The sequence below is a fragment of the Salmo trutta genome, chromosome 10 (genome assembly GCF_901001165.1).
Source record: "Salmo trutta chromosome 10, fSalTru1.1, whole genome shotgun sequence".
Taxonomy (NCBI): domain Eukaryota; kingdom Metazoa; phylum Chordata; class Actinopteri; order Salmoniformes; family Salmonidae; genus Salmo; species Salmo trutta.
The window spans coordinates 520,970-581,917 of NC_042966.1; the positions used below are offsets into that span (position 1 = coordinate 520,970).

The 60,948-nt window shown below is 42.4% G+C and overlaps 1 protein-coding gene across 2 annotated transcripts; it reads right to left on the reverse strand.

Annotated features, from left to right (window-relative positions):
* Nucleotides 1-29,223: 29,223 nt before the first annotated feature.
* On the reverse strand, nucleotides 29,224-60,659 carry LOC115200916 (serine/threonine-protein kinase SBK1). 2 transcript variants are annotated; one of them, XM_029764033.1, is made up of 5 exons: nucleotides 59,952-60,659; nucleotides 59,709-59,830; nucleotides 34,099-34,337; nucleotides 31,534-31,736; nucleotides 29,224-31,132 (listed from the first exon to the last, which is right to left on the reverse strand). In XM_029764033.1, the coding sequence occupies exons 2-5, from the start codon at nucleotides 59,744-59,746 to the stop codon at nucleotides 30,290-30,292; spliced, it is 1,323 nt and encodes a 440-aa protein (XP_029619893.1). In that variant the 5' UTR covers nucleotides 59,747-59,830; nucleotides 59,952-60,659; the 3' UTR covers nucleotides 29,224-30,289. The 2 variants fall into 2 exon arrangements, with proteins under 2 accessions (XP_029619893.1, XP_029619892.1); XM_029764032.1 differs by having other exon boundaries at nucleotides 59,709-59,835; nucleotides 59,952-60,658.
* Between the last annotated feature and the right edge of the window lie 289 nt (nucleotides 60,660-60,948).

Genomic DNA, 60,948 nt, shown 5'->3' on the forward strand with positions numbered 1-60,948 from the left:
CAGCCCAGCATCGGAGGATACTCTAGAGCCAGTCTACCCAGCGAGCCAGCGCAATGGCCCATTCAGCAAACCGCTCAGGTCAGCGATGCCTCTCTAACCCTACCGGATAAATACGACGGCACACCATCCAAATGCCGTGGCTTCCTCCTTCAGTGCTCTTTCTATTTTTCACACCAGTTGGGAGCCCCCACCACCGAGATGTCTAAGGTTGCCACAGTTATTTCTCGGCTGACCAGGCGGACATTGCAATGGGCTACGGCCATCTGGGAGAGAGGAGAGGAGGAGCTAGATTCTTATGAGGGGTTCATGGCTCTGTTTTAAATGCATTTTCGATAATCCTGCGGAGGGCAGAGAGGGAGGTGAGCGTCTGCTTCAGCTACAGCAGGGGAATCAGACGGCTGCTGAGTATGCGCTTCCGGACAGTAGCAGCTTCCAGTGGGTGGAATGAGCTGGTTCGTCGCACGCTATTCAGAAGATGTCAGCGCGTGGAAGTCCAAATGGAACTGGCCTGTCGGGACGACAACCTCACCCTGGACGCACTCATTGCAATGGCCATCCACCTGGATAACCTTCTCCGGGAGCGTCAGCATTCTCATTGCTTCTCTTCCTCCTTCGGCGAGTACTCGGGATCAGAGCCTGAACCCATGGAGGTAGGGGTCACATGCCTTTATGCGGCAGAACGACGCAGACGGACACAGCTGGGCCTATGTCTGTATTGTGGACAAGGAGGGAACAAGCTACAGCTGTGTCTGGTACTTCAGAATCCGGGATCCACTAGAGCAAAGGAACGGTCACGTTCCCCTGGACCAGGAGTGAGTATTCCAGATTCAGCTTGTCCTGTTAGAATCTTTTTGGTGTCTGTTACTCTGGCTGACTGTCCCTCATACTGTCTACAGCTTTAGTGGATTCCGGTGCCGCGGGAAACTTTGTGGATCAGACCCTTGCCTCCTCCCTCAACATTAACATCTATAAGTTCTCCTCTCCTTTTTCGGTTCAAGGACTCAACTGTCGTCCATTAGGATCTAGGACCATCACACACATCACTCAACCACTCACCCCACTGTGGAGTCCAATCACCAGGAGAGCATCTCTTTCTTCATCACAAGTGTACCAGGTCACAAAATCATTCTCAGCCTCCCTTGGCTCCAACGCCATGACATCTCATGGTTGAGGATGAAAATCACAGACTGATCACCTGAATGCCGTAAGACCTGCTTTCCTGTCCCCTGCAGATCCACGTCGGTTGAGAGTCCAATGGTCCAATGGTTGCCCTTCAGCCTAACATCTCGGAGGAATACCAGGACCTTAAGGAGGTATTCTCCAAGACCTGCGCTACTTGTCTCCCTCCTCATCGGCTTTGGGACTTGTTTTCTGGTGCTACACCTCCGCATCTACCATCTGTCTGTGGCTGAGATCCAGGCCATGGAGGATTACATTCAAAAGGCGCTCCAACAGGGTTTCATCCGCACATCCACGTCCCCTGCATTGGCTGGTTTCTTCTTTATGGCCAAGAAGGAGGGAGGATTACGCCCAAGCGTAATCGAGAACTCGAGAACACAAAGACATCACCAAGAAGTATCGGTACCCTCTCCCGTTGGTGCCGTCAGCCATAGAGCAGCTCCGCGTGGCTCAGTTCTTCACCAAACTAGACCTGCGGACTGTTATAATCTCATCCGCATCCTGGAGGGGGATGAGTGGAAGACGCCATTCAGCACGATGTCTGGTCACTACGAGTATTTGGTTATACCCTTTGGCTTAGCCAATGCTCCGTCAGTGTTCCAGGCATTCGTAAACAAGGTGTTCAGGGAAATGCTACGATGGCAGGTGATTGTATACATCGATGACATCCTGTTCTTCTCGACCAACCTGAAAGATTACATAACCCCTGTTCGTCAAGGCGGAGAAGTGCCAATTCCACCAGAAGGTTGTATCCTTCTTGTGTTAAAAAATCAGCCCGCAGGGAGTGAGGATGGCGGACAAGAAGGTAGATGCGGTAAGGTCATGGCCAGTCCCAACCACCATCAAAGGGTTACAACCGTTTCTGGGGTTTGCCAACTTCTACCGCTGATTCATCAGGAACTTCAGCTCTGTCACCGCCCCTCTCACCACCCTCCTCAAGGGTGGGCCTCATAGGTGGGTGTGTTCTCCAGCAGCCGACGAGGCCTTTCGTCTCCTCAAGGATCATTTCACTTCCACCTCCTTGCTAAAACACCCAGATCCCACGCTACCTTTTGTCTTTGAGGCAGATGCATCTGAGGTGGGTGTGGGGGCAGTTTTATCACAAAGACAGGTTAACCTCACTAGGGTAGGGGGCACTATTTTCTCCTCCGGATGAAAAGCATGCCCAAAGTAAACTGCCTGCTACTCAGGCCCAGAAGCTAGGATATGCATATAATTGGTAGATTTGGATAGAAAACACTCTAAAGTTTCCAAAACTATTAAAATAATGTCTGTGAGTATAACATAATATGGCAGGTGAAAACCTGAGGAAAATCCATCCAGGAGGTGTTATTATTTTGAAAAGGCTATTTTTCCATTGAAAGCCTATCCACCATACAAAGACTTATGACCCAGTTCACGATCCCTATGGCTTCCACCACATGTGGCCAGTCTTTGATTTTTTTGTCTGCCTGCTGTGACCGCGCTTTGTTCCAATGGATTACTGAACAAAACGCACCAACAAAACTGAGGTTTTTGGATATAAAGAGGGACTTTATCGAACAAAACAAACATTTATTGTGTAACATGGAGTCTTTGGAGTGCAACCATATGAAGGTCAAAGGTAAGTGATAAATGTTATCGCTATTTCTGACTTTTGTTACTCCTCTACTTGGCTGGTTACTGTTTGTAATGATTTGTCTGCTGGGTGCTGTTCTCAGATAATTGCATGGTTTGCTTTCGTCGTAAAGCCTTTTTGAAATCTGACACAGCGGTTGGATTAACAAGAAGTTTATCTTTAAGCTGATGTATCACACTTGTATCTTTTATGTATGTTTATTATGAGAATTTCTGTTTTGTTGAGTTTCACGCTCTGCAATTTCACCGGATGTTGTTTGAGACAGTGGATTACTGAACAAAACGCGCTAAGAAAACTGAGGTTTTTGGATATAAAGAGGTACTTTATCGAACAAAACAAACATTTCTTGGGTAACTGGGAGTCTTGTGAGTGTAACCATATGAAGATCATCAAAGGTAAGTGATTAATTTTATTGCTATTTCGGACTTTTTTTACTCCTCTACTTGGCTGGTTACTGTTTGTAATGATTTGTCTGCTGGGCGCTGTTCTCAGATAATCGCATTGTTTGCGTTTGGCATAACGTATTTTTGAAATCTGACCCCTGTAAGGTATCCCCGATGATGACCATTTGGACAGTTCAGATGGGGGACCTTTCCAATCCTCATTTGGTAGGACACATTCGTTCAACATGTGCCATTCCCGGACTAGAGTGAATATGTAATGTTGACAGTCATCTCTTGCACTCCAATAATAAAAATAATATGTCATGAACTCAACTCTGAATAAATAATGTTCTCTAATGCAGCAATGTAATCATTTTCTAGAGGCAGATGATCACCATAGCTTGGAAAGGATAAGACAGGATAAAGATCAGCCTGCTACATCTGCAGATTAGAGTGTCTAGTTTGTGAAACAGACGCCTCAAAAGTCCTCAACTGGCAGCTTCATTAAATAGTACCCGCAAAACACCAGTCTCAACGTCAACAGTGAAGAGGCGACTCTGGGAAGCTGGCCTTCTAGGCAGAGTTGCATAGAAAAAGCCATATCTCAGACTGGCCAATAAAAATAAAAGATTATGTTGGGCAAAAGAACACAGACTCTGGACAGGGGTACTCAGCCTAGAAGGCCAGCATCCCGGAGTTGCCTTTTCACTGATGATATTGAGACTGGTGTTTTGCGGGTACTATTTAATGAAGCTGCCAGTTGAGGACTTGTGAGGCATCTGTTTCACAAACTAGACACTCTAATGTACTTGTCCTCTTGCTCAGTTGTGCACTGGGGCCTCCCACTTCTCTTTCTATTTTGGTTAGAGCCAGTTTGCGCTGTTCTGTGAAGGAAGTAGTACACAGCGTTGTACTAGATCTTCAGTTTCATGGCAATTTCTCTCATGGAATAGCCTTCATTTCTCAGAACAAGAATAGAGTGACGAGTTTCAGAAGAAAATTCTTTGTTTCTGGCCATATTGAGCCTGTAATTGAACCCACAAATGCTGATGCTCCCGATACTCAACTAGTCTAAAGATGGCCAGTTTTATTGCATCTTTAGTCAGCACAACAATTTTCAGCTGTGCTAACATAATTGCAAAAGGGTTTTCTAATGATCGATTAGCCTTTTAAAATTATAAACTTGGATTAGCTAACACAACGTGCCATTGGAACACAGGAGTGATGGTTGCTGATAATGGGCCTCTGTACGCCTATGTAGATATTCCATAAAAAAATTGCTGTTTCCAGCTGCAATAGTAATTTACAAAAATAACAATGTCGATACTGTATTTCTGATCAATTCGATATTTTAATGGACAAAAACAAGGACATTTATAAGTGACCCCAAACTTTTGAACGCTAGTGTATATAGCCAATGACTCCAGGGAAGTTCCCATATTCATATAATTCTACCTTGCAGTTGGCTTGGGCAGCAGCATCAGGAAACTTCATGTAATTGTCTTTCAGTTAACATATATTATTGCAGACTTTGTGGACTATTATGCATACAGTCAGTTCACTTACACCACATAAATCTCCTGTTTTATGATGGAAGGCTCCAGATGCCAAAAACCTCAACGTGACCAGTACTTGTAGGGAAAGAGGGATGGGCCTTCCCCTAAGAGAGTCAGATTAAAGCCTTGGCTTCAGCAAACTAATTATGACAGCTGCAGGTCACAGAAATAGATTTCATCAAAGTCATTCAGTGGGTTTCTCCTGTCTATAACCACCTTTCTGTCTGGCCTTGGTGGTGCTCTTTGATCATCAATGAATAGTCCAGGTAATCCATTTTCCTCCATTGCCAAGGTCAACCTGGTGGTTCATCTGAAGGTAAACCTGCTTTGGCCAGGTTTAATTTAAACCTGTACTTAGATCTAGATTAACTGTAATCGTCCTTCTGAAAAATCTGACTTTTTAAATCTAGACTAGGGCAAGTCTGAGACTATTTTAAACCATGTCTGAGATATTCCATTTCAGTTAGTCCAGTTTAAAAGTGCAATTTAGTCTAGGATTAGGCTTAATCTGTGTTCGCGAAACCGCCCCTTAGAGTTTTAGAGTTGAGTACAAGAGGTAAATTAAGGTTAAGGAGTTAGCATTAAGAAGGTGGTGTTAAAAGGTTAGTGTTAAGTAGTTAGTGTTACTTTAAGGAGGCAGGAGTTACTGGAGCAACTAGTGTTACATTTGTGCTGAGCTCTGAGACCAGGCTTCTCCGAGATGTATGATAAATTACTTCATACAAGTGGGTAAGACATACACTATTATACTAAACGTCCTCTTATTCATATGATATTGTACGACCGCTATTCCATTAATAACGTAACCTAATCTAATATATCATACACAATAGAGGAAACACATTTACATACCAAATCCTATGAATTGCCCTGCTGCCAGGTTGCTGAGACGGTAGTACAAGCTGTGTGTTGTCCGTGTGGCTCAGTTGGTAGAGCATGGTGTTTGCAACGCCAGGGTTGTGGGTTCAATTCCCATGGGGGACTAAAATGTAAAATGTTGAACTTTCAGACTGAGCCAAAGTAATGGTTTGGAGCTCAGAGTTGAGGGTTGTTGCTGGGTGGCATTGGCAGGTCATAAGGCCCACTTCTTTATACTGACTTCAAAGCACAGGGAGAACATTGCTATGGCAGATGAGGGAGCGCTCCCTAGGGTCCAGCTTGTTCCGTGGAATTATAGGATACATAGTGGGATCCAAACAAGATTCAAACACGACTGGGATGGATTCAATAAAAGATTCATACAGGATGGATCAAATCAGACTATACATGGATTATTGTGACAGTTCTCATTCCCGTCAACATCTATTAGAAATCATCATGAATTACAAGGTACTATTTAATTGTTTATTGAGCACAGGTGTGTAATATGCAGCAAAGCGCCATATGCACAATGTGTTGGGAGCTGGGGGAAGATACAGCGGGCATTCAGTAAGCTGTAACGGAACAAACAAACAACACATTTTAGTGATCTCTGGTCTATTGTTAGACTGATAAACTAATATTGTTAAGAGTCATTATGTTGTGATAACTGCGTTTATGTTTCAGAGCTGAGCTGTGTACTTACCGTGATGTGCATTCCATTTGCTTCATGTCATGCCACCCAGCTATGCTAGTCTAATGCTAAGCTAACATAGGGTTCAGTTTTCCTTGAGTTCATTATATTTATGTTTGGACAAGTTTACTTCATTATTTCCCGATTTGGCATTTTTGATTTTTCTTATTTTTGCGACTCTGGCACTGCGCAAAGCCATTCAGCTTTGCTTGAAAATAAAAATAAAACCAGTTGCAACTGTCAACGATCCTCTTGTCCAGTCCTTTGGCACCTTAGACACTTCTCCAGCCAGTCCGCCTCCTTACAATCACAGTATATACGATATGCAGTATTAATACAGGATTCTTAAACTAAAGATTGTTGTCTAGTAGCACAACAAGGTGAGGCGTGTTGATTTTGCTATATACTATCCTCTCTGCTTAGTGAACTTTCAACCGCAGTCCCTAGGCAGATTATTAAAAACAATTACAATAACAATACAGACAAACAATGAGCAGTGAGAACATTTTTATTTATCTAACTAGACAAGTCAGTTAAGAACAAATTCTTATTTACAATGACGGCCTACCAAAAGGCAAAACGGGGGCTGGGATAATATTATTTTTTTATTTTTATAAAATATAAATATAGGGGAAAACACACATCTCAACCAGACAGACAACACAACACTTCAAAAAGACAGACTTAAGACAACAACATAGCAAGGCAGCAACACATGACAACACAGCATGGTAGCAACACAACATGGCAACAGCATAAAACATGGTACAAACATTATTGGGCACAGACAACAGCACAATGGGCAAGAAGGTATAGAAAACAATACATCACGCAAAACAGCCACAACTGTCAGTAAGAGTGTCCATGATTTAGTCTTTGAATGAAGAGAATGAGATAAAACCGTCCAGTTTCAGTGTTTGTTGCAGCTCGTTCCAGTCGCTAGCTGAAGCGAGCTGAAAAGGACGAGTGACCCAGGGATGTGTGTGCTTTGGGGACCTTTAACAGAATGTGACTGGCAGAACGTGTCTTGTATGTGGAGGATGAGGGCTGCGGTAGATATCTCAGATAGGGGGGAGTGAGGCCTAAGAGGGTTTTATAAATAAGCATCAACCAGTGGGACTTGCGATGGGCTAGTCACATTATAAGAGGCGGGAGATGAGGAAATGTTGGACGGGCAAGGATGCAAGGCTGAGTCAAATAAGAATCCTGACATAAAGAAGTGGTGATTAAAGAGCTCAGCCATGTGCTTCTTGTCAGTAACAACCACATCATCAACATTAAGGGACATGGGCAGATGTGAGGAAGATGATTTATTCTTCAGGTCTTTAACCATTTTCCAGAACGTCTTGGGGTTAGACCCACAGAGAGAGAACTGCTCCTTAGAGTAACTAACTTTGGCCTTCCAGATAGCCTGAGTGCACTTATTTTTCATTTGCCTGAACGAGAGCCAGTCAATTCTTGAGGTGGAGTAACTCTGCAAGATCACGGTCGAACCAGGGGCTGAACCTGTTTTTAATTATCATTTTCTTTATGGGGGCGGGTTTGTTAACAATACCACTGAAAATATCAAAAAAGAACGTCCAAGCATCTTTGACAGAGGGGATCAAGCTGATTCTATACCAATTTACAGAGCAGAGCAACATAGGACAAGCAAAACGTAGCACACAGACAGAGCAATAGCACATAAAGCAAAAAAACAAAACAAATGCACAGCTGTGATGGGATCTTACAAGAAGATTTTGGGGAGAATGGAATAATCGATTACTCAGGAGGTTCCACAGAGCATCAAGGAGGCTGCAAGTTTGAGAGTCCCAGAGAATCTTTGCAGGTTATCAATTTTTCTTAATTGGAGCCAGAGCAGGCGATTTCAGTCTGGAAAAACTGGCAAGCGCAACTCAGCCTCCATCAAATCGGTTTAGCTTACATCCAGCAGTTGGTTCACCTTTTTCACATCTAGAAAGTCATGGCACTCTGAGGCAAGGGCACACAGGGCCTCCACCAGTTGACTGACATTTCACCAATGACATCATCCAAGAACAGTCTCAAATGCTCTTTGTTTCATGCGTGCCTAGGAAAATCCTTTGGTACCATCAATAGCATTCTTCCAGTTAGAACACTCAGCTTGGGTAAAGGCCTTGTCTGCATTAGCATTGGACCCAACACAGAACTTTCGACATGGGAAACAAAATGCAGCATCTGCAGTAACCGAGTATTTCAGTTACTCTTTTCCTCTGAACCAGTTGCTATTAAATTAACATTTTTGGACAGAAAACCTGCGACTAGGGTAGGCTTCTTGGCTAACCTAGGCTGGCACCTCTGCTCCAATGTCATCAGGAACAGTCAGAGGTGGAGGCAGCTGTGGAGCCATTATCCTGGCAGTGCTTGTGGAAGGGTGGGTAGGCTCTGCACACGGAGCTAGCTAGAGCTCGGCAGCATCATCACTGCTGGCCTTCGTGGTTTAATGCTGCTGCTTCTGCACATTGCTCCCCTTCTCCTTTGTTTGGGTACTTTGGCAAATCCAATTTCTGATATCCATTGTGGCAGATTAACTGGCTAAATACGCTAAGGTTAATAACACTAACACTTTTTACAGCTAGCTAAGAAGCTAACTGAACTCGGTAGTGGTAAGGAGTGAGGCAGAGTTAAGTGAAGCAGCATCAACGGTAAACTTGACCCCGCGGGCCTGCCCATTATAAATCAAAATCAAATCACATTATTCACTTAGCCTACCACAGAGATTAGAACCGTTTTTTCCCACTTTTTATGGAAACCCAAAGGAGTCATACCGAACCGCCCTGTGGCTTACCATAGACCCCCTACACACAGCGTGGCGTTCCCTGTCCATTGTGCAGGCACAGCACAGCAGAGATACAGATTTTTTTTCATTTGAACTTTTTTGCTATTTTTATATAGGGACATAAAAGTAAAACTGAGGGAGCTCAAGTTTGAACAGAGAGGGTTAAGCACCCTTGTGGAGCCAGGTCCGAATTGAATTCCTACATCCTATATGAATTCTAGCTACTTTTGAAGCACCTGTTGGGCCCTAGAAACTAATATGTAGTACTGTGAAGACATGTATTTATTATAGAAGCTAAAATGTTGATATGAATGCTTGTCATTAAAATTACAAAGTAATTATTGGAATATTAGGTTTCTGCTTTCTACATTGCGTAAAAGCACTATTTTTCTTTTGAGATGCATTACATTGAAAATTGTAAACTGTCTCTTTAAAAACGTCAGGTTTGTGATGACAACATGCAAGAGTTCTGTCATTGATATGATCAGTAGTCTCCTAAATAAACTATTCATTTTCCTTTCTTTCTGTGCCCACAATTTTTTGGATATACTGGTAAAGTTATCAGGTTGTTAGCTAGCTAGCCAATGAGGTAACATGTCTGAACAATGTGTAAACAAATGATTAATGAGTAGTTTTATAACGGCCCACAACATGGTTGATGAACGTAAAATGTAGTCCCAGGGATCTGCTATTTGAAGAAAAAAACGTTGCGCTGGTAATATGGGTCAGGGCCCGGTTTCCCGAAAGCATCTTAAGGCTCAGTTCATCGTTAGAAACTTTGTAGGAGCATAATTAATTCTCCGAACTGTTTCCCAAATCCATTGTTACTAAAGTCGCACTTGAAAACACTTGTTATTTACCGAATGCCTCAGACCACTAGTAGAACAGCTAAGTACGTCGTTAGATGTGTTTTTCCCCACCGCGTCACTTTATACACAGAAGATCTCCGCTAAACATAGAATCAAGATGTTCTGTCTCTCTCTGACCACCGATAACTTCACAAATTACTTGACTACAAATACAAAGTTGCCAATGTCTTTGCAATTGTTACAAACAAGCGAAGGATAAAAAATATGCTTTAAATGAAAACCAAGATGACTGCATTAAAATATCAATATCCTACAGTATAGTTTAGATGTCTATAACTCAATGATGTTGAAATCAATTTAGTGTTCATTCTGCTAATTGTAGGCTATTGTCTGTAATTTTGCCTCAATACATTTCATGATGACGTGTAGGGTAACAAGATGTGCTCAATGATGTGTCAAAGCTTGATTTAGTGCATTATGTTAGGGTAAGGATAAGCAGCCTCAATATTTATAGCCTTAGATGATAATATCTCATAGAAGCTGATCCGTTGTCAGTATTGTGGAATAATTCTGATATTAAGGTAAGATTTGAAAATGAGAACGCTGATCTGACAGCAGTGCTGTCTTTTGTTCGAACCTATCAGTATCGACACCGTTCAACAATGGGAAACGCATGTTGATCTTCAGCCGTTGTAGGAAAGATGCATCATTAAAACACTCGTAGGCCTAAATTCCATCAGGCGGGAAACCGGGGCCCAGAACCTGAACAACAAGTTCCATTGAGCTTTGTGTCAAAAACGCAACAACATTGTCAATATGACTTCACCATGATGACTGACCATCCAATTGTACTCCTATGAGTTCAGCTTCTTCAACTTGCTCAATGGTCACACCCTTTATGCACAACTCCAGTTGAGGTTTAGGTTTAAGAGAATCTCCTTTTCCTATATGCAAGCTGAAAGTCAGTAGTTAACTTGTATTTTTTTGAAATAGCATTGTATTTGTTCAAACATAATTTTCATCATCAATTTTCAGCCAGCAAATGGTGCTTTACTATTTTTAGGTAGCAGAATTACTTAAGCTTCCTTCCACGCCTGTGGACACACACACTCCTTTAGGCTTTGGTTAAAGACATGGCAAATACGGTCTGCTACCATTCTCAATAGTTTCCCATCTAGGTTGTCTATACCTGGTGGCTTATCATTATTGAAGGATAACAATAGATGTTTCACCTCTTCCACTCTAACTTGACCAAATTCCAAACCGCAATTCTTCTTTTTCATTATAAGATCTTCTATACAAAAATATGATGGTTCACTGTGCAATGTTTTCATTTCACTTCTCAGTTTGTCCACTATACCAGTGAAATAGTCTATGAAATGATTGGCTATATCAAAAGGTTGTGTTATAAATGACCAATCATTCAATTAACTATAGACGAGAATGGGATTTTCTGCCCATAATATCATTAAAGGTGCTCAAAAGTATTTCACCATGGATTTTTTATTTCATTTATCTTGTTTTGGTAATAAAATGTCTTCTTATTTTAGCAACATTTTAAAACATTTCTCAGTTGACAGTATGTCAACCAATCAGCTGAGCAGACTTGTTTGCCATCTTTTTGGCATCATTTCTTTGAACCATACACATTTTCAATTCATAGTCGATCCAGGGGGCTCCAACAGTTCTCACTAGGGATTCATTTTCCCAAAAATCTACCAAATTTCAATATTGGAAGTGTCGATTTAAAGCGTTTAAAAACAAGATATGGTCACTATGCCAGCTGTATTTTGATATGCTTTGGTAATGCAACCTATAAAGTTAGGAATTTTCATGCAAGAAGATTTTGGGTTTCATTGGGATTGGGACTGGATAGGAAAATAGCCTAGGCTCTAGGACAGGAGAAGATTTTCCCTCTTGCCTCTGAATTGTTAACAGACTTCATGTCTATGACAGAGATGCCTATGTAGTGAATTGTGCATAGGCCCATCAAATTTGTGACTGTCTGCTATATCACAATGACAGCACAAAGAGAATCACAATGACAGCTCAAAGAGGCTATACTGTAGGGTTTCCTCTAGAGTTTATTAAATCCTTCAGTCTGTTGACGTACCAGTGAGTCAATCATAATAAACAAATCCCCATCAAAATCATCAGTTTGAGCTAGAGATATCAGTTTTTCTGCATGGGCTGCGTCTCAATCTATCCGCACGTCGGCCTTCCGCATCTGCGTTGGAAAGTGGCAGAGCTACAGCGCTGTTTCTCAGACCAGGAGACATCCCGAAAATCGGTCTTCTCACAAAAACGTCTGAACGGTTTGGCCTGCTAACTAAACACCATGCAGATGAATGTGCAGTGAATGTGGGATAACTAGTCAGTTGTGGTGTTCTCCGTTTTGCTCTTCGACTCACACAAGCTCCACGGAACTCCTCTGAAGTCGGTACTGCCGATGTGCAAACTTCAGTCTATATCGTCCGAACTGTTTGGTCTGATGTGAGGAGAATCCAGGTGCAGCAATTTAAGTATTTGTAAAATGATTCTTGCTAATTGTTGAAAAAATGACACATTTCTCTGAACAGAGGGAAAAAATTATCACCAAATTCACAGGGAATACATTACATAGTTTGAAGAATCAATGCTCCAAACTGCATCTTTATACTACTTGTCAAACAAAGACAATTGATTGGACTTGGGGTAAGGGGGGGGTCCGTGGGGGGGGGGGGGGATGTTCCGTGGGGGGCTTTTGACCATTTCTTTTGATTCCTCATGTCTCATTGGTAGGACGAAATTTGGTCCAAATCGGATGTTGGGTACTATACTTAAGCAATAAGGCTTTTAAGCACGACGCAACGAGGAGTGCCTGGATACAGCCCTTAGCCGTGATATATTGGCAACCCCGAGGTGCCTTATTGCTTTAAACCGGTTGCCAACATTGCCCTTGCTGTCTCTGCCTGGCCAGTTCCCCTCTCTCCACTGGGATTCTCTGCCTCTAACCCTATTACAGGGGCTGAGTCACTGGCTTACTGATGCCATCCCTAGGAGGGATGCATCACTTGAGTGGGTTGAGTCACTGACGTGATCTTCCCGTCTGGGTTGGCGCCCCCCTTGTGTTGTGCCGTGGCGGAGATCTTTGTGGGCTATACTCGGTCATGTCTCAGGATGGCAAGTTGGTGTTTGAAGGTATCCCTCTAGTAGTGTGGGGGCTGTGCTTTGGCAAAGTGGGTGGGGTTATATCCTGCCTGTTTGGCCCTGTCCGGGGGTATCGTCGGATGGGGCCACAGTGTCTCCCGGCCCCTCCTGTCTCAGCCTCCAGTATTTATGCTGCAGTAGTTTATGTGTCGGGGGGCTAGGGTCAGTCTGTTATATCTGGAGTATTTCTCCTGTCTTATCCGGTGTCCAGTGTGAATTTAAGTATGCTCTCTCTAATTCTCTCTTTCTCTCTTTTTTTGTCTCTTTCTTTCTTTCTCTCTCTCTCTCGGAGGACCTGAGCCCTAGGACCATGCCTCAGGACTACGTGGCCTGATGCCAACTTGCTGTCCCCAGTCCACCTGGCCGTGCTGCTGCTCTAGTTTCAACTGTTCTGCCTGCGGCTATGGAACCCTGACCTGTTCACCGGACGTGCTACCTGTCCCAGACCTGCTGTTTTCAACTCTCTAGAGACAGCAGGAGTGGTAGAGATACTCTGAATGATCGGCTATGAAAAGCCAACTGACATTTACTCCTGAAGTGCTGACCTGTTGCACCCTCGACAACCACTGTGATTATTATTATTTGACCCTGCTGGTCATCTATGAACATTTGAACATCTTGGCCATGTTCTGTTATAATCTCCACCCGGCACAGCCAGAAGAGGACTGGCCACCCCTCATAGCCTGGTTCCTCTCTAGGTTTCTTCCTAGGTTCTGGCCTTTCTAGGGAGTTTTTCCTAGCCACCGTGCTTCTACACTTGCATTGCTTGCTGTTTGGGGTTTTAGGCTGGGTTTCTGTACAGCACTTTGAGATATCAGCTGATGTAAGAGGGGCTATATAAGTACATTTGATTTTGATTTGAATTGACAGTAAAGCAAGGAACTACACATCTAAATTGAACATGTTGCTTTAATAAATCAATCAATAATAAATACACTCTGCCAGAAAAAGTAGTCCGGACAAAAGTCTCCTTGCTAGACTGGTTGCTATGCAACAACCACATGCTAGCTAGCAAGCTTACGTTAAATGTATGAAAAAAATTACTTTAGCGCCACTTCTAGAGTGACTAACACATGCCAATTTTTTATTAATGTTGATCTGAATGTTGCCATTTATTGTGCATGAATGAATTTTTTTCCATGTTATTGTTTCTTGTTGGCTTGCCCATTTTGTCGTTTGTTGGCTCCACTCTGCTGGAAATGGATGTCATTCTTTTAACTGGGGGAGCTGCTGCTGTATTGTCTGAGAGAATAGTGCTCCACCGTTTCCAGATTGGCCTCCAGTAACTTTGAAGATTCCTTTGACAAGACAATATTTCTCGTGCCTCTGTCATCCAACAGTTTCTGGATTATGGTGGTTCGAAGGCAGGGGTTTGTGTAAATCTGCGATGGGCCAGCTATTTTGCAGATCTTTGGCAGCATTTTTGCTAGGGTGTTCACTCCTATTGGCTCTTTTGTGTGACCTGAAACATAAGACAAAATAACATTAGCTAATAGTTAGGCCTACATAGCTACCGGTTATATTATCAGGGTACATTAAAATGATTTAGCTAGCTAACAGTTACAAATCAAATCAAATTGTATTTGTCACATACACATGGTTAGCAGATGTTAATGTGTAGCGAAATGCTTGCGCTTCTAGTTCCGGCCATGCAGTAATATCTAACAAGTAATCAAACAATTTCACAACAACTACCTTATACACACACAAGTGTAAAGGAATGAATAAGAATACGTACATAAAAATATATATGGATTAGCGATGGCCGAACGGCATAGGCAAGATGCAGTAGATGGTTTAGAGCACATTATATACATATGAGATGAGTAGTGTAGGGTATGTAAACATTATATACAGTGGCATAGTTTAAAGTGACTAGTGATACATTTATTACATTACATTTTTTATTATTAAAGTGACTAGAGATTGAGTCAGTATGTTGGCAGCAGCCACTCAATGTTAGTGATGGCTGTTTAACAGTCTGATGGCCCTTGAGATAGAAGCTGTTTTTCAGTCTCCCGGTCCCAGCTTTCATGCACCTGTACTGACCTCGCCTTCTGGATGATCGCGAGGTGAACGGGCAGTGGCTCGGGTGGTTGTTGTCCTTGATGATCTTGTTGGCCTTCCTGTGACATCGGGTGGTGTAGGTGTCCTGGAGAGCAGGTAGTTTGCCCCCGTGATGCGTTGTGCAGACCTCACTACCCTCTGGCGAGCCTTACGGTTGTGGGCGGAGCAGTTGGGGTACCAAGCGGTGATACAGCCCGACAGGATGCTCTCCCAACAGGATGCATCTGTAAAAGTTTGTGTGTATTTGGTGACAAGCCGAATTTCTTCAGCCTCCTGAGGTTGAAGAAGGTTGTGCCTTCTTCACCACGCTGTCTGTATGGGTGGACCATTTCAGTTTGTCCGTGATGTGCACGCCGAGGAACTTAAAACTTTCCACCTTCTCCACTACTGTCCAGTCAATCTGGATAGGGGGGTGCTCCCTCTGCTGTTTCCTGAAGTCCACGATCATCTCCTTTGCTTTGTTGACATTGAGTGTGAGGTTATTTTCCTGACACCACACTCCAAGGGCCCTCACATCCTCCCTGTAGGCCGTCTCATCATTGTTGGTAATCAAGCCTACCACTGTAGTGTCGTCTGCAAACTTGATGATTGAGTTGGAGGCGTGCATGGCCACGCAGTCATGGGTGAACAGGGAGTACAGGAGAGGTCTGAAAATGCACGCCTTGTGGGGCCCCAGTGTTGAGGATCAGCGGGGTGGAGATGTTGTTACCTACCCTCACCACCTGGGGGCGGCCCGTCAGGAAGTCCAGGACCCAGTTGCACAGGGCCGGGTCGAGACCCAGGGTCTCGAGCTTAATGACGAGTTTGGAGGGTACTATGGTGTTAAATGCTGAGCTGTAGTCGATGAACAGCATTCTTACATAGGTATTCCTCTTGTCCAGATGGGTTAGGGCAGTGTGCAGTGGGATTGCGATTACGTCGTCTGTGGACCTATTGGGGCGGTAAGCAAATTGGAGTAGGTCTAGGGTGTCAGGTAGGGTGGAGGTGATATGATCCTTGACTAGTCTCTCAAAGCACTTCATGATGATGGAGGTGAGTGCTACGGGGCGATAGTCATTTTAGCTCAGTTACCTTAGCTTTCTTGGGAACTGGAACAATGGTGGCCCTCTTGAAGAATGTGGGAACAGCAGCCTGGGATAAGGATTTATTGAATATGTCCGTAAACACACCAGCCAGCTGGCCTGCACATGCACTGAGGACACGGCTAGGGATGCCGTCTAGGCCGGCAGCATTGCGAGGGTTAACACGTTTAAATGCTTTACTCACGTTGGCTGCGGTGAAGGAGAGCCCACAGGTTTTGATAGCGGGCCGTGTCGTTGGCACTGTATTGTCCTCAAAGCAAGCAAAGGAGTTGTTTAGTTTGTCTGGGAGCAGGACATTGTGGTCCGCGACGGGGCTGGTTTTCTTTTTGTAGTCCGTGATTGTCTGTAGACCCTGCCACATACCCCTCGTGTCTGAGCCGTTGAATTGCGACTCCACTTTGTCTCTATACTGACGCTTAGCTTGTTTGATTGCCTTGCGGAGGGAATAGCTACACTGTTTGTATTCGTTCATGTTTCCGGTCGCCTATCCCTAATTAAAAGCAGTGGTTCGCGCTTTCAGTTTTGCACGAATGCTGCCATCAATCCACGGTTTCTGGTTGGGGAAGGTTTTAATAGTTGCTGTGGGAACAACATCACCGATGCACTTGCTAATTAACTCACTCACCGAATCACATACATACCATATGTAGCCGTCCACTGGTGGGCAGCTTTATAGCGCCCCTCTTCCCTCAACTTTTTAATTACGCTGACAGACATTGTTGCCCATTGTGAATTCGGTGTCCTTCTGTATACTCCATTCCAAATTGAGAGAGGGGTCGTTGATATGTCGGTTTAAACCAGCTCTGAGTCCAGCGTATTCTTCGGCATTCATGTTTCTCACTGAACCATACAAGTCCCGTAGAATGACATTCAGCTCCATTTTTGTTGTTTTCCCAAACTCACAAAGTATCCCTTTTTCTGCACACCAGTCAGTGAAGCAGCTAAATGCATGGTTTATAATTAGATTATTATCTAAATCCTATACATTAAAATAGCCAATTTGAGTGCAATCAATTAGCTTAATTTCTCCTAAAGGAAATACAATTTCAGCAGAATAATATGTTAGGAACGCAAATCTTACCGGTTTCTAACTACAGGATCAATTTTTAGAGCAATCTGAGATGGTGGGTGTCATTGTTGCTGAAATGACATGGAATGACTCAACAGCCAATGGGAACTTATATCACTTTGATCATCCCCAAAGCCAACACCTCATTTGGCCGCCTTTCCTTCCAGTTCTCTGCTGCCAGTGACTGGAACGAATTGCAAAAATGAAATTGGAGACTTTTATTTCCCTCACCAACTTTAAACATCAGCTACCTGAGCTGCTAACCGATCGCTGCAGCTGTACATAGTCCATCTGTAAATTGCCCACCCAAACTACCTACCTCATCCCCATACTGTTTTTATTTTATTTACTTTTCTGCTCTTTTGCACACCAGTATTTCTACTTGCACATCATCATATGCTCATTTATCACTCCAGTGTTAATCTGCTAAATTGTAATTATTCGCTCCTATAGCCTATTTATTGCCTACCTCCTCATGCCTTTTGCACACACTGTATATAGACTTTCTTTTTTCTACTGTGTCATTGACTTGTTTATTTTGTTATTGGCTTGTTTATTGTTTACTCCATGTGTAAGTCTGTGTTGTTGTCTGTGTCACACTGCTTTGCTTTATCTTGGCCAGGTCGCAGTTGTAAATGAGAACTTGTTCTCAACTAGCCTACCTGGTTAAATAAAGGTGAAATAAAAAAATACAAATAAAAAAGCTCTGCAACATTAGTGAAGATATGATCAATACAAGTGGATGTCACAGATCCAACAATATTGGTATACACTGTAGTTGGATGAGTGATAACCTGGGTCATAATACAGGCGTTAGTCACAGTTAGAAGCTTCCTCTTGAGAGGACAGCTAGATGATAACCAGTCAAAGTTCAGGTCACCAAGAAAATACATTTATTTGTTTACGCTATCAAATACCCTACTTTCAGACTCCTAATTAACCTTACACCTCTGTAGACTCTAGCCACTTCCATGCCAGTCAGAAGAAATTAAGTGTTTTATCTCTGAACACTCAAAAGTTGATTTGTCCACTGACTGTAGGATAAGGGGAACATGGGGTGTTAACAAAACTTGGTAGAGACTAGAGATCCTGACAGCCAATGTGTCCAGCCTGAGACATTTCATTAAGTTATCCTGACATTTACACCTCACCATTGTTACAGCCCCCAAAACCGTCCCCCAAAACCGCCCCCCCCCCCCCCATTGTTAATTTAATTGGGAATTGGGAGGTGGGGAAGCCCGCATTTTTGGTGACCATTCGAAACTGAAAGTCACTTTATTGCTATTAAAATATAAGCTGTGATAGCTGTAGACCTAATTTCTAATTAAATGTATTTGCCCAGTAGGCTAGTGCAATCTTGGTTTTATGTATTAGTATAAAAATAAACACAACTGAACAACTTGCTATTTTGAGCATTTCCACAAAATACATGTCCTGGTTTTGGCTTCGAAGACAGTACAATTGTAGGCTATAACAAATATACATTGTCATGCAGTGACAGAATGATAATTGAGATAGCCCAACTAAGTAATCATTAATGATTTGGATTAACTTTTTAGGCATACTGTCAAGGGATGACGCTGGAGAGGAGAAGCAAGTACAGGGAGTCAAACATTTAATAGGGAACGGACATAGAACGAGACAGAAACAGCGTCAGCACACGGGTAACACAGACAGATTACAATTAATGCAGTAGCGGGGAACAGAGCTGGGGAACTGACAAATATAGGGGAGGTAATAAACAGGTGATTGGGTGAGTCCAGGTGAGTCCAATATCGCTGATGCGCGTGACGAGTGAAGGCAGGTGTACGTAAATGATGGTGGCAGGAGTGCGTAATGCAGGGCAGCCTGGCGCCCTCGAGCTCCAGGGGGGAAGAGCGGGAGCAAGCGTGACACATACTTTATCATCATCCTCTGCCTGCATCTCTAATCCGTACCTGTAGCCTACCTACCTCTGGTATAATGAATTTCCACCTCTCACTCTATCAGTCTTGCTTGCCCATCTTCCTCAATTAAAATGAGGAATTCTTAACGATCAATATTGCTGGCAATACGTCATTAAATATTGCTAAGTTATTTAGCTATAGTGTGGTATATATGTAAATAATCACCAGAGAGTGCAACTACTGTGTAGGCAACAATAATATCAGACACGAGACAAGCTGGCCTGGGGGAAATGCGCGAGCCGCCCACAATCAATATTCTTGGTGTCGCCTTGTTGATACAATACGTTTCAAAATTCTCACAGCCGCCTTGTTCGTTGATACAATGTTACGATATTCTCAGAGCCACCTTGTTGATACAATGCTTCAATATTCGCAGAATGTTTCCCTTTCCTGGCGAATAATGCAGCAGGCAAATGGGAAAATGATAGAGAAGCGCACGAGACAATGTTGGTGGGAAGCACAGGAGACAACGACACTGTCATAGTACACTGTATGCATGTTCCACAAGAGTGGCTTCATATAGCTTATAGCAGGAGTTGTGCAACCTTTTTCATAATGGAGTGGCAGTTTAAAATTGAAACTACCATTTCTAAAGATCTGCGTGCAAGTTATGATTTTCATATATAGTGCATTCGGAAATTATTCAGACCCCTTGACTTTTTCCATATTTTGTTACATTACATTCATATTCTAAATTGGATGAAATATTTTTTTTCTCATCAATCTACACACAATACCCCATAATGACAAAGCGAATACAGGTTTTTAGAATGTAATAAAAAAATAAAACACAGTAATACCTTATATACATAAGTATTCAGACCCTTTGCTATGATACTCAACATTTAGCTCAGGTGCATCCTGTTTCCATTGATCATCCTTGAGATGTTTCTACAACTTGATAGGTGTGTGCCTTTCCAAATCTTGCCCTGTCTATAAGGTCCCACAGTTGACAGTGCATATCAGAGCATTAACCAAGCCATGAGGTTGAAGGAATTGTCTGTAGAGCTCCGAGACAGGAGTGTGTTGAGGCACAGATCTGGGAAAGGGTACCAAAAAGTTTCTACAGCAATGACGGTCCCCAAGAACACACTGGCCTCCATCATTCTTAAATGGAAGAAGTTTGGAACCACCAAGACTCTTCCTAGAGCTGGCCGCCCAGCAAAACTGAGCAATCGGGAGAGAAGGGCCTTGGTCAGAAAGATGACTAAGAACCTGATGGTCACTCTGACAAAGCTCTAGAGTTCCTCTGTGGAGATGGGAGAATCTTTCAGAAGGACAACCATCTCTGCAGCACCACCAAACAGGCCTTGAGAGTGGCCAGACGGAAGCCAGTCCTCAGTGAAAACCACGACAGCCCACTTGGAGTTTGCCAAAAGGCACCTAAAGACTCTCAAACCATGAGAAACAAGATTCTCAGGTCTGATGAAACCAAGATTGAATTCTTTGGCCTGAATGTCAAAAGTCACGACTGGAGGAAACCTGGCACTATCCCTACAGTGAAGCATGGTGTTTGCAGCATCATGCAGTAGGGATGTTTTTCAGCGGCAGGGACTGGGAGACTCGTCAGGATCGAATCTCTGAATGTCCTTGAGTGGCCCAGCCAGAGCCCGGACTTGAACCCGATCTAAAATCTCTGGAGAGACCTGAAAATAGCTGTGCAGAGGACCTGCAGAGAAAAATGGGAGAAACTCCCGAAGTACAGGTGTGCCAAGCTTGTAGCATCATACCCAAGAAGACACAAAGCTGTAATCACTGTCAAAGGTGCTTCAACAAAGTACTGAGTAAAGGGTCTGAATACTTATGTAAATGTGATATTTCCGTTCTATATGTTTTATAAATTTGCAAAAATGTATAGAAACCTGTTTTTGCTTTGTCATTTAGTGTGTAGATTGATGGGGACAAATAACCATTTAATCAATTTTAGAATAGGGCTGTAAGGGCTGTAGGGCTGTAACGTAACAAAATGTGGAAAAAGTGAAGGGTTCTTAATACTTTCCTAATGCACTGTATGCATTGTAGGCTATCTAACTGTGCCCCAAAAATGTCTAACTGCCCACGAACAAAATAATTATAAAGCTGGCTACTAGTCAGAGGCGCTGTCCATTCAGAACCACTCTACACAGCTCCACTATTCCTACCTGTAGGCTACCGAGGCACTGTCCATTCAGCTGTGCCTTTAAAAAGGAAAATATATATGTTTCTTTTGTATTTCGTGATTTTCGTCATTCTTTGGTTGAGCTTGTTTGTCTTCATGTGTCCTTGTCGATTGTAGGCCTAAGTAAGTCCTTTGATGTAAGGATATACCTTTTATTTCAATGCATGTGTAGCATTTATCAGGCATAGTTTGCATTCAAGGTCAGCTGTTTTATGCACCAGTTACTCTCACATTGATGTCGTCATTTGAAGTCATTCTTGTTGAGACTAGTGTGTATTGTGCATCTATATTTCAGTATTTCATGTTGCACTGTATGCACCTTTCCACAAGTGGCCTAAATTAGTCATTTCATGATGAGGTTGAGTAGTTGTTGACATTGTACACGCAGTTCTACAGACGTTTAAACCTAATATTGCGGTGACAATTAATACTTGGGGTCATTTTTTGTTGTTGCTTTTGCTGTTCTCTAAACAGCGTTTTGGTTTTTAACCCTCAGAATACTGAACTCTGGAAAATGTTTGCAACATTCCAAAGAAATGTGTCTAGAACATTAATATTGAAAATTCTGAGAACATGGTAACCATGTTCATGGTAAATTCTGTTTGACATTAAGGGCTAGGTGTCCCGCTAGCGGGATAGAAGCCGACAGCATCCGGTGAAATTTGACGGCGCGCAATTCAAATAAATATTCGTAATATTAAACATTCAAGTGTCTTATATCATTTAAAAGCTTAACTTCTTTTTAATCCAACTGCGTTGTCAGATTTTAAAATAGGCTTTATGGCAAAAGCATACCATGCGATTATCTGAGGACAGCGCCCCACATCAACATATCTTTCAACCAGCACAGGCTCCACAAAATCACAAATAGCAATTAAATAAATCACTTACCTTTGAAGATCTTCCTCTGTTTGCAATCCCAAGGGTCCCAGCTACAACATGAGTGGTTGTTTTGTTAAATAAAAATCCTTCTTTATATCCCAAAAACTCTGTTTAGTTGGCGCCATTGATTTCAGTAATCCACTCGTTCAACATGCAGACAAAGGAGTCCAAAAAGCTACTGGTAAACTTCATCCAAACAAGTGAAACGACGTTTCTATTTAATCCTCAGGTAGTCTAAAATTTGAATATACGATAATATTTCACACGGAAAGTACTATGTTCAATAGGAAAGGAAAGTTCGTAAGCGTGCGCCTTCTCCCTCACATGCCGAAAGACTGATTGGTCCAGGTGCTCTCCTAACAAAAAAGAAGCCTGAAACCTTGAATAAAGACTGTTGACATCTGGTGGAAGCCATATGAACTGCAATTTGGGTGACGGACATATGTTAAAGCAATAGGTTTCCATAATAAGAGCCTGGGAGTTGAAAAAAAAAGAATTCTGGTCGGATTTTCTTCAGATTTTCGCCTGACATATCAATCTGTTATAGTCTCAGACATTATTTTAACAGTTTTAGAAACTTCAGAGTGTTTTCTACCCAATGCTACCAATTATATGAATATCCTGGCTTCTGGGCCTGAGTAACAGGCAGTTTACTTTGGGCACGTCAGTCAGGCGGAAATTCAGGATACTGCCCCCTAGCCCTAAGAATTAAGGGAATGGTCTCTTGGAAACAGTCAGTCTTGCACATCACTGGAACATTCCTATAAAAACGTTAGGTAATGACCTAATGAGACTCTTATGGGAACGAACATTCTCGAAAGTAGTGGGAATGTTTTTTGTTAGCTGGATAGGGTGCTCTGCCTGTGTGCTGCTGTTGTGGTCCACACACACCAACACAGTCGTGAAGAAGGCAGGCTGAAAAGACTTGGCATGCGCCTGATCCTCAAAAAGTTACACAGCTGCACCATTGAAAGCATCTTGACTGGCCGCAATACCGCTTGGTATGGCAACTGCTAGGCAACTGACCGTATGGCGTTATAGAGGGTAGTGCATACGGCCCAGTACATTACTGGGGCCGAGCTCCCTGCCATCCAGGACCTCTATACCAGGCGGTGTCAGAGGAAGCCCCTAAAAATTGTCAAAGACTCCAGCCACCCAAGTCATCGACTGTTCTCTCTGCTACCACATTGTAAGTGGTACCGATGCACCAATTCTGGAACCAACAGGACTGAGAACAGCTTCTAACCCCAAGTCATAAGACGTTGACCCTCTTTGCACTAACTCTTTTGACTCATCACATGCTGCAGCTACTGTTTATACTACTGTTTACTGTTTAGCCAAGTTAGTTACTCTTTCTGTATTTACTCCTTGTGGTATTTATATTTTTCTATATTTTTCTCTCTGTGTTGTTCTTCCCAACAATGCACAGAAAAAATTTATATATATATATATACACACACACAACACAATAAATAAATACACAATGAGTAAGTAAGCATTTCACTGTTAGTCTACAAATACAATTGGATTTAATTTGTCTGTGATGTTCTTTGGAGGGAGTGTGGTGGGGACCACAGGTGGCCTTTCAGTGTCTTCCTCTCTCCTAAGTGTCTCAGTATGAGTCTGTATGAGTTCCAGAGGGTCACAGTGACACTCTGGAACACTCATCAGTGTTACCGCTGATGAGGGGATGTGAGGGTGTGGTAGTGGGCATTGTGTTCTCTTAGAGTGTGGATGGTGGTATTTGTATTGAAGCAATTCTATGACTACTGACAACTCTTTCTGTAGCTCCTCCCTGACGTCAGCCACTGCTCTCATGATGCTCTCGACCGTTGCCAGTTTCTGTCTCAGCGCCACCTTATCCTGCCTCAGAACTGTCGTCTCACCTCGAAGCTCATTCACTTCTACCTCCAATAGGGGGATAATCCTAAAAGCCTGGGACAGGTAGGACAGGTTGTCACTCTCCATGTCTGCTTGGGTGGCTTGGTTAGATATGAGGGTCTGGTGACTTATGGAATCAACTGATTTCTCATCAGGGTTTCCCACTGCTATGGCAAATTATTGTGCCCTCTTTTCCACAGAGATGGAGTCTAGTTTCTACAGTGTGTCTGATACTCCACTGTTGTGGAAATGTCAAAATATTACTATAAAATACCATCCACCATCACATAGAATTTGTAACTTCGTTTCACCTAAACATCCCGTGCTTCACCCAAACGTGCTGTGAAAACATTGAAATAATACGATTTGCATTTACTAAGGTGCTAATTATTTTCTTTTAACCATAGTGAATCACTCACATTTAACATATTTACCCATTCATACAGCTGGATATTTACTGACGCAAACCAGGTTACGAGGCCTCCTCAAAGGCACATCAGCTGTATGGCTACAGATGCATTCACATTTCACCAGCAAGCCTCCAGTTTAGTCTCTGGTGCATTTTTCAAACACTGAGGTAATATTACCACAATATTACATCAATCCATATTCTATGATGTTTTCAAGTTGAAATTAGCATATGTTTAGCTATTTGATTTAGAATTTTAGGAGCCCTTTAGGTATTGTAATGGAGACACTGTGAGTCGAGAAGCAGGTGCAGGTTAAAAGTGCAGGTTAAACGTTCCTCAACTGTAGTGTTTGATATACAATTTTTTACCTCTGAGTTTCTACTTTTATCAAATGTAAAAAACACAATTTCAAATTTTGCGACATAAGATTGAATCGAGCCGGTTGGTCACAAATAGCCTACTTACTAACCAAGACATCGGACAAAACTTTTTCAATACCTGGTTTGCATACCCAGTGTTGAATTAGTTAGCATTTACTGGTAGATGAGTTGAGACATCTTTCCTACCCTACCGATGTTATTCTTCTGTGAGCGGCTCCATGCCAAAACCAATTGAGAGCTGCAAACTGCAGATGATATTCCGCTGAAACTAGGCTGTGTGCAGCACGCATGTGAATATATTTCACGTGCTTTGCGATTGTGTAGCCTACTTTGTGCATGATCTCTCTATCGTACTACATAATTGCTAAGTCGTATACCTCCACTACTTTGATACGCATCAATACAGATTAATGCCCACTGGAAAAAAGTGGGTATACGGCTTACGTTTGCTGTCCTTTCAGAATCCCAAACCTGTCCCACCACTGTGCAAACATATCGGTAATAGATATAAAGGCTGTTAAGATAATGTTTAAAAGAAAATAGTATATATTTGGCTTGGAGAAGCGGTTTTATGCACTGACTGAATGGAAGCTGATAATTATGAGTTTTTTACTCCACTGGTCTTGGCTGGTCTCGGGAATAAATTACTAGTGTCACTCCCTGATCTGTTTCACCTGTCCTTGTGCTTGTCTCCAACCCCCTGCAGGTGTCGCCCATCTTCCCCTATTATCCCTGTGTATTTATACCTGTGTTCTCTGTCTGTTTGTTGCCAGTTCGTCTTGTTCCTTCAAGCTTACCAGGGGTTTTCCTGTCAGCGCCTATCGGTTCCCAGCCTCTCTTTGCTAGTCCTCCCTGTTTTGACCTTTGCCTGTCCTGACCTTGTACCCGCCTGTCTGACCTCTCTGCCTGACCCTGAGCCTGCCTGCCATCCTGTACCTTTGCTCCACCTCTGGATTACTGAACCCTGCCTTTCCCTGATCCTGAGTCCGCCTGTACCTTTGCCTCACCCTGTATTTTCGACCCCTGCCTGCCTTGACCTGTCTTTGCCTGCCCCTGTTGCTACAATAAACAGTGTTACTTCAACAGTCTGAATCTGGGTCTTACCTTGATTCCTGATACTAGTCCTCACTGTGAGACCGAGTGCAAATGTATCCGACACCAAGGCAAGACCTAGACACTCAATTTGTGGTCTCAAGACCTGAACTCGAGTACTACAACACTACCAAATGTCATCCTTTGACCACCCTTGATCACAAACCAGTCTCCCATTTCTGCTAACTGCCTACTTATAGAAGAGCCTGGTGGGAGGAGCTATAGGGGGACAGGCTCATTGTAATAGCTGTAATGGAGTGAATGGAACTGTCTTATACACAAACATATGGAAACCACGTTTGACTCTGTTACGTTAATTCCACTCCAGCCATTACAATGAGCCTGTCCTCCTATAGCGCCTCCCACCAGCCGCCTCTGCCTCCTAGCGATTTAGCTAGCATCTCCACAAAGCCAGGGCTTAACACCACAGCACCTCTGCTGAGCTTGACAACTCCATCCACCCATGAAACATCTAAGCTCCATCCATCCTTGCCTATCAGCTCCACACAGCCTTGGTTTAGAAATCCTATTTCTCTCCAGCAAGATCTGAGGTATAGACTACTAGAGCATCTTATACTAACTCAATTAGCCTGCAATTCAGTCGCTACTGTAGCTAGTTAACTCAGGTCACCAGCCCTTCAAAGAGTGGGAGAACAGGCTATTGCACATGGCTAGATTCCACATGCTAACCCCATCTCTCTCTCTACCACGTAGACCTTTCAAGTGCTTCTGTACTGTCTGACCTGATTAGCTTAGCACAGTAGCCGTTAAAACCCACCATTTCCCAGACATCCAACTCAGCCCCATTATGGCTATACCGCTAATGCCTCAGCTCAGAGAAGACAACATTAACACTCGCTGAAGGGGGTAGCTGATAATTGTTCTCGTTTGTGGTGGGATATTCACACTGCCTCGCTCTCATCCCACTTTTTTGAGGACCCCCAGATAACTTATCTAGGGATGTGTTAATTGGTCTTTCAGCAGGAAGTCAGCTTATTAAAGCGGTTTGCACATGCACCAGACCAAAGACTCAGGAAATGAGACCCGCTTTGACCTGACCTTCAGCTAATGTGTAGTCGAAAGGAAACACCTAGAGCTGGACTGGATTTGCATACACATATAGGCGGAGTAGAATTAAATGCAGGGAAGAGGGGGAGGGGATAAACAAAGTCATTCAGCCATTTGTAGATGTTAATGCGCTGGTCATTTTAACATATTGACAAAAATAATAAAAGTTTGTATCAGTTCTGGTACACAAAGTTTGATTTGAACTCAATATTAAACATTTTATTTGTTTGTGCGTTAAAGACTTAATACATTTGTACATTTACATAATTCAACTTGCTGGTGGAGACCAGCTAGAAGGATCAGGACATAACTGAGGTAAACAGTAGGCTACAAAGCTAAAATTAACAAAACACAATGTGATCATAATGCCTACATAACCTGTTATAACAGTCTGACAAAAACTTGACACTTATGACAACTGACATAACACTGTTCTGATGTGCGATATCGAACGAAACTATAAATATTCACAATTTCACACAACAAAACAGTGTATGCATCTAGAGGCTACATATGCAAGTTATGCATGCATTTGGACCACCATTTCAAGTGTCTCTAAACTACCCCTGTCATTAATTAAATTATTGCAGTCAGACAGTGGGACCTAAGGCAGAGCTAATACATGTTCTACAACCAATGGGAGACTGATGCTTCACCCTATGAATGATCACAGAAAATCTCCGCCCAGATTGAGGTCAATGAACCACCATTCTCCTCTGACTATGGTCACCCTTAAAGTTTGACATATGACAAGGGAACTGACTTCATGACTAGCAGGTAGGTGTTCTAGAGACGATGGAGGAATAAGGAAGGTGAATTGGACAGATTTTGACAAACGTAAACAGTACAGCAGATGTATGTACATAGTATATGTGATAGAATGAGACTGACATTGACGAGATAGTAGGACAGACATACTGTATACTACACATTATATGTGATGTAATACACAAGGAAGACAATTGCTATGAGAACTCATGGCTAGCAGGGCAGTGTTGTTAATCATACTGGTGTTGTTGCAGAATGACCAGACCAGTCAATTATGTTTGGTGTTTCGGGAGTGGACAGGAGCTGACAAACGAACCATAAAAACACTGACTGTCACTATAGCGACAGGGATGATGGGCTGTCATCGGGGAAAGGAAAGAAGGGAAGGGTGGGACACACACAAACACACCTGTCTGACATAACAGTAGCAGCAACTTAGCCGATAAATAGAGATGAACGCTTGATAAAGCAGCACACAGTGTGCTTTTTAGATGCTTACATCATTTGTTTTCTTTTTTCGCTAGCTGAGACTCTCGAGGTGTGGCGGCCTCAATTGATCATCAGCCCACAGCATCCTACCAGACAACACAGAATGGCTCAGAGACTCAAGTGCAGGAGAAAGACAAGCAGATGGGGAAGGGAGGAAGGGAGAGAGTGAGTGAGTGAGAGATAGAGAAAGATGAAGGTGAAGGACAAAGAGTGGGAGGAAATTGGTTGGCTGAGAGTTTGAGGAGCCTGGAGCGAACATGGGATCTATGATCAATTGTATTGGAATTGCTTTGGTAATGTTATACAGGATACATGTGTGCAGTAAAGCAGTAACTCAGTAAAGTACTTGATTGAATTGAGTTGTATTGACAGAGGAAGGGGACTATTGATGGTTAAGATGGGCTAAGGTCATGATGCGGTCACAGTGTTCAGAATGTGCTCAGGGAGAGACATCACACAAGTGTTAAACAGTACTATTCCAATAGGTCCTGGTCCGATCCCAACCATACTCTAAAGGCTGCTACTGTCCACTCCGTTTTTGGCACCATGATGCACCACTATAGAGCATTATAATTTTATAATGTTCATATACTGTACATGTCATTATTTTTTGAATGTATTTTCATACATTCAGTGCATTGATCCCTGTTACCTCTCCCAGTAGTAAACAATATTGATAGAGCTACATGGTTGAACTACCTGACAATAATACAGTGTGGCGCTTAACATAGTAAATATCTATAATGCACTTTTCTTTTTTATTCTCCCCCTTTACAAAGAGATTGTGTTTTAGTTGTTCAAACACCCACCCACCCACCCAAAGCCCCCCCCCACACACACACAGCTAATATAAAATAAACACTCCCTCTATTCTATAACAGTTTCCAAGCATTTGAATGTCAACAGAAGCAATTATATATTTTCTAATTTCTTTTCACATTGGAAGATGCCTGTATGAACTAATTAGCGCACTGTTACAGAATGAAATGTGTCCTTTTAAACATTGGTCTACTACAGAAAATCACCTGTAACCCTCAACAGGAAGTTACTCTGAGACAGGAAGTAACCGCTGAGATGTCCTGAGAGGTCTGACAGCCGGGTCCTGTCTCAGTTCAGACAGTCTAGATGAGCAATGTCCCATTGTCATAGTAACTGCTACATTGGAGAGTCACCTTCACATATTTTCTCCTTTTGAAAAACAATCATTCTCCTTTATGTCCATAGCCATTTTCACAATTTGGAAATGGCCGGAACTGCCGTGGAATCCCATTCGTTCAGCGATATGTCAGTCAGATAGAAAATCAGTTTGACCTATTGGATCGCTGGCCCTCTGATGAGCTAGTTTTCTACAGCATGTCACTAGATCAGCTAAGGTTTGGGCCTCCCCAGGTCAAAGGTATTTATATATAGAGAGAGAGAAGCAGAAGAAGAAATATAAAAATAAGAGAAATTAGGGAGAAAGGAGGCAGAATGGAAATGTGACGTCAGGGAGCATTGAGTGTTTCTACTAAACCCAATGTTAAGAAATGGCTAGAACTGTTTCTATTAGCATCATTAGCAGTGTTAATGTGTGTACTAAGAAGAAAAATAGCTGAACAGTGGAACGAGTTACTGTGAAAAAAACGACGTCAGTCAGTGGACTCTTGAATGTTGCTTCTCCAACTCAGAAAGCAGTCTAAGGTCAGAAATCAAAATAACAAACGCATGCGCTAGTGATGACTTGTCCAAGAGTGTACTACCTTGAGTACTGATACCAATCTGTGTCACAGTCAAGAATTCGACATTGGGCTTCTTCTCGGCAGCGTTCTAATACGTCAACCTTTAACTCCAGTCAAAATGGCTGTTACAAGTACCTTGCGCAGGTTCCTATCGCCATGGCAACGCCCACAGATACCGCTGCTCATCCAGTCTCTGTCAGACACAGATCTCTATAGCAGTAGCCATCACCATCTGGCCCTTGGTCTTCTCTCGACCAAGAGAAGAGTGGTGCTGGCCAGGAGACTCCTCCTGAGGGGAGTGGGGGTCAGATAGGATGCTCCTCTTCAGGGGCGCTGGGCGCAAGAGGGAGGTCGTTCCTGGGGGAGTGGATGGCTCTGGGTGTCTGTGGGAACGCAATGAGGAGGAGGACAAAGAGGAGGTAGAGGTGCAGCCTGCAGGGCATACACCAGATGAACTGGACCTCTCGCCTCGCTTGGCTTGGTAGGAGGCATGGCGTCGGAGCTCGCTGACCAGCTCGTACTTGACAAAGCAGAAGACATCCTTCACGCCGCATCGCTTCTCAGGTTCGGCAGCTAGCAGCCGCTGGAACATGCGCAGGGCGTCGTCAGTGAAGCGGCGCCACTGGGATGGGTAGGCCGCCGTGGGACACTCCGCCCGCTGCCAGCGCCTGAACTCCTCATAGAATGCGTCAGTAGGCAGCGCTACCTCCCAGGGGAAGTTACCGGTCAGCATGCAGAAGACAAGCACTCCAAACGCCCAGATGTCCAGACTGGTGGTCACCAGGAAGCCTTCGGCACGACTGGCGCGGCACACCTCCGGCGCTGTGTACGGGATGGTGCCACTCACGCGCTTCACCCGGCAGCCCACTCTCCTCGTCATGCCAAAGTCAGCCAGCTTGACGCGTCGGCACTCGCGGTCGAAGAGGAGCACATTTTCGGGCTTGACGTCACGGTGCACCAGGTTCTTGCTGTGCATGAAGTCCAGAGCCAGACCCAGCTGCTGCATACAGCGCTTCACCATCTCCTCCGGAAGACCCACCTACAGGGAGGAGAGGAGGAAGGAGTGAAGAAAGAGAAAGGGGTGTCAGTTTTAGATTTTACAGTAGGGGAGGAAAACGAAGTACAATAAATTAAATGAGAAAGAAATAGAATAGAGGTGTAGAGGGACTAAAGTGGGACAAAGAGGCTCTTGTTAAGCATTATATTGCACTCATCTTTAACAACCTAGAATAAGAACCTTTGAGTCTGGGTACCAGTCCCTCCACTGAAATTAAACGAGAGCCCTACAGTACACTAAATGAGTATGCAGCTCAAGTCTGAGTAAGGACAAGGCTCCAATCCCAGAACCACAGTGCTTTGAAACACTGTGTTTGATTGGCTAGGGTGTGGGAGAACAGTGATTGATGTGGAGATAAGTACGATCCAGTACCAGTAAGGTACCTGGGGAGGAATGATGTCGAACAGGTCTCCAGCGGGGGCATACTCCTGTCCAAAGACGTAGCTATCCTCGGTCTCGAAGAGTACATCCAGGACTTTGATGATAAATGGGCTGCAGCTCAGTGTTCCCGTCAGGCTGTACTCCCTCAAGAAGCTCTTCAGCTTCGTCTTGCTCTTGGTCACAAACTTCAGAGCCATTTTGGTGCCTGATATGTACACACAGTGATGGACAGAATTAATGAATGAATACTTTAATGTCCAATAGGGAAATGTGTTTGGCAACATTTCAGAGGATAGACAGGCAGACACACGCACGCACACAGAAGCAAGAACACGCTCACACACATGCCTGAGTTAATAACATTACAACAACTCACATACTGTATCAACATTCTGTATAGCAAGATTATTATAGTTTTTTATATTCGTTTTTATTTCTATTAGTGTTGGGATTTGTATTTGGAATTCAGTTTAGTTTCAATTAGTTTTTAGACCTGTTTCAGTTGTATAAAGTAATTATTATTTCATTTTTATATTATTATGTTACAGTTTTAGTGTTAGAGACAGAAAGCATGCGTGAGCCATTTGTGTTGTATAGTTTTTGTGTGTGTGTTTTTTCCAGGGGGCAGCAATACATAAGGTGATAGATCAGGTCATAGGTTGGGTTAGGTTTAAAGGGGCAATCAGCAGTTGCTTCATACATGTTTTACTTAAATTAAATGATATTGATTCTTGAATAATATAATTTATAAATGCCTCATGAGCTTAGTTAAACTGTTATTCCCCATCAGAACTCAAAATATAAGCTTGTTTTAATTCGTGTTTGTAAACAAAGTAAATGTAAACAAACACTGTAAAGCCTCAAAGCATGGTTAAAACTATAATTTTGATATCATGGATGGTCAGTTCTTGTTTCCATAGCGCTGTCTATGAATTTGAGAGTGGTTACATTTCTCCAGAGCCATCCCTCAGCTTGTGGCGGGGAAAATGCTTAGTTTTTTTCCACTGCTGATTGGCTCTTTAAATGATAAAATAAATATCAATGTGACTAGGATTTAAAAGGAACAGTGCTGAAACTGGTGTAAAAAAAAATATTGTGGAAGGAAACTCTCTCGCCCATATTTACACCAATCCAATGCTTTTTCACCTCAGTAGGACATAAGAAGAATCAAGTTAGCAACCTAACGATTTTTTCTAGTGATAGCTAATGATAGTGATGTCATCTCAGATATCCCAGACCTTGAAGTATTATAACCGGTCTGTCCAGAGAGACTAATAGTGATACAAACTAGACCTATTTGAAACATTGGCATCTCCTGGCAGCATTTACCCATCAGATTCATTAGCTTGAAAACCCCATTAGTTTTTGTCTAAGCTTTGGGGGAAAAAATCAAACATTTTATTTTAGTTTGTTTTGGAGACAAAGATAATAGTTTCAGTATAGTTTTAGTTTTTCAAACTGGTTTGTTAATTATTTTATATCAGTTTACTAAATAGTTTTTTCATGATTACTTTTAGTTTCAGTTTATTATTATAACCTTGCTGTACAGTATTCGAGAAATATCTTAGGCAAGGCAATATAAACTTAACTGACATGTATTAAGTGAATTGAACTAAATATGCCTGCTCTATCTGATTCTGTGTATCTGATACAATTCGAATCTGTTATTTTTCCTGCAGTCTGAACAGCCAAAAAGCACATGGAATCGGATATTTCAAGCCACATTCGTATGCCACCTTCGTAGGTGGTTTGAAGTCAGAAATCTGATTCCTGGCCATGTGACTGAATGGTAAAATCTGATTTATTTGCCCTCAAGTGGTTTTTAGACTCTTATTTGGCATATCTTGACATTTGCTAGCTACTCTGTTGACAGTTTGACAAGAACATGTGGTAGATAACTGACTTGTTAATTGCTTAAAAAACCAAATTACTGAACGTGCTAGAAAGCTAAACAGCTACTTAGCTGCCTAGTTGACTGTTGTGGCTAGCCAAAAAGGACTTGTTTTGAAAGTTGGATCATCATCCTTTGAGGCTTTGAAAGTTTTCTTACCCTATGAATTTGAACATTCAAAGCAACTGGGAAACGTCCATGGCAGGCATTGTCATCTGAGCTTGCTACATAACTTCTGAGTGAGAGGAAGCATGAGCACCATCACCAATCAGCCTACACCACTGCACACATACCCGTCATTACTATGACAACTATGGTAGCCTTCTCAGCAAATGACTGCTGTCTGAACACACACAAACCCGATTTGGTCACTTGTAACTTGCTGTTTGGACAATCAGTAGTCCAAAATGGATTTGAAAAACAAAACTGATTTGAGCATTAAGGCCTTCACTTTTACCCAGTCTAATGCCCTCTTCAGTTGAACGGCATGTAACCTTGTACTTAACTTTCAACCTGAATAGCCCTGTCACCCTGACATCTTACACTATGGTGACCTTTGACCTCACAATTCCCTGTCACGGTAGTGCCCTTTTTCATTGACCGTTGACATGTAAACTCTATGGAAACTTTTGCCGCCAACAATGTCCCTTCACCACACCCATGCCCTCTGACTCACCCTGTGTGCGGTGTGCCACCAGGTCCACCTTGCCATAGGTGCCCTTGCCCAGCTCGCGGATGTGCTCGTAGTGTTTTGCCACGTCTGCACCCGGCAGGGAGGTAATGGCCAGGGCCTGCATGTCCTCCACGGGCACCCCTCCACCACCACAGTAGCCCACCTTGGAGTTGGGAGAGCCTCCACCACCCACCCGGCCCGGCCCCAACAGAGACAGGCTCACCTTGACGCTGTGGGGAAGACTAGGGACAGAACAGAACACAAACAGACAACATAAATTCATGTGCCTGAGACAAGAAAAACTGTGTTACGCTAAATACAGCAGGCTTATTGGCGATAACACACATAAATGTGACAACTTGACCTTGAATGTCATTCAGTGTGTGTGGCCCAACGCTCTAACCACTAGGCTACCTGAAGTAATAAAGTCTCTGTATCAGCCTGAGAGAGAAACGGCCAGCTCTTGGCAATGTTCCTCAGGTGGTAAAAAGCTATTTTGGTCACATTCCTAATATGTGACTTGAAAGTTTGTTCAGAATCTAAAATAACACCTAGGTTTTTTTACCTGGTGTTTTATCTTTATTGCCTGTGAATTAAAATACGCGGTTTGATTCTCTCTCTGTGCTTTGGCTCCAACAATAAGTACCTCGGTCTTGTCTTGATTTAGCTGGAGGAAGTTGTGAGCCATCAAAGTATTTAAATCACTAATACAGTCTAATGATTTATCCGTGGAGCTAAAATCCTCTGGTGACACAGAAATGTAAAGTTGTGTATCGTCTGCGTAGCAGTGAAAATCAATGCTGTGCTTTCCGATAATGCTGCCAAGAGGTAACATATATAAAAACTGAACAGTACCGGACCCAAAATCATACCTTGTGGAACGCCACATGTATTATGTATTTTCTCTGAGTTATGGTCACCAAGGGTGACAGAAAACTCTTGACTGGTTAAATAGGTCCTAAACCAATTTAGAACTGGACCGGAGAGGCCAACCCAACTCTCCAGTCAGTCCAGAAGGACATCATGGTCAACTACGTTATAGGATCTCTGAGGAATACATACGAATGCGATTTGACTGGTTGAAACAACGTTTAGGGTGAGATTTTCACAGATTCCTTTCTTTGCGAATTGAACGAGTGGAAATACAAAATCGATCGTGCATGCTACATGGACCTTTTTAGGATATGAAAAAGGATTTGATCTAACAACACTTCACGTTATCTCTGGGACCTGAAGGAGGGTGTGGGGTGGGTTGGGTATATGGGGTGAGTGCTTGGAATTGAGGTGGGTGGACTGAGGTAAGGCGGAGAGGTAGGGAAGGGACTGTGGGATCTTGTGTAGAGGGAGGAAAGGAGGGTGGTTGGGATATGGTACAATCTTTGTACTTACATTGATGTACATTTTGTAAAATTTCAATAAAAAACTGATATATATATAAAATAAAAAAAGATGAGTTAACTTCTATGGGCTACGTGGGACGCTAGCACCTGCGGGACACAGCCAGTGAAATATCAGGGCGGCAAATTCAAAAACAACAAAATGTCATAATTCAACTTTCTTAAACATACAACTATTTTACACCATTTTAAAGATACACTTCTCCTTGATGAGTACATAGACAACAATAATCACACAGCCATTTTCCAAGCAAGGACATGTGTCAAAAAAAAAAAAACACAGCTAAATGAAGCACTAACCATTGACGATCTTCATCAGATGACACTCCTAGGACATTATGTTACACAATACATGTATGTTTTGTTCGATAAAGTTCATATTTATATCCAAAAACAGCATTTTACATTGGCGCATGATGTTCAGAAAAGGTATTCCCACCAAAACTTCCGGTGAATGTGCACATCAATTTACAAAAATACTCATCATAAACGTTGTCAAAATATATAACAATTATTTAAAGAATAATAGATAGACTACTCCTGGATGCAACCGCTGTGTCAGATTTTAAAATAGCTTTACGGAGAAAGCACATTTTTCAATATTCTGAGTACATAGCTCGCCATCACAGAAAGCTATACAGACACCTGCCAAGTTCGGGGCACCTAAACTCAGAATTAGTATTAGAAATATTCTCTTACCTTTGCTGATCTTCGTCAGAATGCACTCCCAGGACTGCTACTTCCACAAGAAATGTTGTTTTTGTTCAAAATACTCCATATTTATGTCCAAATACCTCCGTTTTGTTCATGCGTTTAGAGCACTATCCAAAGGCATAACGCGCGAGCGCGGAACCAGAGACGAAAAGTCAAAATGTTCCATTACCGTACTTAGAAGCATGTCAAACGCTGTTTAAAATCAATCTTTATGGTATTTTTAACATAAAATTGCGATAATATTCCAACCGGACAATAGCGTATTCATTCAAGGAGAAAAAGAAGGAACAGTGCGCTCGTGGGATCGAGCATATCCAATCCCTTTGTTGCCAGGCAGTCCACTCAGTAACTGAGCTCCTATTATCTGCCCAGTGACTGGAGAATGCTCAAACCACTTTCTGAAGGCTGTTGACAGCCAATGGAAGCCTTAGGAAGTGCAACGTAACCCCACAGATACTGTAGTTTCGAAAGGGACTAGAAAGAAGAACTACAATTCTCAGATCCTCCACTTCCTGGTTGACTTCTTCTCAGGTTTTTGCCTGCCATATGAGTTCTGTTATACTCACAGACACCATTCAAACATTTTTAGAAACTTCAGAGTGTTTTCTATCCAAATCTACTACTAATAATATGCATATTCTAGTTTCTGGGCCAGAGTAGTAACCTGTTTAAATTGGGTGCGTTTTTCATTCTGCCGTGAAAATACTGCCCCCTAGCCCATGCAGGTTAATTGGAATGCAAGGCGGACTTAACAAACAAACAAACTAACGTATTAATCTTGTCAATGTGTGTGACTGTTTTTATGTGCTGTGTGGTTACGTATTGTACACACAGATAGGGTTATTGATAAGGCTGATCTCACACGGAGATGTCATCTATTGTGCATGGATATCACAACACTCACACACCCCATCAGTGTGTATTTCCCACACAGATGGGCCATTGGTAAGCGAGCAATCTCTCTCACACATACATACGCACACACACAGACAAAGAGACTAGTTCACTGAATGCTCTTTCTCCCTCCCTCCCTCCCTCCACAGCCCAGCTTTTGTTCTTTGTTCTTCCTCTCGTCCAATTAAGATTACTCAGCTATCTTGTGGGAAGAAAGTAATAAATATTACATTATTAATTAGAGGGAAGAAACTGCAATAGGGTGCAACTATTTGGAGCTGCCAGATCTTCACACGCTGGGACTAAACAAGGCCAAAATATAAGTGTGCCTCGCTAAGTATCTTCTATCAGAACACATATACTCCTTTACTCAGTCACGATTAGAGCCAAGACCGAGAAATAAACATAAGTCACAGCACGTCTTCTGCCTAGGAGTGAAAACTGTACAGTGCATTGTCTATGCAGTATATACTGCATAGACAATGCATACCCCGTTCAAATATTTTGTCTTGCACATTCACCCTCTGAATGGCACACATACACAATCCATGTCTCAATTGGCTCAAGGCTTAAAAATCCTTCTTTAACCTGTCTCCTGCCCTTCATCTACACTGATTGAAGTGGATTTAACAAGTGACATCAATAATGGATCATAGCTTTCACCTGGATTCACCTGGTCAGTCTATGTCATGGAAAGAGCAGGTGTCCTTAAAATGTTATTGTATACTCATTGTATATGTAGCTCATTTGCTGTTATAAAAAAATTACTTTGAACAGGTTGAGTTAAAAAAATGTTTTAGCTGATTGAGTAGACTGGACTCCCCATCCCACTCCTGACCCATCAATCATAATGAACCCAGTAGATGAGGGACTGTTTGTTTACTGGCACTCCTTAAGCGCTAGCTGGCTAGCTGTAGTTGCAGCCGCGTAGGGCTCCAGGGGGGGAACATGCAACACTCCGGCATCAAATCTAATTGCATTACTCAGCCTCCACTAAGACAAAAACACCTCCGAACCTAAGACGCAGCCACCTCATTTCCTTTGCAGAACATGATTAAGAGACCCAGAATGGGATGAAGGGAAGAGAGATGCCATCAGCTGCAGTATAATGTTCTAAATAGGAACCGGGAAATGGGGATCCTGCAAAGTGCTTTGTGGGTGTGTTGATAGAGGGTTATGTGTGAGTCTGGGTTTGGATGAATGCGTGCACTGAATGTGTTGTGAATGTTTGAGTGTGTACAAGTGTGTGACTATGTGAGCTCAGTTTGCACATATATTGGTGTGTGTGTGTGTGTACCGCATGTGTTTGTTTGTGTGTGTGTCTGTGCACTCATTTGTGTGTGTGTGCCCATGTGCACACAGTCCTGCAGTGACACTATCAAAGGGCCATTGTGTTCCCATATCTCCCAGAGAGCAGCTGCGGCGCTGCGTGAGGGAGGCCGAGCGTCTCCACCGGGTCTCTTTCCTCACGACTCAACATTAGTGTTCAGCTAAGGCCACATGCCCCACTGCGCTCCCATTCTGCCCAGCATGGATATATAGGGATTTCACTTGTGTGAGATCCTCATGTCCCGGAGTTTATTGAGCCAGTAAAATAACTAAAAAGAGTCTGCATACTCAAATGATTCATACACAAATTTCACTACTTGGATCAAAACACTTCAATATAGGTATGTCAATTAGATAATACAGTATGGCTGCCATTAAAATGGGTGAGCAGATTGCAGATCTACTCCAGTCTCACATTTCCTATTCATGTATATTTCACTGGTCACCCCCAAAGCCAATCCCTCCTTTGGCTGCCTTTCCTTCCAGTTCTCTGCTGCCAATGACTGGAACAAACTGCAAAAATCACTGAAACTGGAGATTCATATCTCCCTCACTAACTTTAAGCACCAGCTGTCAGAGCAGCTCACAGATCACTGCACCTGTACATAGCCCATCCAACTACCTCATCCCCATACTGTATTTATGTATCTATCTTGCTCCTTTGCACCCCAGTATCTCAACTTGCACATTCATCTTCTGCACATCTATCACTCCAGTGTTTAATTGCTATATTGTAATTACATCGCCACCATGGCCTATTTATTGCCTTACCTCCCTTGCACACACTGTATAGACATTTTCTACTGAATTATTGATTGTATGTTTGTTTATTCCATGTGTAATTCTGTGTTGTTGTATCAAACTGCTTTGCTTTATCTTGGCCAGGTCGCAGTTGCAAATTAGAATTTGTTCTCAACTAGCCTACCTGGTTAAATAACAGACAATCCACTGTGCAGAAATTGGTTAAAATAAACATTGTTTCAATGAATTGTGATGTGGAATCGATGAGGAAAATACATTGGAATTGAAAAAAGTCATAAATATAAACTTTTGTTTTGAAGGTAAAATTTCAACCACAGGATTATGTCATTCATCATGGTAACCAATTCTCAACATAGACAAACCTTATATAAAATATGTTGAATTTGTACCTTTGAAATAATGTCAGATATTCAATGTAAAATCCACTACAAGAAAAAAACTATAGGCTGGGCAGCACCTCCTACTGGAGAGTTTATCTATCTACAGCTATCCCTTCGGTCTCCCATTCAAGGTTTTAACCAAACCCTTCTTAGCTTTGATATTTGTCACTGACTATAACCACTGTGCTATCGTGAGAATGATGCTGCGAAATCTCCACATAATACATTTACTGTTACTATCGAAATCATTCCAAAGGGTAGGTTAAACAGAGCAAGTTAAATGGAACCATACTTTATCAATCATACATCATCAATGAAGCTATTTAGGCCTATATAGCATTTGGTAAGTCATCAATAGCTATTGTTTAAATTCATCCCAGGATTAAACAAAAACTAGACAACAGATTTAGGCCTAGGGTTTCTAGCTTTGTTTGATGTCAAATGGAATCTACACGTTAATAATAAATATGTTGGATTTACGTCTCCATCTCAAATCAAAATATATTTAAAGTGCATTCAAGTTTGATTTGATTTAGTCTTATTCTTTAACTTAGAATTTTGGTTGAAAGGGGAACGGGAGTCCAACATATGAATTATGAATTTGTAGACAAACTGGAATTATAGCCAGACTCAGTGGCACAGATGGAGCTTCTCCTTCAAATGTTGATATTTGGTTGCGTTGACAACAAATTCAGTATTACTTTTCTAAGACAGTAAATAGTCTAATGTTATGGATACCTGACAAACTAATGTAACATTATTTATTCAACCTTAAAATGAGTAACACATCCATGACCACATTTTGAGATTACTGTAACAATAAATGTCTTCTTATGTAATCATATACATAGAAAGCCTCCATGTTCAGGGCCGCAGGTCTGTGGAAATCTTCACAATTGCTGTAATAATCTGTGCAGAATCTCAAACGGCATTGATCACTTGCACCATGTACTTCAATGTAATCTCAACTGCAATCCAGGTCATTTGGTTGTGCTATTAGATGAAGCACAGTGATAACACATTAAGTTGTTGTATAAATTAACAAGATTTCTGACATTGTATTCCCATTTTAACTTTGTTGTGCTTTTAAAAATGGTTGAAAGTGCAGCGATAACACATTTACGTGATAAGTAAACCAAAAATCAGACATTGATTTTCCATTGGAATTTGGTGGTGCTTTTCGATGTTTGAAAGCATAGTGATAACACATTAGGAATTCAACAAACTTTTGGCTGTCTTTTTGAGTGGGTCAAAATAGGTTGGAATCTCATTGATTAACATATCTGCCAAATATTACCCAATTCTCCATGTTGCAATGATGTGGTGTGCCCAGTGGGAAGATATCCCCTTTAAAGCCCAGAATGCCCCTAACGGACAAAAACATACCCTTTAAGGTCCAGAATAGTCTGCACCAGATGTGGCTGGTGGGAGGAGCTATAGGAGGACGGACTCATTGTAAGGGCTGGATTGGTATAAATGGAAGGGAGTCAAACATGTGGCTTCCATAAGTTTGATACCATTCCATTAATTCCATTCCAGCCATTAAAATGAGCCTGTCCTCCTATAGCTCCTCCTACCAACCTCCTCTGGTTCACACTAACAAACAGACAGAACCTGTGTAAGTGTACACGTGCACACACACACAAATATCAAAATGGTAACAGCTTGGACCTTCACATGCATAGACACGACATGGCTAGTGGAATAGCCAGACAACCTTTACTGAGCAAACTCTTGGCTTGAGAATAGAATAGAGCTGAATCCTGGGAGACTAATGCCAAATGGTCTCTTTTTTTGTTCTCAGTTTGTGTATCTGTCTCATGTACAGCTAACTGCCAAAATAAAGAAACACCAACATAAAGTGTCAAAGGGGAGTTGGGCCACCACGACCCAGAAGAGCTTCAATGCACCTTGGCATAGATTATACACGTGTCTGGAACTTTATAGGAGGAATGCGACACCATTAATTGACAAGAAATTCTATAATTTGGTGTTTTGTTGATGGGGGTGGAAAAAAATATTGTCTCAGCCGCCTCTCCAGAATCTCCCAACAGTGTTCAATTGTGGATGGGGGCACTGTCATCCTATGGAAGCATAGCCATGGTAGACTCCCTTCACAAAACAGCGCAAACTGGCTCTAACCAGAATAGAAAGAGGAGTGGGAGGGGAGTAGTACACAGCGTTGTACTAGATCTTCAGTTTCTTGGCAATTTCTCGCAAGGAATAACCTTCATTTCTCAGAACAAGAATAGACTGACGAGTTTCAGAAGAAAGTGTTTTGTTTCTGGTCATTTTAAGCCTGTAATCGAACCCACAAATGCTGATGTTCCAGATACTCAACCATTCTAAAGAAGGCCAGTTTTATTGCTTCTTTAATCAGGACAACAGTTTTCAGCTGTGCTAACATAATTGCAAAAGGGTTTTCTAATGCTCAATTAGCCTTTTAAAATGACAAACTTGGATTAGCTAACACAACGTGCCATTGGAACACAGGAGTGATGGTTGCTGATAATAGGCATCTGTATGCCAATGTAGATATTCCATAAAAAAATCAGCCGTTTCCAGCTACAATAGTCATTTTCAACATTAACAATGTCTACACTGTATTTCTGATCAATTTGATGTTATTTTAATGGACAAAATGTTTTGCTTTCCTTTCAAAAACAAGGACATTTCTACGTGACCCCAAACTTTTGAACAGCAATATATTTTACATATATACATATATGCATATATACACACACACACACAGTTGAAGTCGGAAGTACAAACGCTTAGGTTAAAGTCATTAAAACTCATTTTTTAACCACTCCACAAATGTTTTGTTAACAAACTATAGTTTTGGCAAGTCGGTTAGGACATCTACTTTGTGTATGACACAGTAATTTTTTCCAACAATTGTTTACAGACAGATTATTTCACTTATCACAATTCCAGTGGGTCAGAAGTTTACATACACTAAATTGACTGTGCCTTTCCAGAAAATTATGTCATGAATTTAGAAGCTTCTGATAGGCTAATTGACATAATTTCAGTCAATTGGAGGTGTACCTGTGGATGTATTTCAAGGCCTACCTTCAAACTCAGTGCCTCTTTGCTTGACATCATGGGAAAATCTAAAGAAATCAGCCAAGACATCAGAAAATAATTTGTAGACCTCCACAAGTCTGGTTCATCCTTGGGAGCTAATTTACAAACTCCTGAAAGTACCACGTTCATCTGTACAAACAATAGTACACAAGTATAAACACCATGGGACCACGCAGCCGTCATACCGCTCAGGAAGGAGACGTGTTCTCTCTCCAAGAGATGAACGTACTTTGGTGTGAAAAGTGCAAATCAATCCCAAAACAACAGCAAAGGACTTTGTGAAGATGCTGGAGGAACAAAAGTATCTATATCCACAGTACAACGAGTCCTATATCGCCATAACATGAAAGGCCGCTCAGGAAGGAAGAAGCCACTGCTCCAAAACCGCCATAAAAAGCCAGACTATGGTTTGCAACTGCACAATTTTTAAGATTGTGAAAAACTGAGTTTAAATGTATCGTTTAAATGTATCGTACTTTTTGGAAAAATGTCCTTGGTCTGATGAAACAAAAATAGAACTGTTTGGCCATAATGACCATCGTTATGTTTGGAGGAAAAAGGGGGAGGCTTGCAAGCTGAAAAACACCATCCCAACCGTGAAACACGGGGGTGGCAGCATCATGTTGCACGAGGGACTGGTGCACTTCACAAAATAGATGGCATCATGAAGGAGGATAATTATGTGGATGTACTGAAGCAACATCTCAAGACATCAGTCAGGAAGTGGACAATGATCCCAAGCATACTTCCAAAGCTGTGGCAAAATGGCTTAAGGACAACAAAGTCATGTTATTGGAGTGGCCATCACAAAGCCCTGACCTCTATCAAACAGAAAATGTGTGGGCAGAACTGAAAAAGCGTGTGCGAGCAAGGAGGCCTACAAACCTGGCTCAGTTACACCAGCTCTGTCAGGAGGAATGGGACAAAATTCACCCAACTTGTGGAAGCTTGTGGAAGGCTTGTGGAAGGCTACCCAAAATGTTTGACCAAATTTAAACAATTTAAAGGCAATTCTACCAAATACTAATTGAGTGTATGTAAACTTCTGACCCACTGGGAAGGTGATGAAAGAAATAAAAGCTGAAATAAATCACTCTCTCAACTATTTTTCTGACATTTCACACTCTTAAAATAAAGTGGTGATCCTAACTGACCTAAGACAGGGAATTTTTAAGATTGTGAAAAACTGAGTTTAAATGTATTTGGCTAAGGTGTATGTAAACTTCCGACTTCAACTGTGTGCGTGTATATATAATGCCCAGAAATATATGGGGGATTGGAAGTGATGCAGACAATTACATTGATGGAAGCTACAATCTGTAATATTAAAGCGGATCTACCCCCTAAAATGTTATTTTTAAATTAATAAATAAAACAAAAATAAAATGTTTACATTATTTCGGCAGTTACCTGTATGTCCTCTTTGTTATTTACTAAATGTAGCATTGTTTAGTGTAAACATTGTTTGTCTTGAATCTATAATTGATCCCTCCTGCCTCGTCTCATCTATCTTACAATTCTGTTCTGTTTGAGTGTCTATTCATCTCTAGTCATATTGGTGTGAAATTAACATTACATTTCCATGGGAACTGTCTCCTCTGATAATAGATGCAGCTAGGCAACTTCAAGTGGACATCCCTCTTACACTTTAAAAGGTCCAATATCAAATCCTTTCTGGGTAACAATTAAGTACCTTACTGTGATTTTAATTGGCAACAATGGTCAATTTTTTTCATAAATACATTACAAAAGTATGTGGACACCTGCTCACCGAACATCTCATGGACATTAATATGGAGTTTATTCCCCCTTTGCTGATATAGCAGCCTCCACTCTTCTGGAAAGGCTTTCCACTAGATGTTTAAACATTGCTGTGAGGACTTGCTTTCATTCAGCCACAAGAGCATTAGTGAGATTGAGAACAGATATTGGGCAATTAGGCCTGGCTCACAGTTGGCATTCTAATTCATCCCAAAGGTGTCCGATGGGGTTGAGTTAAGGGCTCTGTGCAGGCCAGTCAAGTTCATCCACACCGATTTCGACAAACCATTTCTGCATGGACCTCACTTTGTACACGGGGGCATTGTCATGCTGAATCAGGAAAGGGCCTTCCCCAATCTGTTGCCACAAAGTTGGAAGCACAGAATCATCTAGAATGTCTTTGTTGGCTGTAGGGTTAAGATTTCCCTTCACTGGAACTAAGGGGCGTAGCCCAAACCATGAAAAACCGCCCCAGACCATTGTTCCTCCTCCACCAAACTTTACAGTTGGCAATTTGCAGTCGGGCAGGTAGCATTCTCCGGGCATCTGCCAAACCCAGATTTGTCTGTCCGACTGCCAAATGATGAAGCATGATTCATCACGTCAGAGAACACATTTCCACTGCTCCACAGTCCAATGGTGGTGAGCTTTACACCACTCCAGCTGACGCTTGGCATTGCGCATGGTGATCTTAGGCTTGTGTGTGGTTTCTTGGCCATGGAAACCCATTTCATGAAGCTCCCGACTATCAGTTCTTGTGTTGACGTTGCTTGGAACTCGGTAGTGAGTGTTGCAACTGAGGACAGACGATTTTTATGAGCTACACGCTTCACCACCCCGCAGTCCCGTTCTGTGAGCTTGTGTGGCCTACCACTTCGCAGCTGAGCCGTTGTTGCTCTTAGATATTTCCACATCCCAATAACAGCACTTACAGTTGCCCGGGGCAGCTCTAGCAAGGCAGAAATTTGACAAACTGACCTTTTGGAAAGGTGGCATCCTATGACAGTGCCAGGTTGAAAGTCACAGGGCTCTTCAGTAAGGCCATTCTACTGCCAATGTTTGTCTATGGAGATTGCATGGATGTGTGCTAGATTATATACTCCTATAAGCAACGGGTGTGGCTGAAATAGTCAAATTCACTCATTTGAAGGGGTGTCCACATACTTTTGTATATACAGCTGAAGTCGGACATTTACATACACCTTAGCCAAATACATTTAAACCCAGTTTTTCACAATTCCTGACATTTAATCCTAGTAGAAATTCCCTGTCTTAGGTCAGTTAGGATCACCACTTTATTTTAAGAACGTGAAATGTCAGAATAATAGTAGAGCTAATTATTTATTTTGGCTTCTATTTCTTTCATCACATTCCCAGTGGGTCAGAAGTTTACATACACTCAATTAGTATTTGGTAGCGTTGCCTTTAAATTGTTTAACTTGGGTCGAACGTTTTGGGTAGCCTTCCACAAGCTTCCCACAATAAGTTGGGGGAATTTTGTCCCATTCCTCCTGACAGAGCTGGTGTAACTGAGCCAGGTTTGTAGGCCTCCTTGCTCGCACACGCTTTTTCAGTTCTTCCCACACATTTTCTATGGGATTGAGGTCAGGGCTTTGTGATGGCCACTCCAAGCCAATTTGCCACAACTTTGGAAGTATGCTTGGGATCATTGTCCATTTTGAAGAACCTTGCGACCAAGCTTTAACTTCCTGACTGATGTCTTGAGATGTTGCTTTAATATATCCACATAATTTAGCCCCTCATGATGCCGTCTATTTTGTGAAGTGCACCAGTCCCTCCTGCAGCAAAGTACCCCCACAACATGATGCTGCCACCCCCGTGCTTCACGGTTGGGATGGTGTTCTTCGACTTGCAAGCTTCCCCCTTTTTCCTCCAAACATAACGATGGTCATTATGGCCAAACAGTTCCATTTTTGTTTCATCAGACCAGAGGACATTTATCCAAAAAGTATGATCTTTGTCCCCATGTGCAGTTGCAAACCGTAGTCTGGCTTTTTTATGGCGGTTTTGGAGCAGTGGCTTCTTCCTTGCTGAGCGGCCTTTCAGGTTATGTCGATATAGGACTCGTTTTACTGTGGATATAGATTATTTTGTACCCGTTTCCTCCAGCATCTTCACAAGGTCCTTTGCTGTTGTTCTGGGATTGATTTGCACTTTTCGCACTAAAGTACGTTCATCTCTTGGAGACAGAAAGCGTCTCCTTCCTGAGCGAAATGACGGCTGCGTGGTCCCATGGTGTTTATACTTGTGTACTACTGTTTGTACAGATGAACGGGGTACCTTCAGGCATTTAGAAATTGCTCACAAGGATGAACCAGATTTGTGGAGGTCTACAATTTATTTTCTGAGGTCTTGGCTGATTTATTTTGATTTTCCCATGATGTCAAGCAAAGAGGCACTGAGTTTGAGGGTAGGCCTTGAAATACACCCACAGGTACACCTCCAGTTGACTTAAAGGTTGTCAATTAGCCTATCAGAAGCTTCTAAAGCCATGACATCATTTTCTGAAATTTTCCAAGCTGTTTTAAGGCACAGTGTAACGCCCTGGCCATAGGGAGGGGTTTTTGTTCTCTATTTTGGTTAGGCCAGGGTGTGACATGGGTGGGCGTTCTGTTTATTTTTCTATGTTGGTTTGTTTCTTTGGTTCGGCCGTGTGTGGCTCTCAATCAGGAACAGCTGTAGTTCGTTGTTGCTGATTGAGAGTCATACATAGGCAGCCTGTTTTTCCTTTGGGGTTTTGTGGGTGATTGTTTTCTTTCTAGGTTTGTGTTAATCCTGACAGGACTGTTTGGCTGTCGTTTCTTTTCGTGTTTTGTTTGTAGTGTTAATTCGTTTATTAAAATCCTTTATGATGAACACATCCTCCGCTGCACCTTGGTCTCATTGCGACGACGGCCATTACACACAGTCAACTTAGTGTATGTAAACTTCTGACCCACTGGAATTGTCATACAGTGAATTGTGATAAGTGAAATAATCTGTCTGTAAACAATTGTTGTAAAAATTACTTGTGTCATGCACAAAGTAGATGTCCTAACCGACTTGCTAAAACTATAGTTTGTTAACAAGAAATTTGTGGGGGTGTTGAAAAACGAGTTTTAATGACTCCAAACTAAGTGTAATGTAAACTTTCGACTTCAACTGTATAGTGTACCTCATGGTTTTACCAATTTGACTTCAGATTCTGATCTTTATCCACGATTGTCCAAAAGTCAAATTTCTAAGTTGCTTTAAACGTCAAATTTCAAAGTGTTTTTGACACCCTGGGTTGTTCCCTCGCACTCAGCAGTTTGTCCTTCAAATTTCGAAGTTGCTCCAAACGTCAAATGTCAAGGGTTTAAGGGATATAATTGTTATGTCTCTGTGGCCAGTGCGAAGGGAGTTAGAGTTAGTTTTGCGAGCCAATGCTAATTAGCGATAGCGCAATGACTGGAAGTCTATGGGTATCTGCTAGCATGCTTGAGTTTAGGCAAATCAGCCAATATAATGGATATAAAAAAAATATATAACTATATTGAAAAGATTTGGCATATTCCCTGTAAACTGGGGAACTATTTTGGGTGGCTCACTTGTATCAACCATAGCTGCATTCACGTCATCATTACTGTAGGTCTATTTTAGGCCAATGTAACCTTTTGGGTTTTTGCCAAACAGCAATGTGTGCTGATGGGTTGGAGAGGTCAAAAACCTTCAATGAAATGAAACAACATGGACGTTCGTTGCATTCCATTCTGGGGAAATGGCATAACTTTTAAAAGTGGGGGAGTGGGTGTCTAAAAGAGCAAATGTTCACACAGCAAATCAATATAGAGAGATTGCTCTCTTCAGCGCTTTTTTAGTCCAACTCTACAATAATTATTGAGAAATGTACACAATAGACTAATGAAATAAATAATTTGATTTCATAGTCTGACTCACTTCTCTCTCCCAGGCCCAAACAGACTCTACCTCGTCTCAGCTGAAGATTCATTATCAGTTAAGAATGATCTAGCTGTGTACAGTTTCCCTTCAAAGACAAGGACATATACATTGGGTCAAACTGTCTCTCACACAACAGGTAAAAGGCTCTCTCACACACACACGATCACACTTTGTGAGCACTGGGGACCTGCTTGAGAGGAACAACTAAACACTTTATTCCATATAACCTCAATAAACACCCTGTTCAATCAGAGCGTCCTGTTCTTGAGTGAGTGTCATATAGCTCTGCGGTCCACCACTCAGTAGTAAATAATTGAATCGTCTACGTAACAGCATGAGCAGACGACATGGACCGCAGAACCGAGAGCTAACCCTACCCCGAAGATAAACAACCAGAGAGCAGTCAACTGTCCATCTACAATTGGTCTATTGTGAGTTTAGCAGTTAGATTCAGAGACACTAGACTAGGCAGTGTGCTACTGCTAACTACAAATGCTACTTTAAATTCTGAAACATGTCGTAAGCTAATCATACATTTTTCCCAGCTTTCAAATTGAGTGTAATATCCCTTTAATTGTGCATTTTGCTAAACATTTGTCATGACAGAGTTTGCTAAAGAAAAGCCCACCTGATTGATTCAATCATGATATAATTCTGCTACACTAAGTGCATAGTAGACATGCATACCACACAGACATACAGGGGCAATATTGCTGGAAATTAATTGGCAGATATTGTGTTAGGTTTAGCTTTTCAAGCCAATTGTGGCTAACAGGGGTGGAATAATGTTAATGTGGATTTGATTGGATAGTAGCAGGGAGCTTGATGTGTATGATACTTGTGAGATTTGTTTATGACAGTTTGCGGTAGAACACGTGAAAAATAGATGCACAGAATTGTTTGGCGAGCTACTCATAGGTGTGCTGCGAGCTACTGGTCGCAATCGACCTGTTGGAGACCGCTGACTGTGAAGCTACAGAGCACCATTCGACATGAAATAGCTAGTCTACATCAAAGAAAAGCAATTAACAAGACATAGACACACAAAACCACTCAACAGTCAAGTAACTGCACTCAACAGGAAAATATACTGTAGATTATAGAACCCCCTCACCTTGCATGTATTCTACAGTGTAGGAATGTTTAATGTCATGACTGACACTATAGGATTGAGGACATGAAATGGGAGCGAAACACAACATCCCCGAGGCAGGGAGAAGAATCCATCCCTTTGATGTGAAATGGATGGGGGTACTGTGACTCCAAGGCTGTACTGGAGTAGACTGGAGTCTACTATGGGCTGGGAGAGACGGTTTGGCTGTATTATATGATGAGGAGGAACTAGGGAGGAATTTGGCCATTTGCCAAGCATTCAGACATCTGCTGGAGGGGACCAATGTAACCAGAAAACCAGACCTTGATGGATTACCATGATGATGGGGGGATCCTACCGCCAAATGCCAACCCTGTGGTGACATCCATCCCTGCTGTTGTGTCGACTGCTTTTGGTTGCTGAGCCAGAGGGGCTGCAATGCAATCCAGTCCAATCTTATCACTCGTTTCTTCCCCTTTCCTCGGACATTGTCGATTCCGAATGGAATGCAGCCACTGCAGGGGCTGATCTAATATCATACCTGTCCATGCAGCTACACTGTAAGTGTAAGACCTTACCTGCCACCAAAGTGCGTCATGCTGAACCATCCTACCAGCTCTCCCGTGTCCAACCTGCCCCCTGCACAGGACATAGGCTACAGTAGATGTACAGTACTTCTCAGTGCACTGAGTGACAATTGCCAAACAGGGCAGTGGTGTGTATAATGTTTGCAGTACAGCGTGTTCTATTATGTATTGTATGCTCCAGTGTATGATAGGCTACCATGAATAATACAGTATGGTACTGAACAATTTTCCTGTAAATAAGGTGAAACTGTGCTGTGATTCATTCATACAGTACAGTTGCATATTGGCTTTACAAAGCTGCTAGAGAACACTTAAAGTGTCACTCCAGTCTCCTTTTCCCCTCATTGAACACCTGATTTACTTAACAAAGGCACATCTCAATACAACTTTTTAAAGGCTTTTGAGGAGGAGCGCAAGTGAACCTTGAAACCCAAATAACTATTGGTGCATTTTTAAACAAGCGTTCCATTGTGGCTGTAAACAGCTAGCTAAGATAGTTAACAGTCTAGTTGTTTTCTCATGGTCAAAATGTGCATATTGACCGTATTATTCGAGGGTGGGATGATCCTTACGACTGGAAACAAATATTATTTTCTAAATTAAAGTTGACAGATTTCCCAAAGAAGCATCACAGCGGGATGAAGTACCTGAATTGATAGTAAAGTTAGCAGCAGGAGGTGAAGGCGCCACGATGATGTGTAGCACATGGGTAAGTTGTTTATCAAGTTAACCATCTATTATAGGTAACGTTAGCTAGCTAGCTACATATAAATAGGATAGACAGCCATCCAATATTTTTTTATGACACAAACATAGCTTTATCTGCTAAAAACAACAATGTTAGCTACCAAAGAAACATAGTATACAAGCTAACTAGTATACAAGCTAACTAGATCATGAACAGATTTCCATTCCCAAAGAGAGAACTAGCTATGACAATACAAAAACACAATCGCAACGAAATATCAAATATTATATCGCTTGAGAATAATTAAGCAAGTCCTGGTCTAATTTCTTTGTTTCCTAATCTCAGATACAGAGACCTGTGAAAGCTGCTAAACCCTGTCTGCAGATTAAGGTCCTAATGAAAGTCCCAAGTCCTGAATAGACTGAAGGGTACAGTATATCTCCAATTGGTTACATGCCATTGGTTCACTGTTAAAATTGGTTGTAGGACTACAACAATTCTGTTAAAGTAACAATGCATAGGCCTAGAACATGCATGGCCATCCTTGCTCCTAGAGATCTACTGGTTGTGCAGGTTTCTGTTCCAGCCCAGCCCTAACACTTGACATTCTGCTTATTATTTGTATTAGACACTACTTATTTAACTGTTACATTTTTGTTTTGGAGTAAGACGGATGTCTAAACTGCAGGTCAGCTTTTTTCGTCATTAATCTTGTTCTGGAGGCAGCTCTGCAGTGGTCACTAGCTAGCACAGCCACAAAGTCATAACATTTGATTTTAAACCTAACACTAACCACACTGCTAACACTAATGCCTATCCCTAACAAAAAGCAACAACAAAAAAATCCAGAACTTTTACAATATAGCCAATTTTGACTTTGCAGCTAGGCTATCTTGGTGATTTCTGGTATATCATACAAGTTAATCAAATCACGGCATGTTTTTGGACTCATTCAGCAGTTTTTACCTGATTAAGTACAATAACTTTGGAAATGAATGTTGAAAGTTCAATTAATATTCATGAAACTTGATGCTTTCGCTGCTTTCTGTTAACAAGACATATTGATAAATAGCCCAATGTCAAAATACAGTTAAGTGTCCAAATCAATAACCAATGTGAAAAACTGTGTGATATATTGAAAACCTAAACATATTTACACATACAGTACATGTGCAACAATAGTAATCAGACAGTATAAGTCTTTGTATTTGATAAAACAAGCACCTTATCAACTGCACACGCACTATTGCCACTTGTTTGGTCAAGTGGCAATAAATCACTCATCGATTAGGGTGAGATATGCGCTTCTGAAACTACCACAACTCAAAACCCACATGGAAATTGGATATATTTTGTTAGACGACAACCTGCAGAACACAGTCACCTACATTTTGAAATGTTGCATTTTGATATGGGGGTCATCAAAACAGAAAGATAAAAGCAATCACTCCTATCGCTTATCATGTTGAAATCAATTGCACGTGAGGGGAAAGATGACCCTCGGCACAGACGTCAATTCAACATCTATTCCACGTTGGTTGCACATAATTTAATTGAAATGACGTGGAAGCAATGTTGATTCAACCAGTGTTTGCCCAGTGGGGAGGTTGCACATCCTATTAAAACCCCACAGAATCCGGGAATAATGTGTAGATCACTGGTATGAGGACAATTTCTAGAAGACATCTAGCTACATTTTTAAGTGTTGCATTTTGATTAAAGTGGGTCGCCAACGCAGTAAGTGTAACGGTATTGTCACGGTTGTCGTCGGTGAAGGAGGACCAAAACGCAGCAGGTACGTGTATGCTCATCTTGATTTTTAATTACTTCCAAAAATGAACGTACAAAATAACAAAAACAAAAGAACGAACGAACAACTACAAACAGTCTGGCCAAGCTAAGCTTAACACAGAACAATCACCCACAAATCCCAAACACAAACACACCCTACTATATGGGACTCTCAATCAAAGGCAGATAGACAACACCTGCCTTCAACTGAGAGTCCCAACCCCAATTAACCAAACATAGACATACACTCCCTAGACTCCACATAGAAATACCTAAACATAAACCAACACCCGGAATTACTAACTCAAACACCCTTTTAACAAAAACACACCACCCTGAACCACATAAAATAAATACCCTCTGCCACGCCCTGACCAAACTACAGAACAATTAACCTTATATACTGGCCAGGACGTGACAGTACCCCCCCTTAAAGGTGCTACCCCGGAAGCACGTTAACAAAAAATAACCCCAAGCAACACAAAAAGAAAAATTCCCCTTTTCTAAAGGGAGGGAAGGGAGGGTGGCTGCCGTCAACGACGGCACTGTGCTACACCCCCCCTCCCCAACCCACCTATTTCTGGAGGTGGCTCCGGCTCAGGCCGTTCCAGGCTGTCTGGGCAGTCTGGCAGCTCGGGACAGTCTGGGCAGTCTGGCAGCTCGGGACAATCTGGGCAGTCTGGCAGCTCGGGACAGTCTGGGCAGTCTGGCAGCTCGGGACAGTCTGGGCAGTCTGGCAGCTCGGGACAGTCTGGCAGCTCGGGACAGTCTGGGCAGTCTGGCAACTCGGGACAGTCTGGGCAGTCTGGCAACTCGGGACAGTCTGGGCAGTCTGGCAACTCGGGACAGTCTGGGCAGTCTGGCAACTCGGGACAGTCTGGGCAGTCTGACAACTCGGGACAGTCTGGGCAGTCTGGCAACTCGGGACAGTCTGGGCAGTCTGGCCACTCCGGCAGTTCAGGGCAGTCTGGCCACTCCGGCAGTTCAGGGCAGTCTGGCCACTCCGGCAGTTCAGGGCAGTCTGGCCACTCCGGCAGATCCGGGCAGTCTGGCCACTCCGGCAGATCCGGGCAGTCTGGCCACTCCGGCAGTTCAGCGCAGTCTGGCCACTCCGGCAGTTCAGCGCAGTCTGGCCACTCCGGCAGTTCAGCGCAGTCTGGCCACTCCGGCAGTTCAGCGCAGTCTGGCCACTCTGGCGACTGTTGACTGGCGGGCAGCTCCGACGACTGTTGACTGGCGGGCAGCTCCGACGACTGTTGACTGGCGGGCAGCTCCGACGACTGTTGACTGGCGGGCAGCTCCGACGACTGTTGACTGGCGGGCAGCTCCGACGACTGTTGACTGGCGGGCAGCTCCGACGACTGTTGACTGGCGGGCAGCTCTGACGACTGTTGACTGGCGGTGCTGGGTTTACGCACTTGAATGCTAGTGCGGGGAGCGGGAACAGGACGAGTCGGACTGGGTTGACGCACTTCCGGGTCCGCACGAGAGACAGGAGCTGGAAACCCAGGGCTATGGAGGCGCACAGCCGGTCTAGATCTTACCTCCTGCACAACCCGCCTTGGCTGGATGGAACTAGTAGCCCTGTAAGAGCGGGGTGCTCGTACAGGGCAGACTGGGCTGTGCAGGGGCCTGATGGTAGCCGTGCGTAGAGCGGGAGTTGGGTAGCCTGGTCCTCGGAGGCGTACCGGCGACCAGATGCGCTGCGCAGGCATCCTCCTACCAGGCTAGAGCATCCAGCCCGCTCTAGCACGGCACCTGCGAGGGGCTGGAATAACTCGCACCGGACTGTGCGTGCGTATGGGTGAGATAGTGCGCTTCTCAGCGAAACATAGCGCTCTCCACCCCATACGCTCCTCCATATAACCACGGGTAGCTGGCTTCCCGGCTCTTCCTTCGCCTAGCCAAACTACCCGTGTGCCCCCCCAAAAACATTTCTTGGGGGTGCCTCTCGTGCTTCTCCCTCAGCGCGTCCATGGCCTCGTACCTCCGCCTCTCTGCCTTGGCTGCCTCAATTTCCCACTGCGGGCGGCGATACTCCCCAGCCTGGTGCCAAGTTCCGACCCCGTCCAGAACTTCCTCCCAAGTCCGCTTCTCCCGCCAGTCCAACTCGAAAACCGTCTGCTCCTTCCTCTGCTGCTTGGTCCTTGAATGGTGGGTGATTCTGTCACGGTTGTCGTCGGTGAAGGAGGACCAAAACGCAGCAGGTACGTGTATGCTCATCTTGATTTTTAATTACTTCCAAAAATGAACGTACAAAATAACAAAAACAAAAGAATGAACGAACAACTACAAACAGTCTGGCCAAGCTAAGCTTAACACAGAACAATCACCCACAAATCCCAAACACAAACACACCCTACTATATGGGACTCTCAATCAAAGGCAGATAGACAACACCTGCCTTCAACTGAGAGTCCCAACCCCAATTAACCAAACATAGACATACACTCCCTAGACTCCACATAGAAATACCTAAACATAAACCAACACCCGGAATTACTAACTCAAACACCCTTTTAACAAAAACACATCACCCTGAACCACATAAAACAAATACCCTCTGCCACGCCCTGACTAAACTACAAAACAATTAACCTTATATACTGGCCAGGACGTGACAGGTATAATGTTTTTGTTAATCACTTACATCGATATCACGCTGATATCAATAGAACAGGGGACAACCGTTTGGGGTGTTGCGCTGTTTAAACTAACACTATTCAAAGGCCACATGGAAACTTGGAATAACCTAATCAATACAGTGCCTTGCAAAAGTATTCATCCCCCTTGGTGTTTTTCCAAAATGTTTTGCATTACAACCTGTCATTTCAATTTATTTTTATTTGGATTTCATTTAATGGACATACACAAAATAGTCCAAATTGGTGAAGTGAAATAAAAAAAAATTACCTGTTTCAAAAAATTCAAAAAAAAAAAAAACATGGAAAAGTGGTGTGAGCATATGTATTCACCCCATTTGCTATGAAGCCCCTAAATAAGATCTGGTGCAACCAATTACCTTCAGAAGGCACATAATTAGTTAAATAAAGTCCACCTGTGTGCAATCTAAGTGTCACATGATATCAGTATATTCACACACAACTGTTCTGAAAGGCCCCAGAGTCAGCAACACCACTAGGAGCTCTCCAAACAGGTCAGAGACAAAGTTGTGGAGAAGTAAAGATCAGGGTTGGGCTATAAAAAAATATCCAAAACTTTGAACATCCCATGGAGCACCATTAAATCCATTATTAAAAAATGGAATATGGCACCACAACAAACCTGCCAAGAGAGGGCTGCCCATCAAAAGTCACAGACCAGGCAAGGAGGGCATTAATCAGAGAGGCCTCAAAGAGACCAAAGATAACCCTGAAGGAACTGCAAAGCTCCACAGCGGAGATTGGAGTATCTGTCCATAGGACCACTTTAAGCCGTACACTCCTGAAAGCTGGGCTTTATGGAAGAGTGGCCAGAAAAAAGCCATTGCTTAAATAAAAAAATAAGCAAACACGTTTGGTGTTTTCCAAAAGGCATGTGGGAGACTCCCCAAAGATATGGAAGAAGGTACTCTGGTCAGATGAGACTAAAATGTAGCTTTTTGGCCATCAAGGAAAACGCTATGTCTGGCGCAAACCCAACACCTCTCATCACCCTGAGAACCCTATCTCCACAGTGAAGCATGGTGGTGGCAGCATCATGCTGTGGGGATGTTTTTCCTCAGCAGGGACTGGGAAACTGGTCAGAATTGAAAGAATGATGGATGTCGCTATATACAGGGGAATGCTTGAGGGAAACCTGTTTCAGTCTTCCAGAGATTTGAGACTGGGACGGAGGTTCACCTTCCAGCAGGACAATGACCCTAAGCATACTGCTAAAGTAAAGTAACACTTGAGTGGCTTAAGGGGAAACATTTAAATGTATTGGAATGGCCTAGTCAAAGCCCAGACCTCAATCCAATTGAGAATCTGTGGTATGACTTAAAGATTGATGTACACCAGCGGAACCCATCCAACTTGAAGGAGCTGGAGCAGTTTTGCCTTGAAGAACGGTCAAAAAGCCCAGTGGCTAGATGTGCCAAGATTATAGAGACAAACCCCAAGAGACTTGCAACTGTAATTGCTACAAGAGGTGGCTCTACAAAGTATTGACTTTGGGGGGGTGAATAGTTATGCACACTCAAATTTTCTGTTTGTTTTCTTGTTTGTTTCACAATAAAAAAAAATGCATTTTCAAAGTGGTAGGCATGTTGTGTAAATCAAGTGATACAAACCACCCCAAAAACTCTATTTTAATTCCGGGTTGTAAAGGCAACAAAATAGGAAAAATGCCAAGGGGGGTGAATACTTTCGCAAGCCACTGTACATGGTTGGTTAGATGAGAATTTGTAGAAGGCTTCTATCTGCATTTTGGAATGGCAGATGTTGATTTTGGGAGACCGCCATCACGGAAAAAGAGAGCAAATAACTTTTTCTGTTAACTTCAACAAATCAAGACTGGCCATAGGATACAAACAGTGAATAAAGTTTGACTTTCAAATCTGTGTATTGGTGTGTGGCCAGTGACATTTATAAAAAGAGACCGTCCAAATTATCCGTTCCATTTGAGAAAGAAAATGATAGCTGCGTTCTAAGTCCTGCGACCCCCAGCGAGTATGACACAATCAACAGTACAAAGCCAAAGATATTGATCTGTTTTAAGGAATTGCTCATGTCATTGTGACTATAAGCTTTTATACTAACATCAACAATCTGAGGTAAAAAGGATGTGTAATTTTCCCCCCAATTCGATGTGGTCAAAATGTCAGCTTGTGTAATGTAGTATCACATACTGTCCACGTCATGTAAAGTAGCGTAATATACTGTACATTAATTAGATATGACAAAATAATTCCATATCTTAATTTAGGATGATAGTAAATAAAGCAAACTTGCATATTTTAAATGATCAAATATTTCTCACAAGTTTAACCATTTAAGATTCAAAAAATCCTCCTAAGCACAATTTAACCTAGACTAGAGCATCCATAGGTCTTATGCAGCTGGCTGAACGTTTGACGTCCCTACCAACGAGAATTTAAAAAAAGGACAAGACTCATGACAATAAACATTAACCTGCGTCCAAACCCACTAACCGTTTATACAGGCATTCTTCGTATGATAATACATAAAGGTGTTGATTCTTGGAATTCAGTATAGTGTATTTTAAGGTCATTTAATATTCCTTGTTTGTCTGTTTTATTTGGTTGTCTCTCACTCTCATTTTGTCTGATGATATTGCATAGACGTGCAGCTGATGTCCTTGATCATTGGTTTGGCTATAACAATCCTTGTATGGCTGACCTTGGATGCAACCACACACCCGTGAGTCCAAATGTGCACTTCCCATTTCCATATTTCAAAACTCATGTAATTTACAATATCAACATTTATGATCGCTATGTTTGATTTACAGTTACAAGGATGACATGCGTCATACCCTGGGTTGTCCTAAACAGAATGAGCCTATCTTTGTCATATTTTGAAGAAAATTTGCATTCATGAGTCCATTCTATGTGCACCAAAATTACAATATGTTTAGTTGAAGTGCCTTGTGAAAGCCTAACACTGTAAGATCATATTTAGTATAACTTAGCTAGTCATGTTCACAAATGATGCTCACCTGACCCAGATTGAGATTTATAATTGAAGTTTTGGGGGGATTGCCTCAACAACAACAGTAATTGTTTGATGGTGGGGATGCAGGGCTGTGTTCCAAACAGAAAACAATAAGTTTACCTGCTTCAGTTCCTCAATGGCAAAGCTAGGAGAGCTAAAAGAAAAGCACCTTTATAGTTGAAGGCGCTTTCCTTGAGTCATAAAAGTGCATTGAAATTACGAAGGAATTGTGCACAGTTTGGACAGATGTGTGTCCACTTGGAGACACCAGTTAGGCCTCTCACTCAAACCTTTGTAATATTTTTTTCTTATATCTTGCACCTACCCCAACATTTTCATGAATATTGTTATTATGTTACTAAATGTATCCAGAGTATTTTCAGATTTCATTATTGACAAATTCTGCAAAAAGTACAGTAAATGTAAAATGCACATAAAATTACCAGTTTAATGTTTGAATTCAGTCTTCAGTCAGGAGAACTGTTGTCTCCTCACCTTTGGTCTGATAATTTCTCCATAATCTCCAAAGTGTTCTCTTTCAATTGCTACCATGGTCATGCATATGCTTTTTAGATTTATTCAGTTAGAAACATTTACATTTGGCCCTATCCATATAGGCCAATTTCCACATGTGTACAGGTTTAAACAAAGTATGGTACTGTTATTGCCATACAAGGTCATTTCAAGGAAGTATTGTTTTGTCATCAAGCAATACATGGTGAATTAAATGAATGTCCAACTCTTCGCTGTCATCATGTTTCATTTAGAGTACATTACTCCACAGAAGACTTGCTGCTTTTATTGTTTTTTGTTCAATAGAGTCAGACACTCATTTAAATGAGCATTACCAGTGAGATATTACCGCCACTGACCAGAGTGTACACTCACTTTATGATGCCTCCTGAGTGCCCATTTTGTTAATCTATTTGTGTATAATGGTACTGAATAGCAAATGCAGAGTGCTGCCCGGTAAAGGATACCCTGCCTGATTTAAAATGTACAGGCACTAGATTAATACCTTTTGGGGGATGAAAAGGATGGTGGTGTTGTCAGAGTGAGTTTGGTTCAGAAGAGATCACTTTTACATTGACCTGACCTCATACCCTTGCCCCTTAAAGCTATCATGAAGATGTCACCTTTTCCTCAAAGAAAACACATTGCATGGTGAATAGTTAAAGTCTAAAGAAAATGTTCCTTATATATATGGGAAATAGGCCTAATGACCCCAATCTGCTGAATGAATAATCCATAATCAAGTCCACTGGAAATCTTCAGACTACACCAAAGATTATGCACTTTCCTCAGCAAAATATTAGGGATCTTTCTCTATGATGCATATAGCCTAAAGCATCATAGGCCTACAAACAAACAAACCCTATACTGACCAATAAATAACGGTTCATTGCGTTTATGATTTAAGTTGCCATTGCATCATATTTTACACGATGTATGGCTAGCCTATGTTAATCAGGTAACTTTCAAATGATCTGTGTGTGATAATCCGATCAGATGTTGAAACGAAACTCACCTGCTGGCGACCTGTCTCTCTCCTCCGTGGTCCTGCATTCGCGCGGTGCAAGGAGCACCTGCACTCTTCAATTGACCAGTTGATTCACTGGGGTCTGGTCGACGAGATCTCCTGTTTTTGATCTATTCTGATTTAAATTAAATGAATCATATTTCAACATTAACGAATGAGTCAATAATATGACAGTTTATAATAAAAGCACAATTATGCTGTGTTATTTTATCTGAAAAAAGTATAGCCTACAGTGTGAACTGAATTGCGGTCCGGGTTTGTGTCTTGTTTTCTCGTCTGTGTTGGTAATTCTCTGTTTGGTTCCGTGCGTAAAGGCTCTCTTCTGTTTTGGATTATTCGGTGCCACTGGAGAATTGACACCGTTATCTTCTATGGTTTGGTAATGGGTGGCAAGATGATCCGTTCCTCTATGGAAAGCGCACACCGCTCAACCTGCAAGGCAACGGCAGGCGGGTGTGTGTGTCTTTCGCTTTTCTTGTGGTCTGCATGACCCAATTCAGCACCACATCAAATGCATTCATTTGCAGCATACTTTTCAACCTGCGTGGAAAATGACACGACTCTCTATCTGCACCTATTCACTGTGTCTCAATTTCTCCTCTTTGCGTCAGGCTGGTATTGTCTGTTACTCCAAGCAATGGAATATGTGGTCAGCTTTTTACTATCTCTTTCACAACTGTTCCCAATCTCAATCTCTCTGTAGCACTACCAGACAGCGCTTCATTGTTCCCAAAGATGATATGTTCTATTTAGCCTACAAGATAGCCGAGGGACCGATCTAACAATGGAAATACATGTCCTCAATGATTGAAGGCAGGCGAGATCAGGTGGGACAATTCTAGCCAATGAGAGTGCAGATACACGTGTGAACAACAGGGACAACTAAGTAGTTTTTCTGAAAGTTGCTGGAATGCCACGTTCATCCACTTATATCATTACATTTGCAACAGTCTAAACATTATTGAATTTATATTCGAGCAAATAAGCTTCACGTAAACCGACACTCTCTCATAGACGTCCAAACAAAAATGTCTTATCTCACGAGGACGGAATTGGGCGGAGTAAATCCTCTTGCTTCGCCTCCTCCTCTTGTTCCCTCCCGTCTGGTATCCATCTTCTGGCAGCAGCACTAACGTGCACTGGGTCCTAGCGCCCAGATTTATATGAGTTTTACTTAATAGGAGCAGTCTACTACACCAATGACTGTTGCATAGTTCAGAAGCTTATG

Bases quoted from the DNA above. Each gene is read 5' to 3' on its own strand.
- LOC115200916 (XM_029764033.1), bottom strand. From the start codon at position 59,746: ATGCAGGACCACGGAGGAGAGAGACAGGTCGCCAGCAG. The intron at 34,338-59,708 runs GTGAGTTTCGTT...TTCTGTCCCTAG, and splicing joins GAGAGACAGGTCGCCAGCAG to TCTTCCCCACAGCGTCAAGG. The intron at 31,133-31,533 runs GTACCTTACTGG...TCCTCCCTGTAG, and splicing joins TCGACATCATTCCTCCCCAG to GTGGGTCTTCCGGAGGAGAT.